At 36.6% G+C, this 72089-nt stretch overlaps 4 protein-coding genes across 6 annotated transcripts; 1 reads left to right on the top strand and 3 right to left on the bottom strand.

The window, feature by feature from the left end:
• The first annotated feature begins 32250 nt into the window (after positions 1-32250).
• Positions 32251-38111, top strand: LOC104240190 (transcription factor BIM1-like). Of its 3 annotated transcripts, none has more exons than XM_009794972.2 (12): positions 32251-32433; positions 32526-32939; positions 33050-33118; positions 34503-34853; positions 34952-35066; positions 35162-35289; positions 35383-35479; positions 35785-35854; positions 35934-36026; positions 36517-36959; positions 37325-37454; positions 37565-38111. In XM_009794972.2, exons 2-12 carry the CDS (start codon positions 32903-32905, stop codon positions 37664-37666), a joined length of 1635 nt encoding a protein of 544 aa, XP_009793274.1. In that variant the 5' UTR covers positions 32251-32433; positions 32526-32902; the 3' UTR covers positions 37667-38111. The 3 variants fall into 3 exon arrangements, with proteins under 3 accessions (XP_009793274.1, XP_009793272.1, XP_009793273.1); XM_009794970.2 differs by having other exon boundaries at positions 35371-35479; XM_009794971.2 differs by lacking the exon at positions 32251-32433 and having other exon boundaries at positions 32757-32939; positions 34958-35066; positions 35371-35479.
• Positions 38112-44150: 6039 nt separating this feature from the next.
• Positions 44151-45049, bottom strand: LOC138871904 (uncharacterized). Its single transcript, XM_070149827.1, has 3 exons — positions 44662-45049; positions 44486-44589; positions 44151-44186 (listed from the first exon to the last, which is right to left on the bottom strand). Exons 1-3 carry the CDS (start codon positions 45047-45049, stop codon positions 44151-44153), a joined length of 528 nt encoding a protein of 175 aa, XP_070005928.1.
• Positions 45050-50989: 5940 nt separating this feature from the next.
• Positions 50990-54696, bottom strand: LOC104240188 (rhamnogalacturonan I rhamnosyltransferase 1-like). The gene is made up of 8 exons (XM_009794968.2): positions 53974-54696; positions 53197-53264; positions 52966-53054; positions 52698-52863; positions 52313-52602; positions 52029-52233; positions 51778-51935; positions 50990-51611 (listed from the first exon to the last, which is right to left on the bottom strand). Exons 1-8 carry the CDS (start codon positions 54239-54241, stop codon positions 51359-51361), a joined length of 1497 nt encoding a protein of 498 aa, XP_009793270.1. The 5' UTR covers positions 54242-54696; the 3' UTR covers positions 50990-51358.
• Positions 54697-64997: 10301 nt separating this feature from the next.
• On the bottom strand, positions 64998-65711 carry LOC138871903 (uncharacterized). The gene is made up of 2 exons (XM_070149825.1): positions 65439-65711; positions 64998-65339 (listed from the first exon to the last, which is right to left on the bottom strand). The coding sequence occupies exons 1-2, from the start codon at positions 65709-65711 to the stop codon at positions 64998-65000; spliced, it is 615 nt and encodes a 204-aa protein (XP_070005926.1).
• Positions 65712-72089: the final 6378 nt, after the last annotated feature.

Raw genomic sequence — 72089 nt, 5'->3', positions numbered from 1 at the left:
ACTGCTGGTTGTCCATCCTGACTGGTAGCACGTGTCCTCACCATCTATGAGAGAATAGAATAACATGAGTTTAGTACTCGGATCAACAGATTCACACGACAAGAATTTAAAGGATATGAAGTTTTTTTTTAAAGGTTCTGCAGTCTCTCGAGGATAAATACAGATGTCTCTATACCAATCTGCGAGACTCTACTAAACCTGCTTATGACTCGTGAGACCTATGTAACCTAGGCTCTGATACCCACTTGTCATGACCCCAAATCGGACCCGGTCGTGATGGCGCCTCTCGTGAGGACAAGACCAGCCGGCACAAACCCCTAATACAATTAACAGTTACAATAATTCATAATTAAGTCATTAATAAGTGATAAATTCCCAAAATAAAGTGAAATATACCAAATACGGAAACAAACACACCCGACATTGGGGTGTCACCAATCATGAGCATCTAAACATCCGATTAAGAGTATTAAAAAGGACTACACAGTCTATTACAGAGCTAGTACAAGGAAAGTAAAGATATGAGGGAGAAGCACTGGGCTGCGAACACTGAGCAGCTACCTGAACTGCACACAGGGTGCAGGGAGTAATGTGAGTACTCCAATCGGTGAGTAATAAAAGTAAAGGCAGTTGAGCGATAAGAAAACACGTAAAACACAGCAAAATGCTACAAAGAGGCAGTGTAAAAACTAATACAATGCAATAAAATAGTGGAAACTTGTAAAAACACCTTAGTTCAGTTTAAGCTTCTTTAAAACATCTTTTAATAGTTAAATGAGTGAATGAAAAGCAGTGAGAAAAGATAAACACATAAAACCAGCCCCTCGAGCAAAGTACCAACAGAATTAGCCCCTCGGGTGTGACTACCTGGCCAGTTGTCTCATGAGTTACCACTCTGTTTCCCCCATATCTACTTCTTATTGCTTTTTCTATCGGTTCTAGGTGTTATTGGGTTGGTTGTCTTGGGTTTGGAAAGGTTTTGGTGAGGTTTGAGATACTTAGTCTCTTTTGAAGAAGCTTAAGTTGGAAAAGTCATTCGGATATTGACTTATATGTTAGAGGGCTCGGATGTAAGTTCCGAGGGTTTAGATAGCTTCGGGAGGTGATTTGGGACTTAGGAGCATGATCGTAATGTGTTTTGGAGGTCCGAAGTAGATTTAGGCTTGAATCCGCGAAATTGGAATTTTGGCGATTTCCGGTTGATAGGTGAGATTTTGATATAGGGGTCGGAATAGAATTCTGGGAGTTGCAGTAGTTCCGTTGTGTCATTTGGGATGTATGTGAAAAATTTTAGGTCATTCGAACGTGGTTTGGTAGACTTTTTGATCAAAAGCGTAATTCAAAAGATTTTGGAAGCTTAGGCTTGAATCCGATGTGTTTTGGGTGATTCGATGTTGTTTGAGGTATTTTGAAGTTTGGTAAAAGTTTGAATGGTGGTATGTTACTTGTTTGTGCTTTTGGTTGGGGTCCCGGGGCCTCGGGGTGATTTTGAATGGTTGGCAGAAGATTGGAGTTGGGTTATGGCAGCTGAAGTTTTCCCATTGCTGTCATGATCGCACCTGCGGCTAGGGGACCGCAGGTGCGGTCTCACAGGAGTGAAGGCGGATTCGCAGAAGTGGAAGAGCCTAGAAAGGCCGAACCCGCAGAAGTGGTTGTAGGACCTCATCTGCGATGGCGCAGGTTTGGAATGTGCATCACAGATGCAGAAGCTGAGGAATAAGTGAAAACCGCAGAAGCGGTTCGTGAACCGCAAAAGCGGAACCGCAGAAGTGATTAAAGGGCCGCAGGTGCGGAATCCCTGGGCCAGAAGGTATAAAATATTTCCTTCGCGAATTTTTGGCTAAGTTCTCCATTTTTTGAAGATGGGAAGCGAGCTAGGGCAGTGAATTCAAGGGTAAATCGAAGAGAATCGGTTGAGTAAGTTCCCTAAGCTTCATTACTTGAGTTTATGATCATTTTTGCATTGTTTAATCATGGTATTAGTGGAGATTAAGGGTTAAAATTGGGGAAACTAGGGCTTGGTATGGGAGACCTAGACTTGAGGATTTGAGAGGCCATTTGTGGTCGGATTTTGGGACTTTTGATATGTATGAACTCGTGGGAAGGTAAGGAATCTATTGATGTAAATTTTATCGAATTCCGAGATGTGGGCCCGAGGGTCGGATTTTGGTAATTCGGGGATTTGTGTTGTAAATTGATTATTTTCGCATGAGCTTCGTTCCCTTAGCGTATTTTGACGTCGTGATTCTGATTTTGGATAGATTTGATGTGAGTTGAGGCCGATTCGAGGGGAAAAGGCGTCGCAGGCTAGAGTTTGGACCGGATTAAGGTGAGTAATGATTGTAAATGTTGTCCTGAGGGTATGAAACCCTGAATTACACATCATTGTGTCATATTAAGGTGACACACATGCTAGATGACGAGCGTGGGGTCGTGCATCGTTGGGGGTTGTGACTTAGTCCATCTCGAATGACTGTTTTACTGCGTATTTAATTGAAAACTATTTGCTATCATCATGTTTTGGGCTGAATGCCATATTTGGGCCTCGTTCCAACTATTTGTACCCTTAGGGGATTTTTACTGATACTTTCTCACTGTTTTGACTATATACTTGTACTCAGTCATGCCATATTCTACTATTTTCATAACTCAGCCATGTTTATTCTGCTTTAACACTTAAAATAATATTTTAAATGATATTTTGGGCCGAGCATCAAGTTTTACTGTTGTCCGAGTGGCTTGTGAGATTCTGACTGAGTAAGGTAGAGGGCCTATGTTGTGAGGAAACACTGATTATGATTATGAGGCCGAGGGCCTGAGATTTGTACGCCACGAGGTGGCTTGTTGATATGAGGCCGAGAACCTATGTGATTATTCCACGAGATGGCTTGATATTGCGCTTGGGCCATAAGGGGCCCCTCTAGGAGTCTGTACACCCCCAGTGAGTACGGGTACCTATTGTGATATGAGATAGAGCCCGAGGGGCTGGTATCGTTCCATGTGTTGCCCGAAGGGCTGATTCTGTTGGTATTGTGCCCGAGGGGCGGTTCTTTATGTGTTTACCTTTTTTATTTGCCTGTATTTTACTTGCTTAACTATTTAAAAAGGCGAATTTTAAAAAGCTTAAACTGAACTTAAGTGACTTTACATATTTTCACTGTTTCATTGTTTTTACTGGCTTTTACTGCTTCTTTATAGCATGTTGATGTGCCTTTACGTGATTTCTTATTGCTCATTCTACATTTATTATTATTACTCACTAAGTTGGAGTACTCACTTTACTCTCTGCACCCCGTGTGCAGATTCAGGCGCTTCAGGTCCTGCTTGCGAGGGTTGAGAGCTTCCAGCAGATTCGGAGTTACACTAGGTAGCTGCTCGGCGTTCGCAGCCTAGTGCTTCTCCCTCTATCTTATTTTCTTCTGTTTTAGTTATGTAATAGTTGAGTAGACTTTTTCAGACTTGTAGTATTACTATAGATGCTCATGACTGGTGACACCCTGATGTCGGGCTATGTCTATTCTGCAACTGTAGTATTCACCTTATTTTGGGATTTTATTATGTTAAAGTCTTAATATTTATCATTATAATTGCTTAAAATGAATTGGAAGTGTGGCGGCTAGCCTTGTCTTCACGAGAGGCGTCATCATGATCGGGTCCGGTTTTAGGGTCATGACATCGGGATATCTTATAATCACTAGTATCAGCCCCTCGGGCAATAACATGGAACAACATCAGCCCTTCGGGCTATATCACATCACAAACTGGGTACTCGCACTCACTAGTGGTGTATAGACTCTGGGAGGGGCCCCTTACGACCCAAGCGCAATAACAAGCCATCTCATGGCATAATCGAACAGGCTCTCGGCCTTAATCAAGCCACCTTGTGGCATAACAACTCAGGCCCTCGGCCTCATAATCATGAATCAGCATGATACCGCTGCGGCGCGCAGCCCGATCCCATAATAACCTCACAACACAAGCCCTCGGCCCTACTCAGTCAGAAATCTCTAAAAGCCACTCAGGCACAGTAAAATATGATGCTCAGCCCAAAATATCATTTAAGATGTCAAAATAGAGTAAACATGACAGAGTTATGAAAACAGTAGAATATGGCATGACTAATTACAAGTATAAATTCAAAACAGTGAGGAATAGTAGTATAAATCCCCTAAGGGTCCAAAACAGTTGGCACGAGGCCCAAATATGGCATTCAGCCTAAAACATGATGATAGCAAACAGTTTTCAATCAAATACGCGGTAAAACAGTCATACGGGACAGACTAAGTCACAATCCTCAATGGTGCATGACCCCACGCTCATCATCTAGCGTGTGCGTCACCTCAAAATAGCACAAGGATGTGAAATCCGGGGTTTCAAACCCTTAGGACAATATTTACAATCATTACTCACCTCTATCCGATCCAAACTCTAGCTCGCGATTCCTTTGCCTCTCGAATCGGCCTCAACTCGCGTCAAATCTATCCAGAATCAGAATCACGACGTCAAAATATGTTAAGAGAACGAAGCCCATGCGAAAAATAATCAAATTACGACATAAATCCTGAAATTAACCAAAACCTGACCCTCGGGCCCACATCTCAGAATTCGATAAAAATTACATCAATAAACTCTTTATCCTCCCACGAGTTCATCCATATCAAAAGTACAAAAATCCGACTACAAATGACCCCTCAAACCCTTACTCAAAGGTCTCCAACACCAAGCCCTAATTCCCAATTTTTAACCCTTAATTTTCAATTAATTTCAAGCCAAATCAGTGAATTAACACCATAGAAACGAGTTTATGTTCCAAAAACCTTACCTCTAGGAAATTCCTTTGAAATCCTTCTTCAAATAGCTCCCTCAAGCTCAAGCCCGCATGAAAATGGTGAAGGATAACTCAAAAATCGCGAAGGAAATCTTTTATACATTTTGACCCAGGCTTTTCGCACCTGCGGTATCGCATCTATGGCTAAAGCACCGCATCTGCAGTTTTCACTTGAAAATCCAAGTTTGCATCTGCGATAAGACACCCGCACCTACGATACCGCAGGTGCGCTCAAATTGTCACTTCTGTGGTTCCAGCCCCCATGGCCCTTTGCCGCATCTGCGACCCATTGGACGCTTCTGCGAGCCCGCACCTACGGTCCCCTAGCCGCAGGTGCGGTTATGACAGCAGACTCAGCTTCAACTGCCATTTTCAAATTCCTATCTTTCCGTCACCCATCCGAAATCACCCCGAGGCCCCCGGGGCGTCAACCAAAAGCACCAACAAGTCATATACCACTATCCAAATTTATACCAATCTTCAAAACACCTCAAACAACCTCGAATAAACCAAATCACATCGAATTCAAGCCTAAAGTTTCAAAATCTTCTGAATTCCGCTTTTGATCAAAAAGTCTATGAAACCACGTCTGAATGACCTGAAATTTTGTACACACATCCCCAATGACACAAAGGACCTAGTGCAACTTCCAGAATTCCATTCCGACCCTTATATCAAAATCTCATCTATCAACCGGAAAATGCCAAAATACCAATTTCGTCAATTCAAGCCTAAACCTACTATGGACCTCCAAAACACGTTCCGATCACACTCCTAAGTCACAAATCATCACCCGAAGCTATCTGAACCATCGAAATTCACATCCAAGTCCTTTTCACACAAGTCAACATCTGGTTGACTTTTCCAACTTAAGCTTACTCAAAAGATACTAAGTATCTCAAACATTACCAAAACCTTTCCGAACCCAAGCCAACCAACCCGATAACACATAATACCGCTGAACAAGGCAATAAGAACGAAGCGGTAACTCATAAAATGACCCCGTTACATTTCTAATATTTTTGAAAAACATGAGGAATAAAACATTACTGAAAAAAATTAGTCACACCTTTGATTAATTAAAAATATTTACTTAGTAAGACATAAGGAAATAACTAGTGTCTTAACTTTCTCTTCCACTTTAAACATGTATTTTTGAAAAGGTCTCAACAAAAACTTTTGTTATTTTTTATATTTCATAAAACTAAATACACATGAACTTTCGGTTGAAATTTTAATTGTATCTTTTACTTATTCTTTTGAAACTGCTCGTTGAAGGAAAATTGTGGATAAATTATTGCTATATTACAAATTTACGTTACAGTTTTTGGTTTTTGAACATAATTATAATTAATATTCATGGATTTTGATTTTCTCTGCTTTTTCAATATTTTTTCTGTTTCCTCAACACTTCATGCTAAGAGATGAAATACTAACTAAAGGATCTTAGAAGAAGAAAAATGGGGGTGACTCTCAGATTTACATTTCTCATATTTTTTTATAAATATTTTTTTTCTCTCTTTTAATTACTTATTTGTAAATATTTTGGTCTTCTAATCCAAATTCACCTATGTTGATGTAAATGGGTTCATATACCTCAAACATTTTATACAGAGTGTTCATAGATTATGAGAAGATAGTAGAAACATAAAAATATATTTGATAACAAAAATTATTTACTAAAATACTTACTATGGAGAATAAGATGTTAACATGTAATGGTAGTAAACATATCTCAAGGAGTGAGAAACATCACAACGTAGTATTTCTTTTGTTCCTAAATTCTCAATGAAACAAAATGAGAATTACATGAACTTAACTTACTACATCATTAATGAAGAAAACATTATTTAAGCCAATCAAGTTCACCAAAATATATTTTGAAGATCAAAATATATTTAAGTTCTAACTACTTCAGTTGGCTCTGGTGCAGCTTCCTCTGCCAGTCTATCTGCCACTTCAATTGAAGGCATTTCACATTAGTTTAAGTTAGAACATCAAAGGAAATATATACACAAGTATTAGTACCAACTTTACACAAAGAGAATCAAAAGATTCGAATGATACTTACTAATGACGCTCAGTGGATCGGCGACCCAATAAGGAGTTATGTGATACTCTCTTTACGCTACCACTGTGTGTGGTAGACCGACCACACTGATCCCCTAAGGAAGCGGTTTTCTCATCCATTAGACAACCACTGCGTGTGATAGTCTAACCACTCCGATCTCCCGAAGCAGCGGTTTCCTTATCCATTAGGGCTTTTGTACCGTTCTTCTGCTTCCCATGCGTTTAACTTCGCGTCAGTCAAACTGTTTTGCACTTGCTCCAATTCTTCTTTCACTTGCGCCAATTCATCCGCTAGACACCTGATCTCCCTATCCTTCTCTTCTCCTATTGATTGATGATTGTTAATCTATTGTCGGGAAGCCATTAATCTTTTTTCATCTTCCTCACTCACAGCCATGATCTCCTTGTCCTTCTCTGCTAGCTTTAACTGTAGATTGGCATTTCTTAGTCGAGCAGCCTGTACAACCTTACTTGAATAGAACCTAGTTCTCTCTCTTTTGCAGCAAGTGAATCTCATACGTCAATATCCACCCTAACCTCCTCCAATGGTGGCATACCGGTGAGGTCCCTCACGCGCTAGACAACCCAAGCCTCATATACATACTTCACTAGCTCTACCAGTAAGCTAACAACGGATGTAATCCATGTTCCCAATCAAGTTCAGTATAGTCACGTAGAGCTAACCCTATAAACAACCCACACACCAACCCCAAAGCACCAATGTCTGTGTTGGCTTAAAAACATATAACAACCAATGATAGAGTCCTACAGACGGCAGTGAAGTTTGATCTACCGGAGACGCACACGTTTCATCTACCTATCGGTGAGGCTATCATCATGCTTGAGGACGTGGAGGTTCTTTTCGAGATGCCTGTTGATGGTATACCTATAGCTTACCCGCATGTAAGTCCTTTTTCGGATGAGCCCTCTAGAATTTGGCCTTCAAGTGCCTAACACAGTAACGGTGGTAGGCATACGGTTCGTACCATGCATGCAAATTTTGTACAAAACTTGAAATACCGCCCTGCCGATCAGATATTAGACAAATACCCGAATGTTGTCCAAAAATGTGCTCCTTCAAGTGGTTCAAAAACAATGTCCACACCTCTTGGCTTTCATTATCACAAATAGAAAATGTTGGGGGAAATATGCTTTTATTAGCATCTACTACAACGGCGAACAACAACTCAATATCATACTTTTCATAAACATGAGTGTCATCTATGGATATTACCGGCCGACAATGCACAAAACCATCATTGGACAGTTTAAATGCCGAAAACACATATCTTAATATGGATTCTGGTATTCCTGGACTCCACTCAAGCTTCCATTCAACAATATTCTTGGGGTTAAAGTGGTACAATGCAGTCATGTACCTGGGTAAAGCGGCAAAGGACTTATCCGAGTTATCATAAACAATCTCAAATGCACGTTTACACCCAAAAAATGCCTTTCTTTTTGTAATGGTACATCCATATACCTGATGGACAGATGTTATACACTCTTTAATCTTGTACCTTATGGATGCTTCAATGTGTGAAATCAAGAAAAGAGAAATCAAGTCAACATTCAAGTTAAAATGATTCGTACTGAATGGGTCCATTTCACAAGTGTGGTAGCCAATATATTTCTCCACAATCCACATATTTGTTTTCAACTTTCTCGCACGTAGCATCCATGTACAACCTTGAAACCATCTACGATAAATAACCTTGTATACTTCCGGAGATGACTCATGAACCACGATCTCACGACACTCTTTTATGTTGTACATTCGCATCGCCCTGCTTAAGCGCGCTTTATCAGTAAAAAGCATATTCTTTGGCAGTACCGTTGGTCTAGATTCATCCCATATTGCTGTCCAAATTCAATCAAGATCCCTTGTGAGGGAATCCACATCCGGCATACTTGGCAACTGATCAAGGTAGGGAATTTCCCTTGAATGAAATGACACATGGGACTCATACACTCTCGATCTAACGCGAGGTGGAGCATACTCCCTCGTCAAATCAGCATCATTCTCATCCGCATCATTATCACCCTTATCTGTTAAAGGTGTGTCATCTACAGACTCATCAGCATTGTTATCATAATCACTATCATCTTTATGACTCTGCTCATCTGTCAGATCCCGATTAAATATGGCGTCTTTGGGCAATTGAGTAAGGACAAGACCTTCAAGTTGCTCGTTTTCACTACACAACCAATAAAATAATAAATTTCTCAAATTCATCCAAACTTTATCACTTAACTTACAAATCATAATCTGTTGATTTCCCATGATACACATTATCATGTTGTTGATGACTTCCGGATGGACCACCATGATCCAACACACCAAAACTATCTATATTCCAACTGTCCGTTGGTTCATAACTTGTAAAATTCATTTTTGGCCAGTACCTCCTGTGAAATATATGAGTGTTAATACAACTACAATATATAAAAAAATATTGTAACACAAAGGAAAATTGAAACTTACCACTCGGCTTGTGGATTATGTAATCTTGGGGAGAAATTATGTCCTCGCTCCTCATTCGCCCATGGAGATAAATTTAGATCTGGCCAAACTCTTTTAAACGGAACTTGTTCGGATAAAGCTGGCCTAGAAAATCACCTGATAATTGAGGGTTATCCCTATTTTGTGGAACCTCAATATTGCGAACCTCTCCAGCCTTGTCATATATTTCCAATATTTTTATCACAAGAAGTTCTCGGTGTATCCGGAGTCGTCAAAAAATCTGTCAGAGTTTCATCATCTTCGATGTTAAACTTAGCATAACAAGCAAGCCCTTGCGGAATAACAGAATACAGATATCTTCTGATTACTTTAATATTAATCAAACGTTTCCTCACTCATTTATTTACATAACAACGGTACCAATCTATCATACTCCATTGTAAGTGGACACATAACATGACACTGTGGAGAACAACTGTAGCATACTGAGTTATTCTCCACCACAACCTCAACCCCCAATATAATGATACCCTAATTTTTTTCTTTTCGAACATTATGACAAAATCCAAAACAAGTTAACGAACAAATTTTCGGAAGACCTGAAGGATCCAGAATGGATTTTTACCAAATTTTTAAACTACTTAAATAAGAAAAAAACCAGTCTCGGGGGTACAATAATTGAGGCATAGCGCATGTGACGACCCAAAATCCACTAAGGGGCGTGATGGCACCGGAAACCATTGTCAGGCAAGCCAACACTAAATAACTAGCAGTTTCTCGTTTTTAGATATTTCTGAATTCACTTCTTTTATACATTTAAACAATAAGGAATAAATTTCCACTGAATAAATAATGATATCTTTAACAATTTTCAAAATACTAACTACTTCCATAGACATCCCAGAATCCGGTGTCACAAGTGCATGAGAATTTACTAGGGAATGGAATAAAATACAGTAACTGTCTGGAATACAAGTGGACAGAAATGAAAATACAGTGCAATACTCTAAAGGATACTCTGCTGACTGTGGTCGTCTCGATAAATGTAACTCACCTAAGTTTCCTTATCAGCCATGCCCCTATGCCACTATTCACAAATAAACATGTGCAACAAAAATGCACAGCAAGTGTAGTATGAGTACGAAAACAACGTGTACCCAATGAGTATCCCGTCTAATCTCGAAGAAGTAGAGACGAGAGGTCGACTTCGACACTTACTAGTGGTCCAATAGTAATATATTATTAATGTTAATAATCATGGAGTTATTAAGAACGGTAGAAATTTCAAATGAGTCACGAACATGTAAAAGTTTCTTTTTATATAAAAACTCTTCGGATTCATAATCTATTAATTTTCAATTATCTGAAGCCAGGGAGGGAAAATATCAATATCGATAAATCTAAAGGCAAGCAATACAAGCATGCACAAATCATGCCGAGGACGTACGGCCCGATCCAACATAAATATAAAATGTGCACTACCGAGGATCGAACGGCGCGAACCATAGATGCATCTATTACCCCGCTCGCAAATCATACATGCAACGCGGTCAACATAAATAAACAAATACCCCTCTCGTGAATCATACATGCGACGCGGGCACACATAGATACACACAGTCAAACAGCCAATTAAGAATTTATCGGGGAATGTTTATCCAAATAAAAGCCAATTCTCTTTTAGTGATTTAAGAAAAATGAAAGTTTAATCCTTTTAGAAATTCATTTACCAATTCAAATGTCAATAAGATTACAAATATTCCAAGTATAGCATGCTTTTGGGTCCTAGACTACCCAGACTTAAACATAATAGTAGCTACGCAAGGACTCTCGTCACCTCGTGTGTACGTAGCCCCCACAAATAGGAGCACATAACCAATATTTCACCTATGGGGACAATTCCCTCTTACAAGGTTAGAAAGGAGACTCACCTCGCTCCGAAGATCCATAACAGGCATTTTACACCCTTCCGAAGACCCGAATTGATGCTAAATGCTCCAAAACTAGCCAATAATTATGCAAATCCATTAACATATGTTCAATTACTCATTACAATCCAATTTATAAAAATTCCTAACCCCGACCGAAAAGTTGACAAAATTGCCCTCGGGCCCACGTGCCCTAATTTCAAATAATTTCGAAGATAAAGTTTACCCATGAACTCACGAACCCAAATATATGATTTTCTCTTAATTTCATACCCAAAATCATGGTCAAAATCCAAGAATACGAATTTTCTAGGTTTTCCTTAAACCCCCAAATTTCTACCAATTTACATGCTAAAATCCATACATAATCAATATATTTAACTCAAGATAGGTGGGGTTATCTTACCTTGTCGTTGATGATGAAAACCCCCACTTGAAGCTCTCCAAAACGTCCACACCAAATGAAAATTGGGGAAAAATGACCAACCCCCAATTTTAAAAGAACTTACTGCCTCCAGCACTTCCGCACATGCGGTCACATGGCCGCTTCTATGGTTCCGCAGGTGCGGCCCCTCTACCGCTCCTGCGGTTTCTCTCCAGGATGCCCTTTCTGCTTCTGCGCCTCAACACCCGCAGGTGCGGTCCTGCTTTTGCGGCGAGATGACTGCATCTACGGTCCTTACACTCCCCAGCTATTTTCCGCTTCTCCGACACAAAGGCTGCTTCTGCGGCTTCGCACCTGCAGCCCAAGTCTCGCAGGTGCGGTTACACCAGCAACCAACAACTTCAACTCTTCCTCCAAGTTCCAATTCGATCCGTTAACCACCCAGAATCCACCCGAGGCCCCCAGGACCCCGACCAATCATACCAACCAGTCCCAAAACACATTACCGACTTGCTCGAGGCCTCAAATCATATCAAACAATACTAAAATTATGAATCGACCTCCAATCCAAGCTTAATGAACTTTAGAAATTCAAACTTTTACATTCGATGACAAAACCTATCAAATCACGTCCGGTTGACCTCAAATTTTGCACACAAGTCATATTTGACATTACGGACCTACTCCAACTTCCGGAATTGGATTCCGACCCCAATATCAAAAAGTCCACTTTCGGTCAAACTTCTCTAAAATGACCCACGGACAAAATTTCACTTCCGATCGTGCTCCCAACACCAGAATCACCATATGGAGCTACTCCCAGACTCGGAATCCCAAACGGACATCGATAACACTGAAATGCACTTCAACCGAAACTTATGAAATTCTTCCAAAAATGCTAACTTCAACAATAGGTGCTGAAACGTTTCCAGGTCTTCCAAAACCCGATCCGGACATACACCCAAGTCCGAAATCATCATATGAACCTGTTGGAACCTTCGAATCCTGATTTCGAGGTCGTTTACTCAAAAATCCAATTTTTAGTTAATTCTTTCAACTTAAAAGCTTCCGAAATGAGAATTCTCTTTCCAAATCAACTCCGAACTACCCGAAATTTAATTTCGACCATGCGTACAAGTCATAATACCTGAAGTGAAGCTGCTCATGGCCTCAAACCGTTGAACGACACGCTAGAGTTCAAAACTACTGGTCGGGTCGTTACATTCTCTCCTACTTAAACATACGTTCGTCCTCGAACGTGCTAAGAACTACGCTGGGGTTGCCCGAAATCACTGTTTAACACCTCGAGCACCTACTCGTGCTACCACAACTCAGTTGGGCACCCTAGCTCGATCAATCTGAATATACCTTTTTTCACTTAGGCTAATAAGCCTTAGAGCCCAATTCCAACATCCGGAATTCTCTGCCAGGCATGTTTCCAACATACGAACACCGTATCAATCACCACACAATGTACTAGAACATGACTGCATACCCTTGCTGAATTCACACCTTGCACTGCTTTATTCACAGAACCACAATAACATTTTTTGAGCAATTAAGTCAAAATTCCATGAATCTGATGCTACCATTGCACCTCATGACATACATGGGTCTTGCTTTAAATCTTACAATACCGCCACGACGGAAGAGAAGTGTAGAAATTCATAACCAACTGTTGAATCAACAAAGCATTAGGGCTATACTCATGACAAGAATCATTACCTCCTTCTGAACCAAATAATGGTATTTGCTCTTTAATATTCTTCATATAATCCGATTGCACTGATCTTAGTTGTGATAATCCCATCTCACCCAGTACGAACTGCTCAGGAAATAAGCCATCTAGACATGACCAAAAGTCCCATATGATGCAACAATGTGCCAATAGGCTACCAATTCGAATGCGATACAAAAGGAAAACGAACTCTGAAAAGGAAATCCGATTACCCCGCTCGCGAATCATACATGCGACACAGGCACACAGCTAATATGAGTTTTCCTCGGAAATATAGGAAACTAAACACATAAAAATAGGTATAGGAATCTGTACTCAACATCACACTATTACGGCGCGCAACCCGATCCAAACAACATACCCATGGCGGCATGCCACCCGATCCACACATAAAATTCACAAAGGAGTTACACACCGAGGTAGATTGCTCATTACAACAAAATACCGAATATCGGTCACAAGCACGCTAAGTGCATAATACCATCCCTAGGGAGACATATAGCGCTACAAGCTACGAACTCAAGCGCAACTAAGGTACGATATACGATCTGAATCTCAAGGGCCATTCCGCTCATATAACATCATCACTATGTGGAACCTTAACACATAAGAAATTCACCAAGCCGTCTCACAACTCACACGGCGCAATTTATCATTACATGAAATAACTGATGACGAAATAACACCTCGACTACTCTTTCATAAGGAGCGCGCTGAAATGAACACATCTGGCCTGATATAGAGCCCATATTCACATTTAAATCCATCTACAGACCACAAGTTGACTCTAATGGCACTGAACTAAGCTAATAACCTTTCAAAGGTCCATAATAACTCCCTTTTTCTCATAACAACAAAAACAACCATCATAACCGGAGTAATCCTCCACAATCCATAGCCCAATAGACCTAGTGCCCACCAGGCATCAATTCTCAATTTAACGTCATCACCACAATCTTCATACTTGGTTTAACTCTTCAATCAATCAAGTGACTACATGCCACACTTATATAACCTTCCCGTGGGGCACGGTCCCACAACCTTCCGTGACAGATAACATGTCTGTACATCCAAACCACCAGCCGCACTAATGCTGAAAAGCAATCAAGAATCCTTGACCAGGATGCAAAGCCTTTTTTCACAAAACACCGATTTCAGGTGATGCTAAAGGCAATACCCACTTACTTTAAACATCGAAACTCCTTTCTTGCTCATCCGAGCTCGTGACATCCTTGTCAACACCGAGCTGCAACCTTGATTCTCAATTCAAATTCCATACCACTCACTGCACCCATCATGCCAATATACGATAGAACATGATTTTCGTCATAACTCCGGAACCACTAATATATTAACGCTTCATCATATAAAAACCTTTCACTTAACTCACTTCAACAGAACCATAGCAACACACATGTGAATTCTCATAACCGTAAAATAGGCAAATCTCTAAGTAGTGGTCTAAGCCACCATAGTCCTTCCAGGATTCACCTATATATGATAGACCATAACAGTGGAATACTTCTGAATAACATCAATTACGGCGGCCGACAAGCCTCACACGTACCGTCATAAATCACTTGCATAACTTGATCACGCTTAAGGAACTGATCACTACCACCAATATACCAATTCAACTATGGCTAGTCAATCTATCTTTGCCCAATTTATCATTGATTGCCTTTGAAATAATAATAATACCATTCAACATATAGCTCACTCCATCCGCACTTACCCCGAGTGACCTTGAATCACGAGATCATGCTGTCTCAAATCCCACAAACTATTTCATACTTCCATTGTGCGCACATTCGCATCCTCAACGGGTACGCCCATTCTGATAATCTCTCTATGAATCTGAAGTCTTTTTTCATTTTCCTCCCAAATACTGCACTGCAAGTCAAAACATCATAGAACATTCTGGGCCTCTTCTCATAAGCTGCTACAATGCTTGATCCTTAACCGTACCTATAGGCTCGAAATCATTAGGTGCCACACTTTACCCATTTGAATCCACTAGGACCGTTGTTGAGAGTCACCCGCTCTGACTTGGCCCCGAATATACTCTATTCCATGAATCTTATAGCATATGAATACCCTCTCGATGAAGCACCCGGCAGAATCACTTTCCTTGAAACCCGCATCTATACGAGGCATAAATCCTGAATCCTTCCCAAAGTCTGAACATAAGCCAACAAGGCCAACCATAGCACACCTTTAACAATCCCTTTGCTCAAATTACCACTTATGTCCTTTTCACGTAGCTTAAATAACCTATCAATATGCTAATAACCAGAAACCTCGCAAGTAGTTAACCATGCAACCCAATCATAGGCGGTGGGACTCTCCCACTTAGCTTGAAGCCACTATTACACACCTTTGGAATTCACCAAGATTCTTTATCTCTTATTGACATGACCTTGCGCAATTAAACTACCAGATTCCTTGAAATCCTTCCATTAGCACTTCATGAACACCCTGAATTTCCATCAACATTCACATATTCGACCTCTTACCACAATGGACAGTAAAATCCTTCGCAGAAGCTTCACCAACCACGCGACCGCTAACCTGCTCACAGGGAATAACCCACCTGTGGAAATCACTTTTCGACATCTTCCAACACTGCTGCATGGGGTACAATCACTACGACATCAATAACTCATCCTGAGTCCGAGCTCACTCTCTAGCTTCACAAGTCCATTCACCCCTCGTGGACATCAATTAAATGTGCGGCAACATCCTTCCAATTCAAAGTTATGTTGTATCCTTTTTCATTTCAAGTAGCTCCTTTTCGTTATATCAAATCTCTTGTTGCATAATAGCCCATACTTCAAATTAAATTCGTAGACCGCAATCACCAATCACCAAAATTCTTAAATCATTCCAAACTCTACTTAAGGTACATAGTCATCCTACCACAAAGCCCATATACAACTCTGCCACTCTCCCACTTTGGCGGAACTCACCCCTTTATTCGACTACTCGACCTTTGCTTTTTATACCTAGCCTTCTAGAAATTTTAATCACCACTTGACACTCCCCACATGTCCTTCCTCATCCTTTGCTGCTCAGTTGTTGCCTTAAATAAAATCTATCTTCGTAGCACTTGAACCCACAAATCGCTACTAACTTTAAACCTTTCCGAAGATCATCCTTCTTGAGCCATCAACATTAGAAACACCGATTCAATCCTGAACCCCCGCACCCCGTGATATCTAACAGTCATATCTCCAATATTATTTCACAATATCTTACCCCAAAGGCGAATTGCAAAAGACCATAACACCGGCTAACTTAACACATTCAATCGCGGATGATGATACCACAACGCAGATGAAAATCCCATCACGCTTGAAATCACCAAGTCTTGTTACTCCATCGCTCCAAATATGGAATTCCCAAGGCCAATTGCTTTTCCTCGGCCGGAAATGAAATATCAGATCTCTGAATCGTCACTGAGTAGGCTTCCTTTCAAATCATTCACTGCCCTAACACATAGGCAAGTATCCTGCTATCAAGTTATTACTGTGTGATAACCAATCATGAGCATCATAGCAACCTTTGCATAGCCTCTATGCTCTTAGAAGCACAACTACCGAGCCAAAATGATAGAAAAACCCTTCCGCAAGGCGACGACAATAGCCTAATCAACTATACCGGGAGAAACATCTCGCACCACGTCCGTAGTACCATTACAATTCCTCAATTCTCGATTTATAACAAGCGATTCGTGTCGCATAAGGTTGAGTAGGAAGGAAATAAGGGCATAAGCCTCAAGGAATCAAATTGCACTATGAGGAATCAAGAAGGGAAATGCTCCTAACAGCCATGTAGCCTCTCGAAGATAAGTATAGACTTCTCCGTACCAATCTGCAAGATTCTACTAGACTCGCTCATGACTCGTGAGACCTAAAGGAACCTAGTGCTCTGATACCATGTTGTCACGACCCAAAATCCACTAAGAGTCGTGATGGCATCCTCAAGCAACTAAAACGACACTATCCTATTCTAGACTCCATCTAAAAGATATAAAATAGTAGTGATCGTGAACAGTGTTCGTTGTCAGTACTACAAGCATGCATTTTCGATTGTTTACCCTTCCTGAACCATCAATATTTACAAAGAAACTAATTAACTTGTGAAACTTTAAGCCTCGACTAATTTGACAAAATGTTACCCTCAGCTGAGTGCACTTGAATTTGACTCAAAAACCCAACTTCTGACCAACCTCACAATTCGTGTGCCCTCACTAGAAAGAAAGTCCCAAACTCACAATATTTATAATGACAATAAAAAGGGACAAATTCACAAATACACTCACTCTCAAAAAGAGTTTCAAGTGTTACAACATACCATACCATAAGCTTGCCCTTATTTTAATTCATCGCTTTATTCTAAGAACGTTCGGTTGGAGATACCATAAGGACTTTTTAAGCTTGTAATGTAGGTTTAGGGAAGGTTCGGATAGCATTTGGGTACAAGTATCTACACACTCCTTGAACACTACTCGCATTTTTCTTTCTTGTTGCTTTTTGCTTCTTTTCAAACCACATAGCCCTCATTAGCTTCTACTTTTCCAACATTTTAGCCACCTTGACTACTTCTTTAATTCTCTTCAAGACTCCATATGCATATATATTTACACTTCTCTTTTTTTTCTCTTGCAAAGTTTGATTTTTGGAGCTTGAGTAGTTTCACACCTTGAGGTACATTTTCCTACACTCATTGCACAACCTTGCCAATTTCCGGTTTGACACCACACCCCCAACTTAGGCTTTTAGCCTCATTATCAATGTTCAAGGAGGGACGGGTTCAAAAGAGGGAATTATTTTACAAAAAGGGAAAGGTTTGTAATGAGGTAGCCAAAGAAAAGGTTAAAGGCTCAAGTGGGATGACTAGTGATACTATCTGTACTATGGGTGGCTTGAAAGGCTAATTGGTTTTCCAAAAATCACAAAGACGGCCTAAGGTCATTTTTCCAACCAAATGTAATTATTGTAAGCATCGAAAAACCAACCGGGCAAGTTCTAGATGACAGAAATAAACACAAGAATTAATTACACAAAGACTCACACACATGGCACACAAACTGTTTGGCTCTCGAGTCAACACTTGGCAACTCAAAACTTTCATCATATTTACAACTATAACTTTAGGTAGGCATGGAGTCAAAGAGCGAGCCTCAAGTTCACACAGTTGATCTCTTTTTTATAATGGGCGTGTATAGGCTATATACACGCACACATGCTTGAAACTAAACAATTACACGAAACCGATCAAAATGTTTCATTCTACGGCCTTGGTTCTACTACTACACCCTTGGAAAAGAACCCGGTGAAGAAAAACCAAGGGGAATTTATTGCTAATTACTAAATATAGACATGCAACTATCTACTTGTTTTTTTTTTATATACAAAGATAACTTATGTACTAAAACCACAAAACACCAATATATACAGAATCACAAAATATAAATAAATATAGAAGTATGCTTATATAGCACGAAAACATAAACATGTACAACAGTTGCCAATTTCACAAAAATATATACAAGGATACCACCCCCAACTAAAAAGCATGCATTGTCCCCAATGCATGAGAATGTAAAACAGAGTTTAAGGGCTCTCTAAGGCGCACTAAGCGCTATGGGAGTCGGAAGTCGGCTGAGTGATGGTGGGGTCACCCTATGATGCTGAAGCTGGGACCGATGAGATCTCGACCTGAGGAGTGGCTTCCACTGATGGAGGAGGGATCTCTGGCTGACCCAATAGTGGAACTGGGGCTTGTGAGCTGCTAGCCTTGCCCGCTGATGGCTGAGTGGTTGATGGATCTGTAGGGGCGATCATGTCTACTAGCGAATGTGCTATCGCCACCTGAATTACTGCTTGTTCTTCATCCTCAACTGTAGAGACAGCAATCTGCTTGCCTTTCTCCTGAGGGCCATCATCCTCCGTGGACCATGAATCCTCCTCATCATCTCCCTTTTCTGCCTCCTCACCCTCGGACTCTGTAGAGTGCCCAAAATCCTCCTCATAAGGAATATCAATATGTGTAGGGGGAGCTGGAGGCTGGGAAGCCCCAGTAGTCGGAGGTGCAATATCTGTCATCAGTGTGGAGAAGTCAAGATCCAGGCCTGGTACTGCTGTGTCTGCTCCCTGCTCACCTTCCTTGGGCAGGAAGGATGATATATCGAACTCCAGAGTCCGCATCTTGTGGAGTTCAGTCTTCATAGTAGCAACTTCTCCTGGAGCTTTGGAAAGTCACTAATCTCACCCCGCTTTAGATTCTCAACCCGTACCTCAAACTATGTCAAGCGATCCCCATAAGATGTATGCTGCTGCTGGAGAGCCGTCACTGAAGACTGGATAGGAGTCAGGGCTTGCTTGATGAGGGTAGGGAGATTCTTCAGAAGCTGGTCTACCTTAGCATTGGCATGTTGCGCTAAGAGACCTAGCCTCGAGATAGCTGGTAGTGTAGTAGAAGGCTGAGCAATGGTGGACTAAGAATTGGGCTGTGAAGTGGAAGTGAATGCAACTTTAGCCTGAGGAGACACCGGAGTCTGGTAATTTGAGGGCTCTACATCAATAGGAACCTGAGTATGAACCTCTGAGGGAGCAACATATGCTACATCATTGATGTGCATGATATCAATATCCTTCAGCGCCTTCCCTATCTTGTTAGTGTGTGGAATGGTAGGGACTTTCATAGCCTTACAGAGGGTTGTAATCAAGTAGGGGAATGGAAGTGACGTAGCTGTCTGTTTTTCCCGGATCCCTATCTCCCGGAAGATAAAATCACCCACATCAATCTTGATTCCTACCATAATGCATGCAATGATAAGAGCTTTCCCAATGCTTATGTCAGTCTCGTTTCTGGACAGTATCAATCGAGAGGTGACAAAGCTAAGCCAAAATCTGCCCTCTCGTGTGAGATCCTCCTTGAATATTTTGTGTAACGGGTTGATCCAAGCAGGGGTCCCCTTGGCTATCACAGAAGCTATCCAGCTACGCTTATTATCATGATTTGCCCATTTGGCGACATACTTAGCTGCACGTGGATCCAGTCAGGGAAGTAAAACTCATTGATGGTCTCATTGCTGCAGAACATGCTCTTCTCCTGAACTAACACAGTGTCACAAAAAACCCTATTGCGCTTGTGGTGAGCAGTCCTGGAGGCTCCATATGAGGCATAAAACTCACGGACAAGAGTTTCATTATAGTCATTAAGCAGCTCAGTTAAGCACTCCCATTTTCTTGCTTTGATGTTCTCCCATATGTGTGGATATTACTCTTGTAGCCCATTCAAACTCAGTTGTTTTTTGGCCAGGATCTTCTGTTTGGTTAGCCCTTCTCTATATAGCTCCCTGGACCTTTCGGCCCCAAACCTGAGCTGGAAGTCATCTCCTCATTTCCTTCTTGCCTCAGCTTGTAGGTCAACTGAGGGCAATGACTCCTCCTCATCAGACTGGGAGGGAAGTGTAGCAGTAGGATCCGATCGTGAACGTTTTGCTTGTTGAGTTTGACGACTGGAGGAGTCCCTTTTTTGGGAAGAGGTTGTATGTTTCCTGTGACCCATATCCACACAGAAATGAAACTTGAGCAACATGGTAGGCAATAATGAAAAGAAAATAGAAAAACTCAAGAAAAATTAAGAATGCGACAGGTTATGCGGTCGCATAACCACTATGCGGACCGCAGACTTGTCGCAAACTCTCAGGCTATTCAAATGATCTAAGTATGCGATGGGTTATGTGATTGCATATACACTATGCGGTTCGCATAACCATCGCATACTTGATTGCTCAGGAAAAAAAATCACAAAATACGATCGCAAAATCCACCGCAAAGTTGGATATGCGATCGCAAATTGGCCGCAAACAGCATGCTATAAAACTAGGTAAACTGTCTGGGTATGCGGTGACTTTGCGGTCTGCATATCAATTATGTGATCGCAAAGTCTCCGCAATGTGTCATCTTCTTCAGCCAGCTAGGGTTCACTTTTGCGGCATAAATGCGGACCGCAATTTGATTATGCGGTCTGCAGAAGTCTTCGTTCTTAATTGTTTGACTTCAACCCTCAATAATGGCGGACCTAGTTTTGCTACCCATTACCCTAAACATACTACCTAACCAAAAACCATCACATTACAAATAGATATCTAACTACAAAACACAAATAAGAAGAAAGAAGAAACAGGAAACAACAATAGGAGAAACAAAAACAAATGTGAAACTAAAGCTTGCAAGGATGAAATTGGGACAAAGAAAACATACCAGTGACGGGTTTATGAGCACATTTGGGAGATGATTTCACAGATGTTGCCTTATGTTCTTGATTCACTAGCCTTTTTGCCTTCTCCGTTCTTGTTTTTTTTTCTTTTCGTTTTGTTTTGTTTCTTTCCGTTAAAAAAATTCTTTTTGTTTTGAAATGGCGTGAATGTTGAAGAGATGCGAAGGATGTACCTAAGAGAAATGCGATGGGTAAGTCACCACATAACACATTATGCGACCGCATAAGTGTTATGCGGTGGATTCAATTTAGTTGCTAGTTGGACAAAAATGCGGTGCACTATGCGATCGCAGAGTAGAAATGTGATCCGCAAAGTGCACCTCCTTGTCGCATTCTAATCACCAATTTTTGCCAAACTCACTGTCTGGGTTTGTGACCACAATGTTGTCCGCATAGTGGAAATGCGACCGCATGTGTGTAGCAAACTTCCCAACGTAATTTTTCTTCCCTTTTTCATGCAGTCTTACCCAGTGTTATGATCTTTTGAATCCCCTGCACACTAACACACACTTTAAACTACTCAATTAAATCTAACTAACAAAAATTAAAATCTAAATAATAACAAGGTTGTTACCACACATGGATTACCTCCCATGAAGCGCTTGATTTAACGTCGCGGCACGACGAAGTTGGCGTTTCTTTGGATTCACTCATTGGTCAGGCATGGACCATCTTTGAGAGCCAACTGCTCCACCAAGTGTTTTTCTCTATCTGTGCCCAAGTAGTGCTTGACTTGCTGACCGTTCACTTTGAAGGTCCGGAGCCATCGTCCGATTCTAGTTCCACAGCTCCAAAAGGAGAGATATTTACAACCTTGAACGGACCGGACTATTTTGATTTGAGCTTGTCCAGAAACAATTTGAGCCTTAAGTTAAAGAGAAAAATCAAGTCACCCGACTTGAACTCCCTCTTCAAGATCTTTTTGTCGTGGACGAACTTCATCCTTTCTTTATACACAGCTGCACTTTCATATGCATGGAAACGGAATTCCTCCATTTTATTGAGTTGTGTTAACCTCAAATTTACAACTTCAGCCCAGTCTAAGTTCAACCTCTTCAGAGCCCACATGGCTTTGTGTTCCAGTTCTATGGGTAGATGACAAGCTTTGTCGAAGACTAACCAAAGGAGAAGTGCCAATAGGAGTTTTGTATGCCTTTCGGTGCGCCCACAATGCGTCATCTAGTTTTCTTGACCAATCGGTCTTGTTTGCATTAACAGTCTTTGTTAGAATGATCTTTATCTCCCACTTAGAAACTTCAACTTGGCAACTTGATTGGGGATGGTAAGGTGTGGCCACCTTATGTTTGACGCCATATTTCTCTAGTAGCTCCATGAAAGCCTTGTTATAGAAATGAGACCCACCATCACTAAGAATGGCTCTAGGAGTGCCAAACCAAGTGAATATGTTTTTCTTTAAGAATGCAGTCACACTTCTTGCCTCATTGTTTGGTAAGGCAATTGCTTCAACCCATTTGGACACATAGTCTACAGCCACCAAGATATACTTCATCCCACAATAGCTTACAAAGGGACCCATGAAATCAATTCCCCACACATCGAAGATTTCTATCTCCATCACAAAGTGCATTGGCATTTCATGCCTCTTGGAGATTGATCCTTGCCTTTGGCATTGGTCGCAAGCTTTGACCATTTGATTGGCATCATGATAGATCGATGTCCAATAATAACCACATTTAGGCACCTTAGCCACCGTTCGATTTCCCCCATGCTGACCCTCAACTGGTGAGTTGTGACATGCCTTTAGAATTGGCATAATCTCTTCTTCTGGAACACACCTTCTGATGATGTTGTCAGCACAAACCCGGAACAAGAATGGTTCTTCCCAATAGTATTGCCGACAATCTCTCAAAAACTTCTTCTTTTGATAGGATTCCAATCCATCCGGAATAAGGTCAATCACCAAGTAGTTAGTAATATCGGCATACCAATGAGCAAAAGTGCTAGATAGTACCAATATGTGCTCATCCGAGAATGCATCGTTGATTTCAAGATCTCTTTTTGGCCTCCCTGCCTCTTCAACCCCTGATAAATGATTCGCTACTTGATTTTGAGTTCCCTTGCGATCCTTGACTTTGAAGTCAAATTCTTGCAACAACAATACCCACCGAATTAACCTACGCTTTGCATCCTTCTTTGCCATGAGATAGTGAAGAGCAGCATGATTTGTGTAAACTATCATCTTGGATCCCAACAAATAAGCCTGGAACTTCTCAAAGGCATAGACAATGACAAGAAGTTCTTGCTCGGTCACCGTGTAGTTCATTTGCGCTTCATTAAGTGTCTTGCTTGCATAATAGATCGGGTGGAGAACCTTGTTGTGACATTGGCTAAGCATTGCCCCGATAGCTATACCACTAGCGTCACATATGAGCTCAAAAGGAAGAGACCAATCGGGTGTGACAATAATAGGTGTCGTGGTGAGATTTTGCTTCAATTCCTCAAAGGCTTAGAGGCACTTCTCATCAAACACAAATTTTGCATCTTTCTCAAGGAGTTTGCACATAGGATTTGTAATCTTGGAAAAATCCTTGATGAAACACCTATAGAACCCGACATGCCCCAAGAAACTTCGGACACCTTTAACGGAAGTAGGTGGAGGAAGCTTGGAAATGATCTCAATCTTTGCTCGATCAACCTCTATGCCATGTTTTGAAATTTTATGCCCCAATACAATGCCTTCATCCACCATGAAGTGGCATTTCTCCCAGTTGAGCAGAAGGTTGGTCTCCTAACATCTCTTAAGCACTTGTCTAAGATTGTTGAAACAATGCTCAAAAGAGTCACCTAGCACCGAAAAGTCGTCCATGAAAATCTCTAGAAAATCCTCCACCATGTTGGAGAATATGGACATCATGCATCTTTGAAAAGTAGTCGGAGCGTTGCACAAACCAAATGGCATCCGGCTAAAGGCAAAAGTTCCATAAGGGTAAGTGAATGTTGTCTTCTCTTGGTCCTCCAATGCGATGTTGATTTGGTTGTAACCGAAATGTCCATCAAGAAAGCAACAGAATGACCTTCCCACTAGTCGTTCAAGCATTTGATCAATAAAAGGCATAAGGAAATGGTCTTTGCATGTGGCAGTGTTGAGCTTCCAATAATCCATACACACCCTCCATCCGGCCACCGTTCTTGTTGGGATGAGCTCATTTTTATCATTTTTAATCACGGTCATGCCTCCCTTTTTCGGCACACATTGCACTGGGCTCACCCAAGAACTATCGGCAATGGGGTAGACTACCCTGGCATTTAACCACTTGATGATTTCTTTCTTTACCACCTCTTACAAAGACGGGTTCAACCGTCGTTGATGTTCCACACTTGATTTCGTCTCACTCTCCAATTGGATCTTGTGTTCGCAAATTCCGGGGGAAATCCCTCGGATGTCCGCAATTGTCCATCCAATAGCTTGACTATGCTCCTTCAAGACTTCCAACAATTGTTCTACCTGCACATCATTCAACAAAGAAGAAACGATTACCGGTGAAGTATCATTTGAGCCAAGAAATTTATACCTCAAGTGTGGCGCCAAAATTTAATACACTCAAATTACACTTTAATTAAATAGTGTAAGGTGGTCGGTGTCAAATATAATAACCCAACAAGGTTGGAGTCGAGTCCCACAGGGAATAGGTGTGAAAAGGTAACTCAAATAGTGTGTTACTTGACTAAAGTCGTAATTCTATTCGGTTAATAATAACAAGAGTATGAAATAATTTTGGTTTGAAGAAATAGTTAATTGTAATGTTGAGAATGTAAATAATTTGATTAAAGAAACCAAGGTTGTGTCCCCTTCAATGAAGTGTAATGCTATCGGTGTTAATATGATATATTTCTAATGGAAGGTTCTTTTGATATGCAAATGATTTCTAAATGACTACCCAATATTTTCCAAAAGTTGGGTAGTATTTCCTCTTTATGATTTTTCCAAATATAAAAGAGTTGCAATTAAGAACAATCAAATAAAACCCACTTATTCTTAAGCGATTCTATTAAACAAGGTTTAAAGCCTTGAGTCTTTGATATTTACCTCTACCAACCCAAGCAAGGTATGAATTTAATGGCACTTATTAATGTTTGCAACCACCAACAATAAATGAAGAATGAGAAGTAAATAAATATCAACCAACCATTATACATATATTTAATGTTAAACACTCATTTAGGGTCCACAACCTTAGTATTTAAAGTTAGCTACACATACTAGAATACAAAAGGATGAGAATATTTAATGTCATAAAGCTTACAAAGTGCAAGATTCTTCCTTCAAAAGATTCCAAAAGAGAGGAATAATAAAGCCTTGTATTGTAGCTCCAAAATCGGACAAGATGCCCCCACAAAACCCCAATAATCTATTTATAGTGAGTCAAAACTCGGGACAAAAATCGGATAAAAAATACCCTTTTCCGGTTAAATATGCCACCGTATATCTGTCGCATAACAGACATGCGGTCCGCATTCTTGACATAGCCATCGCATCTTCAAACCCTAGTTTACAGGCCTTCATCGCGTTCACGTTTTGTGGTCCGCATTGCAGATATACGATCGCATTTCGCATCGCATTTTCCACCTTCAGCAACCTTCATCACGAATTCGCGGTCCATTATGCGTCTCGCAAACAGGTTATGCGATCGCAGACTGGACCACATTTCTTGCACTAGACTTTGCCCAACAATCTGTTGTGGATTGCTATTCCCTTGAGCATTTTGCAGCCCGCATGTTGGATTTGCAGTCCGCATTTCCATATTTGCGATGCATTTTGCTCTTTTCTTGTCTTTTTGTGACTTTTTAATTCCATTTCCATGCTCTTAAGTCCTTAAACCTCACACACTGCAAAAACACTAAAATTACATAAGTATAAAAGATAATTGCATCTAAAACAAGCTAAAATCTAAGCAATTTGTATTAAATGTGCCGAAATTCTCCGGCACAACAGCGCCGGACACCACTGTCAGGCAAGCCAATACTAAATAACTAGTAGTTTCTCGTTTTTAGATATTTCTGAATTCACTTCTTTTATACATTTAAACAATAAGGAATAAATTTTCACTGAATAAATATTGATATCTTTAATAATTTTCAAAATACTGACTACTTTCATAGACATCCCAGAACTCGGTGTCACAGGTGCATGAACATTTACTAGGGAATGAAATAAAATACAGTAACTGTCCGGAATACAAGTGGACAGAAATGAAAATATATTACAATACTCTGAAGGAGACTCTGCTGGCTGTGGTCGTCTCGATAAATGCAACTCACCTAAGTCCCCGTATCAGCCATGCCGTTATGCCACTATTCACACATAAACTTGTCTAACAAAAATACACAGCAAGTGTAGTATGAGTACGAAAACAACGTGTACCCAATGAGTATCCCGTCTAATTTCAAAGAAGTAGAGACGAGAGGTTGACTTGGACACTTACTAGTGGTCCAATAGTAATATATTATTAATGTGAGTAATCATAGAGTTATTAAGAACGGCAGTAATTTCAAATGAGTCACGAACAGGTAAAATTTTCTTTTTATATTAAAAATCTCTGGATTCATAATCTATTAACTTTCAATTATCTCAAGTCAGGGAGGGCAAATATCAATATCAATAAATCTCAAGGGAAGCAATACAAGCATACGCAAATCATGCCGAGGACGTACGGCCCGATCCAACATAAATGTAAAATGTGCACTGCCGAGGGTCGAACGGCGCAAACCATAGATGTATCTATTACCCCGCTCACGAATCATACATGCGACGCGGTCAACATAAATAAACAAATACCCCACTCGCGAATCATACATGCGACGCGGGCACACATAGATACATACAGTCAAACAGCCAAATAAGAATTTATTGGGGAATGTTTATCCAAATAAAAGCCAATTCTCTTTTAGTGATTTAAGAAAAATGAAGTTTAATCCTTTTAGAAATTCATTTACCAATTCGATAGGATTTAAGCAATTCAAATGTCAATAAGATTACAAATATTCCAAGTATAGCATGTTTTTGGGTCCTAGACTACCCGGATTTAAACATAACAGTAGCTGCGCACGGACTCTTGTCACCTCGTGCGTACGTAGCCCCCACAAATAGGAGCACATAACCAATATTTTACCTATAGGGACAATTCCCTCTTACAAGGTTAGAAAGGAGACTCACCTTGCTCCGGAGATCCATAACCTGCATTCCACGCCCTTCGGAAGACCCGAATCGATGCTAAATGCTCCAAAACTAGCCAATAATTATTCAAATCCATTAACATATGTTCAATTACTCATTATAATCCAATTTATAAAAATTTGTAACCTCGATCGAAAAGTTGACAAAATTGCCCTCGGGTCCACGTGCCCGGATTTTAAAAATTTTCGAAGATAAAGTTTATCCATGAACTCACGAACTCAAATATATGATTTTCTCTTAATTTCATACCCAAAATCGTGGTCAAAATCCATGAATACGAATTTTCTACGTTTTCCTCAAACTCCCAAATTTCTACCAATTTACATGCTAAAATCCAGACATAATCAATATATTTAACTCAAGATAGGTGGGGTTAGCTTACCTTGCATTGATGATGAAAACTCCCACTTGAAGCTCTCCAAAATCGTCCACACCAAATGAAAATGGGGGAAATATGACCAATTCCCGATTTTAAAAGAACTTACTGCCTCCAGCACTTCCGCACCGGCAGTCACACGACCACTTCTGTGGTTCCGCAGGTGCGGCCCCTCTACCACTCCTGCGGTTTCTCTTCAGGCTGCTCTTTCCGCTTTTGCGCCTCAATACCCACAAGTGCAGTCCCGCTTCTGCGGTGAGATGACCGCATCTGCGGTCCTTACAATCCCAGCTATTTTCCGCTTTTGCGACACAAAGGTCGCTTCTGCGGTTCCGCACCTGCGACCCAAGTCTCGCAGGTGCGGTTACACCAACAACCAGCAACTTCAGCTCTTCCTCCAAGTTCCAATTCGATCCGTTAACCACCTGGAATCCACCCGAGGCCCCCGGGACCCCGACCAATCATACCAACAGTCCCAAAACACATTACGGACTTGCTCAAGGCCTCAAATCATATCAAACAACGCTAAAATCATGAATCGACCTCCAATCCAAGCTTAATGAACTTTACAAATTTAAACTTCTACATTCGATGACGAAACCTATCAAATCACGTCCGATTGACCTCAAATTTTGCACACAAGTCATATATGACATTACGGACCTACTCGAACTTCCGGAATTGGATTCCGACCCCGATATCAAAAAGTCCACTTCCGGTCAAACTTCTCAAAAACCTTCAAATTTCTATCTTTAGCCAAATGATTCCAAAACGACCCACGGACCTCCGAATTCACTTCTGATCGTGCTTCCAACACCAGAATCACCATAAGGAGCTACTCCCAGACTCGGAATCCCAAATGGACATCGATACCACTGAAATGCACTTTAACCCAAACTTATGAAATTCTTCCAAAAATGCTAACTTCAACAATAGGTGCTGAAACGTTCCCGGGTCTTCCAAAACCCGATCCGGACATATTCCCAAGTCCGAAATCATCATACGAACCTGTTGGAACCTTCGAATCCCAATTTTGAGGTCTTTTACTCAAAAATTCAAATTTTGTTAATTCTTTCAACTTAAAGCTTCCGAAATGAGAATTCTCTTTCCAAATCAACTCCGAACTACCCGAAATTCAATTCTGACCATGCATACAAGTCATAATACCTGAAGTGAAGCTGTTCATGGCCTCAAACCGCTGAACGACGTGCTAGAGCTCAAAACGACCGGTCGGGTCGTTACAACACATGCATAATAGGCGCTATATATGTAGCACCTATTATGCATGCGTTGTAGCCTCAATTATTGGTGGGTCAATAAAGTTCAGATGAATTATTGGTAGGGCAGGAAAGTTTATATATAGCATGTTTTCACCGCGCCATACCTTAACAGACAAACATATTGTTAAAGTATAGTGCGGTGAAAAATCGCATTATATATAAAATGATACTCAGTTAGTTTTTTTTACCTATTTTTGTCGTTTGAGTCCAAAAAAACAACACTTTAGTTCCGTACTCCATTTTCTTTAGGGTGCTTATGATTTGATTTAATTCAGTTTCATGTAACGATAATTTACTTTCGAAAATCACACAATAATCTTACATAATACAATATTTTTTTGAAACATGAATTACTTTACTTCTCAAAATGATGGATAAGTCACTAGTAGTCAGCTTCAATATAAAAGAATGCAAATCTCAAGCAAGTGTCATAGGAAGGTTATTTCACTATATTTTTTATCAGGAACAGGGCCTATCACAAGAATATTTTTTAAATTGGGGCGATAGCTTTGAAAAAATAAATTGCTAATCTTTTCTTTCATCTCAAAATTTTTATAGCTGAAATGTAATCTTTTCTAAAAGTTCTATCAAAATAAAACACAATTTAAGTTTGGTTAAATTTTTTGGCTTCATGAACACTTAGAGCCCGTTTGGACATAAGAAAATTTTCCTTTTTTTTTTTAAAACAGTGTTTGGTTATCCAAATCTGATAATTTTTTCAATCTCACTTGAAAATGTATTTTCAAAATTGAAAAGAGAAGATTGCTAGTTTTTAATTGCAAAATATGTTGAAAAAAAGACATCTAAATATGTTGCAAAAATTATAACCAAACACAACTTCATCTTCAATTCAAATTTTAGTGAAATTTCAAATTTCAAATTTCTTTTTGGAATTCATGTCCAAACGCCTACTTTTAATCCTTTGTAGCTTCACACAAGATCTTATGATAGTACTATTCTTACTGGGAGTGTATATGGACCAGGTTATTTCGGTTTTTATTAAAACTAAACCAAACCAACTATATCGGGTTAGATTGGTTCGGTTTTGCGGGTTTTTCGAATTTTTCGGATTTTTTTGTTAAATGAATATTATTTCAGTCTTACTTTGTTAAACTTTTTATAAGTAAATATATGTTTAGTAAAAATTTAAAAAAAATTGACAAACATCTATTAAAATATTTTATGGTAGAATTTTGTTAATAACACATGATAGTTATTTTTTAGTCATCTGACAATAATTTTTCGTTGATGTATACTTTCAAGGTTAAACGAATTTAATAACTAAATATAAAAATATCTAATTAATGATAAGTTCTATTTAATTTTACATTATCAAAATACCACTTCAAATTCGAAAAAGATATAAGAATTTGATAAATCTTGACATATGAACATGGAAGAACAAAGAAATTGATGTATTTCAGTAACACTTGATAAGAAAATGATCATATAACCCATTATTTAAGGTTAATAAAAATGGAGTACTTCATATTATATTAAATATTATATTCCACTAGAGAATCCCAAATATTTCTAGAATTTTTATAAATAAAATTCTATGTAAAGTCTTAAAAGTATATATAAAAATTATATATTTATATGTTGGTTTGGTTCGAGGTTTTTTTTATTCAATACCAAACATAATCGAATTTTTTAATCGATTTGATTTGACTTTTTGATTTGGTACGATTTTCCGGTTCGGTTTGTATACCCTGACTCTTACAATAGGATAACTAGTTGGGATTTGTGCGCTAATCATAGTCATTAAGTCCTTAAATCTATTTAAAAGAAGTGGGATCAATGCCAACTCACTCCTCTTTTATGTGGATTGCGCATGTCCAGGTCACGTGACCTGCCATCACAGTGGCAGGCTTACAGCATTCGCTATGTCTCGGTTGCTCTTCTGATTTGTCCCGCTCAGCTACATGTTCTTTTTTAAGATTATTTAGTTTTAAAAGTCTCTTTTCTTTCATTACATATAAATTTAACTTGACCTAGAATTTACTGATATATATTTTTATAGGCAGAAATCTCATAACATATTTAAGCTTACAAATTTCAAAAATTTGTTCAATCATATTACGTCGACATGAAATTTAAAAAAAATAGTAAGACGGTTGAAACTTGTAATTTTAAATATGTTATAATATTTGTGTGACGGTGGACGTCTATCATTAAGGTTTAGTTGCTTTTAAATATAAAACATATTATTTTTTCCGGTTAATTAATAAGAAAATAATGTTATATAAATTTAATAAGAGGGAGCAATATTTTGTACAAAGTAAAATATATGAGTTTACATATTACTTTATCGGCTCCTGTGTAATGTGTGTTCTTTTTATTGGACAAAAAATTTCATTTTAAGGTAAAGATGCTGAGAGAAGTATATCCGAATATTACATTGTAAAATAATTCAATTACACCATTACCGTACAAACCACCCCCTGCCCTCAGTTGCACACTTTCCAGTTTCCTCCAGTGAATCCAACGCCGTTAGTCCACCGCATTGACGTTACCTAAACGACGTTGATTCCAAACGGAGTTAGCACGTAACAGCCAACGACAACGAACAACGTTTACCTTTAAAACTTGTCTCATCAAAGAGGAAAGAGAGAGAGACTCCTCTGATCACTGAGACCCATTTTCTTACTTTTTTCTCATATATAAATATAACTTTAAGAAAGGAAGCAATCGAGGCGTGTGTTGTTCATCGTTTGCTGCGTTAATCAAGACGAGGGCCTACCATTAATCCCTAAAAAACTCAATGTTTGGATTAACTCATCATTACGCTTAGGGAATTGAGAAATTCTGTTTTCATCATTTTACGAGGAATACCAGCAGAATTATGCATTATCCATCACTAATTCACATCAAATGTACGTATCTTCCTCCTTTTTCCTTTTGGATCTACCATATTCTAAAATTCTTAGGTTTTTCCTGCATAATTCAGTTGAATTTTGATTGGCAGATTTGGTTGAATAGACCTGCAACATCCTGTTTCTCTCAGAGCTGAATTGCCTGCAGCTGAATTTTTTGGAAAAACACGGAATATATATCGAGGATTCTTATTATCAACCTTACTAGTTCGAGAGACAAAGTTATTGTTGTGTGGTGAATTATTATCGCCAAACAATAGGCAAGTTTTTAGTTTTGTTGAAAAGGAACGGCTTCTAATTAATGCGCGTTCGATCCCCTGTTGGAGGCTGGATCTGCTAGGAATTTGAAGAGTTTTCCGTTTGAAATTGTTGAATTAAGCAACGACTTTTGGAAATTCAGTTGAATTCTGCTGTACAGAGTGGCAATTTGGTCCCTTTTGTTTCTTCGGAACACAGAATTCTGGCTTAAATGGAGCTGCCTCAGTCCAGAACTTTTGGAGCAGAAGGTAACAGTTAATATTAATTCATTTGTGCCAAAAAAACTGGAATTTTGAAGGGATAATCTTAGAGACGAAGTAAAAAACTTAGATTTCCATATATATATTTTTGGTGGCAGGGAGAAAGAAGACGCATGACTTTCTTTCACTGTATTCACCTATTGAACAAGATCCAAGACCTCCGCAAGGTAAATCTTCCGTACATGCAACGATTTATCTTTTTTATTTAGAAGTCTTTTATCCCCTTTAGTATTTTACTGTGATTGTTCTTTCCTCAATCTTATTGTATTGTTTTTCGTTTGGCATAGTTTCTTTTAATTTTCAATTTTTGGCTACGAGGTCTGGATTTAGAAAGTTTACGGTGTCGAATTTAGTAAATGAATGGAGATTTGGAATTTCAGACAAATGTGATTTCTGATGTAAATTGTGGCGGGGATAGAAGGAAAAATTCATATAAGCCACTCACGAGTGTCGCAATTAATACACCCGTGACCCTAACGCTGATTGCTGCATGCGTAGAGTTGGGCCATCTTGAGGGCCCTTGACTGTGATAAGCAGCAAATGTTGAATGATATTTTTTCGCAAAAATTATATAAGTATTATATATGAATTATATATATATTATAAATTTGTTAGTTATTTTTAGTTTGAAGAGTTGAGTGGGCGGCTATTTAAGTTAATTCTTCTTGTTGTGTGGGAATTATAACTCATTTTTCGGTGAAATACTTGTGTTTGTATTAAATCAAACTAATGTACAGTGGCTAAGTCTTAAATTAAGGTGAGAATGAAATTAACTAATTTGGTTTAATAATAAGAGTGTATGTGAAGACAGTGTCCTGTATTAATAGGATTGTAGTATATATCGAGTGCGCATAAATTTTTTGATGAAGTAAATATGAACTCACAATAAACACTCATGCTTCCTTTTTTGATTTGTCAGAAAATGTGTTCCTTTCTTGAAATTGGAAACCTTCTTTTTTGTTGTTGATAACATTTTTTATATTTATTAATTCTTCTTACATCTTATTAAGTCCATGACTTACCTAAAAGTAAACTTTACTTCGATCTCTTTTTTTTATTACTATAATTTTATACTCATTTCATATCAAAAATTGCCATTTCCCCCATATTGAGATGTTCAAAAATATATTTGTTAATGATTTAAAAGTAAGAATACTATAATAGAAGTGGAAAACTCTAGTTTTCTTAAGTCGGAAGTACAGACGGGAGAAAGAAAATTTATGTAATAGAAGCGGTACCAGATAATTAAATTAGAACAGAGGTTAGTTTATCCGGTGATACTCAGTTGTTTTCTACTACCTCTCAGTTGTTTGCTGCTCGTTTGTGACATCAATTCTGAAGTATATAGTATTAATAGGAAGAAACCAATAGGAAAAAGGTTAAGATTGACAAACACTGTGTTACTGTTTGCCAAATTCTACGCCCCTTTTGATTTACCTACACAACGAAAAGGAGCATGTCATGTTTCATTATTGTGCATGGTATTTAACATGGACAATTATGTCTTCTAGTGCCTTGATATAATCTCATCTCGCCATGGCTACTAAACAGGTGGCCACCTAAAAACTCATGATTTCTTGCAACCTCTGGAGCAAGCAAGGAAGACAGTTGGGAAAGCAGAAACTAAAGTAGAGGTAGAGGCTATAGAAAAGACTCCTTCAGCAGCACATATTCTTCCTGGTGGTATTGGCACGTATAGCATTTCTTATTTGCAGCAAAGGATTCCAACGCCAGAAGCAAACATATTTGCTGTCACACAGGCTAGTAGTACTGATAGAGAAGATAGAAACTCAAACTGCAGTTCTTACTCGGGGAGTGGTTTCGCAATATGGAATGAGTCTGCCATCAAAAAGGGAAAGACAGGGAAGGAGAATGTGGCTGGAGATAGACATGTCTTAAGAGGTACAGTTTGAGTACCACTGAGACAACTGTAGCATTATCCGTGGAGAGTTGAGCTTGAACACTTCAGCTCCAGTTAACACTTGTTATTTGCTTGGCAGAAGCAGGTGTCAACATTGGAGGAGGGAAACCCACGACATCGTTGGAACGGCAATCACAATTGTCTTCAAATCATAATCATAACACTGCAACCTTGAGCACGCTCTCATCCGCTCAGTGAGTGACTGGCCTTCCTTCATAAGAATGCTTTTTATTTCTCTTGATATGTTGTGCGTATGCTTCCACTTCTAACTCTATAAATTACGATGCAGGCAATCATCAGCTGTTGAGAATCAGAGTTTCCTCAATATGATGAGATCAGCTAAGAATGCACATGAAGAAGATGATGACGAAGAGGAAGAGTTTATTGTCAAGAAAGAGTCACCTTCACACTCCAGAGGTTTGTCTAGCACAACTCTGATAATTGCTTCTCTCAGTACACTGAATTTAGCATTTTTAACAGAAAGATAACTATGTATAGGCGATTTATCAGTGAAAGTCGATAGAAAAAGCAGCGATCAGAAGCCAAATACTCCGCGCTCGAAGCACTCAGCAACAGAGCAAAGAAGAAGAAGCAAGATCAATGACAGGCATGTATACAATCATAATTTAGAGCTTTGAGAAAATAAAATAAAAGAAAGTGTGTGATGTAGTGACTATTTTTATGTGAAAAGGAGAATGGTTGTGCGATCTGAGGCATATCAAGAAGCTCTCTCTGTCTAGATATCACCTGTTAGTTTGAAAGTTCTATTCCACTGCTAAATCCATACTAGGTTTTCATGTTAACATCCCTAAATTTGGTTAATCTGCTTCTATGTTGTCGGACTTATTAATAGTCACAATGACATGATTGTCAATGAAAATCAAACTATTGCATTTGGAACTTCTTTGTCAGATTTCTGAAGTTGAGAGAGATCATCCCTCACAGTGACCAAAAGAGAGACAAAGCATCATTCTTGCTGGAGGTAATTGAATGTCATATATGATTAAGTGCTCTGTCTATCACGAGAACTGTATACCGAATAAGTAAAATGTCTTTTGTAGGTTGTCGAATATATTCAATTCCTACAAGAGAAAGTGCACAAGTATGAGGGGTCATATCAAGGCTCGGAGAATAAACCTTCAACATTACAATGGGTAAATCCTTCTTTGATCTTTCTCATTGTTTTCTCTCCTTCTCTAGATCTTTAGTTTTAATTATCCTGCCCTTGAAAGGTCATTGGACTTGGATCATCACAGAAGTTAGGACAAAAAGCTCAACATTTCATTTAATACTGTGTATTAAGATGGAGGAGTTGGTCACCAACCGATAAACAATTAAAATGCTAAGTACGAGATACATTGTTTTTTAGCGCATAATAGATGATTCGTAGATATGTTTGGAGCCCGTCACAATCTATGTGGCTCTGGGAGTAAGTAGGGTACGAATGGGATTTTGCCCTTGAAATACAATGGTTGAAATGGTGGAACTCTATTTACTTGTATATATTGCAAGAATGCATAAAATCAAGAAGGACATGAAATATATTTATTCAATTTGTAGATAGCATCCAATCCATGTTAGATGGCTATTCTCTTAGTACATTCATTAATGCAATCAGTGACTTTTCTTCATTCATGAAAGCAGAATAAGTGCCAACGGATGACTCAAGGTTTCGTTGATCAATCTCAAGGAACAAATAGTGCATCTAGTCCTGCAATTATATGTGCTGGAATGTTTGACGAAAGCAAAATTGCAATCTCTGCCACAAGTCCTGTCAATGGACAGACACTGGAGCCAAACAGAATTTCCGCTGTGAAACAAAGTAGTCAGCAGTCTGAATTAACAAACACCGTAGCAACACTTTGTAAGCAACCAAACGCATTTCCATTTTGTGGGAGTACTAGCATAGCATCGCTACAGTCTAGACTGGCACCTGATGCCGACTCATTGGAATTGAAGTCCCAGCCTCAATTTTGGCTTACCAGATCAGATATGACTGATTGTGCTGTTACAAATGATAAGCTAAAAGGCCAAGAGGCGTCTATAGAAGGTGGTACAATCAGCATTTCCAGTGTCTATTCTCAAAGGTAAGAATTTTGTAATGTGGGAAAAGTTTGTGATCTAATCTTTCCAGAGCAACTGTTGATGTGCATCCATATATTTTGGCAGTGCTATGAGCAGAATATAAGCTCATGTTCTGGGAGCCAAGGATCTGAAACTAGATTCAGTTACCTTCGATATTTTAAGGCATTAAACAACGGTGTTAAGATTTTCCAATAGGAATAAATGGTTATGTACTTCGCAATAGGATTTTTTTTGGGTCGATTTAAGATTTTGTTTAATGTTTACCATATGAGTGAAGTTGTGCTTTGCTTTTTTGTCATTGATATTTTTGTTCTTTATTGTATCTCTTTAATTCATATAAGTTTACACTCTAATAAATACCTTTCAGGTTGTTGAACACATTGAAACAAGCACTGCAGAGTTCCGGAGTAGATTTGTCGCAAGCCAGTATGTCAGTGAAAATTGATCTTGGGAAAAGAGTAAATGACAGTTTAAATGCTTCAGTGTCCAATTTTAAGGTACCTGAAGTTCTTTTAGTTCCACTAATTTTCTAGTTCTTGATTATATTATTCTGAAACTATACGAATCAAGCCATAAGTAACAACCTTAACTTTGACATGATTCCCAGGGTGACAACATTTCCACAAGCAATCGACCAAATCCACAGTTGATAGATTCAAGTACAAGGGAGGAGTCTGTCCATGCCTTTAAACGGCTCAAAACAAGTTGAAGCTAATTTAACACACATGGGTTCTTTTGCAATTTATTCAATTAAATTTTTTACCTTCCCCTTCTGGTTCTGAAGGGATATTCATATCTATACCTGGTATAGAAAATCTCACTTAATCGGATCATAAGCCACTGTAAATGTAATTCTTTTTCTTTTCCTCCCTCTTTTTCTCTTTGATTGTCTGGCTGCACAGGTTGTTTCCGACTAGAGTTTGATATTTACATTTGTAGTAAATCATCTAAACCATGTATGATATCATTACATGAGGCTTCCATGTTCATGTTGAGAAGCCGCTTTTTAATTTAAGGCTTCCAATCATTTCCATCTTAAGTTTCTCGGACATCTTTCTTGATTATCTTTATATTACTTGTGGAATCCTTGAACAACAATGGCATATGGATGTAATTTAAATTATGTAATTCAGTTTTTAACTAATTCTTTGTTTTGGTTCTTGTCTTCTATTTTTGTATTTTTACTTGTTCCAGAAAAAGGGTGCGAAGGTTCCTCAGAAGCACAGGTTGTAGAATATTCTTTTTATTACCGATCTGCTCTAACATAATGATGTATTTTTCTCATAAATAATGGAAAGGTAGTATTTAACCCTTATGATATAGTTTAGAGGTTCTTTTGTGGGGTTTTCTTGGAAAGTAGTGTATGGTTTCGGATTTTGTAGTAAAATTGGTTTTGTTTTGTTCTGAAAGAACAATTTTCAGTCACAAACTTGAAGAACCATGGGATCTTTACATAAATAGTTGGTCATATTTATTGTTTACTTTTTCTAGCCATATATATTGTTTATACATCGATTATACACAATTATATATATATATATATATATATATATATATATATATATATATATATATAATACATAAATTATGCATATATTATACCTTCACCGATTAATTTTAGTTTAAGCATGGGTTCATGGGAAGGCTCTAAAGCTCCATTTTACCGTCCATCTTGGAACAAATTTCTTCTTGCATTATCAAGCATGATGAACTCCACCTGTATAGCTTGCTTACATTGATAGTCTCAAACTAAAATATAGGTAGAGAGTTGTGGTAAATTCGCAGAGCTAATCCATTAATGACGAATTCTCACAGTAGAAATAAATATTGGACTAAAATGAGTTTAAATGAAGCGAGATAGACCGTGAGATAATCTTTGACTTGGCCCAGATGTTACTTGCTCTTCTAGGCCCAATACATGCCAATTATACTCAAAGCTATCCCACCTTGTGTTTTACTTAATTCCTTATGGATGTTTTTTCCAGTCATTTGAACTTTTACTTTTGCATTTCAGTTTGTATGATACATTTTTTATTAGTTAGAATACGTTGATATCTTTTATTACATAGGTTAGGAGATGCTAAATATATGGTTCACTTTTTAGAATAATTTCTCCCGTGGCACTTGTTTTCTAATTCTATTGAAAATTGCATCCAGAATACATGATAATTTCCATTAAAGCTTTAAAAAGAAAAAGTTCAAGACCGCAATAACGTAACGTGGGTAAGCATAAATAGAGCAACAAATGATATGTAGTCATCTGGGACCAGTACATTTTATTGATTAAACTATGCAGTCTGCTTAAAGTGAGTAAAATAATTGATTATCCAAGTGCATCAAATTGTTCACAGTACATTCATGTTTAAAACCTTAAACTTTATACTGAGGTGCAATAGCTTAAAGATCGTTATACCAAAAGTTAGATCATTGAGTAGTTCATGTAGTCATATACGTTAGAGGCGGCTCAATAGAGTTGGAGGCCTAAAGACAAACCATAATAAGAGGCCTTAAACTTGTTTAACAATTTTAGATTTTTATGTTTTTATTGTTTATTTCTTTCACTTTTTGAGATGCAATTTAATCTTGATGATACCCATTTATCTTTATTGAGTTTAATTTTAGTTTTTTTCACATAACCGTCACGTTAACATAACACACTATATATCATTGCCTCCCAAAGTTACAATCATGCAGGAATTTGTATTTGCAAATATGATAAACAAATCAACTATAGTTTTTTATCTAAATATCTTGAAGCATACCTACAGAGACCATAGAAGAAACAAAAATTTACAAAGTTAGACTTGCAAATAAAATTTATTCAAGTTGGAATGAGAAGAACTAGAAAGTAAGTACATATTTAATTGCATTTCACTTTCATTAAAATTTTCTCAACCAACTACAAAGAATAAAAAAGACCACATAAGTACAATAAATATTTAAATTGAAAATAAGAAAAGTAGCTTTTGGGGTCTCTAATTTTGTGAGGCCTAAAGCGGCCACTTTAGTGGCCTAGGAGTTAAGCCACCTCTGACGTAAGAGTTAGTGGGAGGAAGTAAAAAAGGAGGGGGGAGGAAAATATTGTTGTTCCTTCTGTACTTGTAAATAATGATTCTGGAAATTAGAACATTAGCTTATAAACGTAAATATAAATAAAACAGAAATTAATTCGAGCCCACTGAATTCACAGTGTTTCCTTAAGGAATTTAATCCCCTCCTAGTACCCAAGGTTATAGATTATTTCCTCCCAGGATAGAACGAATTACACACTGGTGTAGCGGTACTTCAAACCCCAGTGTTTCAGCGAACACAAAGTTCGGCAGCAAATCACACTTATGGATGCTTTGTTTGTAGTTAAAAACAATGCAGAATAAGGAGGACAACTCAGAAGTCGAATGGAAATTCTGAGAGGAAGGAATGCAAAGTATAGCCAATGTTGAATTCTTACTGAAGAGAATATCAGATTGCAATTCGTTTTTCCAGTGTATACGCAGTGTATACAGAGTGTATATACAGTATATACAGAGTGTATATTAAGTGTATACAGAGTATATATTAAGTGTATACAGAGTGTTTCGAGTGTTTTTTCCGATGTGTTCTTCTTTCTCTCCAACTTATGCTCTATTTATAGCAGTTATTTGAGAGAAATCCGCCCCCTCCATGGTGCAACAAGCACTAGGCTATCATGGAGGAAGCACTTACATGGTGGAATGTACACTTGCTTGGTGGGAGGAGCACTTGCACCATTGTGGGAGGTGCACTAGGCTGCTTATTGCTTAGTGTTGCAACACAATACACGGATTGGAAAACATCCGTTACAAACATAGATTATATCACGTTAATATTTCACTATTAACAAATAAATTTGGTCCAAAAAATTAATCAATCGATCGATCATTTGACCAAATCCAAATCCAAATCCCATTTCCCATTCACTATAATTTTAAGACTATTTCATCTTAAACAAAAACTCAACAATCCCCCACATGAATGGGGAATGACTATATCACGGAAGTATGCATGAAAAACTTGTGTGATTTGCAAACAAGGATTAATTGCATCTGGATAAGTAGGTTTCCCTTTGTACTTTCCGTAGTGAACTTATGTCGGATATACTCGGTCAATCGGTAGATTTGATATCTTTGAACCGTCGAACTTTAGTGTATACCTAGACAACCATAAGTCACACAATCAACCCTTAACCGTCTTTGGTTCTCATTGTTGTGTTCGTTTCAGCCATGAAGATCGCCTGGTTTCATAAGTGCGTAGAGAATTGGCCTTGCAGAATTCTCCTTGAAGCGGCTAACACTTCACACTTACATAGGTGATTCCTAAACGTGTCATCTCGTAGATACACTATTTGATATACCCTGTATCAAATTTAGAAATCATTAAAAAAACCTTAATGTTTTATTCTTGGTACTGAACATTGTCTCATCACGAGAATGGACTAAAAAATTTTGTTGACAATGTTGAACCGTCATTAATGACTTTGTTTGATCTCCTTGAACCTAGATCTTGGGATCTCCAGCCTTCTAGGTAGAGTTACCGCCACAATGACTTGTTCTCGGCCATAGTCCCATTCCCTCGATGATTTCTCAACTACCTCTCTAGTTAGGCCTTTTGTAAGTGGATCCGACACATTATCACTTGACTTTACATAGTTCATCGTGATAATTCCTTTAGAGAGAAGTTGCCTAACGGTTTTATGTCTTCGTCGTATATGACGAGATTTACCGTTATACATAACGCTCCCAACCCTTCCAATTGCCGCTTGGCTATCACAGTGTATGCATATTGGTGCCAACGGTTTGGGCCAAAAATGGAATGTCTTCCAAGAAATTCCGGAGCCATTCAGCTTCTTCACCGGCTTTATCTAAGGCTATGAACTCAGCCTCCATTGTAGAGCGGGCAATACATGTTTGTTTGGACGACTTCCAAGATACCGCTCCTCCACCAATAGTGAATACATATCCACTTGTGGACTTCGAATCAGTTGAACCGGTGATCCAATTTGCATCACAATATCCTTCAATCACCGCAGGATATTTACTGTAGTGCAAATCAAAGTTTTGGGTATGTTCTAAGTATCCCAAAACTCGTTTCATTGCCATCCAGTGAGATTGGCCTGGATTGCTCGTGTATCGACTTAGTTTACTTATAGCACAAGCTATATCTGGTCGTGTACAATTCATGATGTACATTAAGCATCCCAACACACGAGCATAATCCAATTGTGATATGCTTTGGCCTTTATTCTTTGCTAGTGCAAGATTTACGTCAATTGGAGTCTTTGCAACTTTAAAGCCCAAGTGCTTGAATTTTTCAAGTACTGTCTTAATATAATGAGATTGTGACAATGCCAGACCTTGAGGAGTCTTTTGGATCTTAATCCCCAGAATTAAATCCGCAATTCCCAAGTCCTTCATATCAAACTTGCTAGTTAGCATACGCTTAGTAGCATTTATGTTGGCAATGTTATTACTCATTATCAGCATATCATCCACATATAGGCAAACAATGACTATGTGATTTGGAACATTTTTAATGTACACACATTTATCACATTCATTTATCTTAAAACCATTTGACAACATTGTTTGGTCAAATTTCGCATGTCATTGTTTGGGTGCTTGTTTTAGTCCGTAAAGGGACTTAACAAGTCTACATACCTTATTTTCTTTACCTGGAACCACAAACCCTTCAGGTTGTTCCATGTAAATTTCTTCCTCCAACTCTCCATTTAAGAAGGCCGTTTTAACATCCATTTGATGAATTTCAAGACCATACACTGCAGCTAATGCTACTAACATCCGTATGGACGTAATCCTTGTAACTGGGGAGTATGTATCAAAGTAGTCAAGACCTTCTCGTTGTCTATACCCTTTGACAACAAGTCTTGCCTTAAATTTATCAATAGTGCCATCATCTTTCATTTTTCTTCTTAAAAATCCATTTAGAACCCAAAGGTTTATTTCCAGGAGGAAGATCAACCAATTCTCATGTATGGTTGTTCAATATGGATTCTATTTCACTATTGACTGCCTCTTTCCAGAACAATGATTCCGAAGAAGACATAGCTTCTTTAAATGTTCGAGGCTCATTTTCCAATAAGAAAGTCACAAAATCTGGTCCAAACGAAGTAGACGTTCTTTGACGTTTACTACGTCTTGGATCCCCCTGATTAAATGTACTTTCTTTTGTTTCTTCCCGAGGTCGTTTAGATCCTTCACCAATCGACTCGCATTCCTTTTTATACGGATATATATTTTCAAAGAACTCAGCATTATCTGATTCTATAACCGTATTATTATGAATGTCGGGATTTTCTGATTTATGAACCAGAAATCGATATGCTTTACTATTAGTCGCATATCCTATGAAAACACAATCAACTGTTTTCGGTCCTATTTTTACCCTTTTGGGTTTAGGAACTTGCACTTTTGCCAAACACCCCCACACTTTAAAATAATTTAAGTTGGGCTTCCTTCCTTTCCATTTTTCATATGGAATGGATTGTGTTTTGCTATGGGGTACTCGATTTTGTATTCGGTTAGCCGTAAGAACGGCTTCCCCCCACAAGTTCTGTGGAAAACCAGAACTTATCAACAATGCGTTCATCATTTCCTTTAATGAACGATTCTTTCTTTCCGCAATCCCATTGGATTGGGGCGTGTAAGGGGATGTTGTTTGATGAATAATTCCATATTCTAAACATATTTGTTCAAAAGGAGATTCATATTCACCACCCCTATCACTTCTTATCATTTTGATTTTCTTGTTAAGTTGCGTTTCAACTTCATTTTTGTATTGCTTGAATGCGTCTATTGCTTCATCTTTACTATTAAGTAAGTAAACATAGCAATATCGAGTACTATCGTCAATAAAAGTTATGAAATACTTCTTTCCACCGCGAGATGGTATTGACTTCATGTCACAAATATCTGTGTGAATTAAGTCTAAAGGATTTGAATTCCTTTCAACCGACTTATAAGGATGTTTAACATACTTAGATTCCACACATATTTGACATTTTGATTTTTCGCATTCAAACTTAGGCAATACTTCCAAGTTTATCATTTTTCGCAAGGTTTTATAATTGACATGACCCAAACGTACATGTCATAAATCATTTGACTCAAGTAAGTAAGAAGAAGCTGAAGTTTTATTATTAGTTTCAACAACTATTACATTCAGCTTGAAAAGGCCTTCAGTAAGGTAACATTTTCCTACAAACATTTCATTTTTACTAATCACTACCTTGTCAGATACAAAAACGCACTTGAAACCGTGCTTTACAAGAAGTCCAGTAGAGACTAAGCTCTTCCTAATCTCGGGAACATGAAGGACGTTGTTCAAAGTCATAACCTTGCCAGAAGTCATCTTGAGAAATATCTTACCGTATCCTTCAATTTTTGTTGTAGCAGCATTTCCCATAGAGAGCGTCTCTTCGGGGCCAGCAGAAGCATATGTAGAAAATGCGTCCCTCACAGCACAAACATGGCGAGTGGCTCTAGAATCAATCCACCACTCCTTTGGGTTTGTGTTTCAAATAATTTTTAAAGTCCTTCCACAATGGAGGCAACTTCTCAATTATTGATGCTACTTGGAATGTCTCATTGATGACAAGACCTTCAATGAAAATTCCGTTAGTAAAATTACTAAAAAATTTACTTTCAACATTAGCATTTATTTGAAATATACCTTCAGCAAGTAGATCATGAATAATCACTTGTAACTCCTGGACTTGGGTAATAACAGACTTGCTATCTACCATTTTGTAGTCCAAAAATTTTGCAGCGGCGAATTTCTTCTTCCTGGCATCTTCAGTTTTGTATTTCTTTTCAAGCGCATTCCATAATTCTTTTGACGTCTCCACGCCACTGTATACATTATACAAATTATCCTCCAGTCCGCTAAGAATATAATTCTTGCACAAGAAGTCAGAATGCTTCCACGCCTCAATTACGAGAAAGCTATTATTCTCTGGAGTTTCATCTGGAAGATCAGGAACATCTTCCTTGATGAACTTCTGTAGACATAACGTAGTCAAGTAGAAGAATATCTTTTGCTGCCAGTGCTTGAATTCCATCCCGGAAATTTTTCGGGTTTCTCTGTCGGTGCAAACGCCGAAGTTTGACTTGTCGATGCGTTGGCAGTCATCATCGGAACAGCTTGATTTCCGTCATTCGCCATTTTTACTGTAAAAATGACACAAACAAACGTTTAATAAACGTTTAAAACTGGAGTGAAAAATCACGTAGATTTTAATCTCCAACAAAACGCCATGAAGGCTTTAAAACTGGAGTAAAAATCACGTAAATTTTAATCTCCAATAAACCGCCACGAAGGCTTTACTCTCCAAACGGGAGTACACAAAAACCACAAAGGTTATAGTTTCCAGAATAATAAAAGTAACACAAATACAGAAATTAAAATTATTAAATTCCTTAAGCTTGTTGTTCCTTCTGTACTTGTAAATAATGATTCTGGAAATTAGAACGTTAGCTTATAAACGTAAATATAAATAAAACAGAAATTAATTCGAGCCCACTGAATTCACAGTGTTTCCTTAAGGAATTTAATCCCCTCCTAGTACCCAAGGTTATAGATTATTTCCTCCCAGGATAGAACGAATTACACACTGGTGTAGCGGTACTTCAAACCCCAGTGTTTCAGCGAACACAAAGTTCGGCAGCAAATCACACTTATGGATGCTTTGTTTGTAGTTAAAAACAATGCAGAATAAGGAGGACAACTCAGAAGTCGAATGGAAATTCTGAGAGGAAGGAATGCAAAGTATAGCCAATGTTGAATTCTTACTGAAGAGAATATCAGATTGCAATTCGTTTTTCCAGTGTATACGCAGTGTATACAGAGTGTATATCCAGTATATACAGAGTGTATATCCAGTGTATACATAGTGTATATTAAGTGTATACAGAGTGTTTCGAGTGTTTTTTCCGATGTGTTCTTCTTTCTCTCCAACTTATGCTCTATTTATAGCAGTTATTTGAGAGAAATCCGCCCCCTCCATGGTGCAACAAGCACTAGGCTATCATGGAGGAAGCACTTACATGGTGGAATGTACACTTGCTTGGTGGGAGGAGCACTTGCACCATTGTGGGAGGTGCACTAGGCTGCTTATTGCTTAGTGTTGCAACACAATACACGGATTGGAAAACATCCGTTACAAACACGGATTATATCACGTTAATATTCACTATTAACAAATAAATTTGGTCCAAAAAATTAATCAATCGATCGATCATTTGACCAAATCCGAATCCAAATCCAAATCCAAATCCCATTTCCTATTCACTCTAATTTTAAGACTATTTCATCTTAAACAAAAACTCAACAAATATGACATAGTATTCTTCGGTTGCGTGGAGGTTGGATGATTTTAACCCCCAAACAATATAGTAACAACAATAGCAAAAAGGGTTTACTATCTATGTATTGATGGTGTAAAAGATTATAGTAAATTGAGGTAATTTATATTGTAAATATAAGTTAATATTGAGGCTGACATATTGGAAGATCAATCTATATCAAAATAACCATGAGCGGCTAGTCGGCTACAATATTGTTAAGTTTCTTCCTCTTGACCAAATCTGTAATCCTCATTAATTGATTCATTTTATGTGATTTTCCTTATTAAATTAAAAGTTATCAAGGAACCATGCATGACACTGACTAGAGAGCTCCCGAATATACAATATTAATTGGTAACATCGTTAAAATGGCAACTGATGTAATGTACTACTTATTAATTTATTCTTTTCAAACACCAATTCAGTTTACTCTTATCGGCAAAGCGAATACAATATCAAATGCATAAATGAAGAGTCATACAATTAGTTCTAAATTCAAAATGTTAGCATGAACTAATACGAATAACATCATATCATGTCGGGTAATGAATCATTGTCAATTGTACCTTATTTTCAACTAGGTACGTCTCCTTATTCTTATTGTCAGTGTCTCATACATATACTCACTTGATGTGAAATATCTCTAAATAAACGATTACTAGTAATATATATAGAGTCTTTTGGAAAGTTAAACAAGAGTTAGTAATGAGGACCTTTATTTTAAAATGAGGAATGTATTGAAAATTAGTTAGTAAAATTTTCTTGGTTTGCAATATTTATTTTTAAAAAATACTTTCCTTTTCATGAGGAAAAAGTGCTATAAATAATTCATAAACCAAGTGGATCTAGTTGATTCCAGAAAATCAATTCATGATTAGTGTTATGAGTTCATACTCTCTTGGGCCAAAAAAAAAGGAATTCAAACTCGCTAATTTAATCTTTTTATGCACTTGTGTTAACAAACAAAAAAACGTTTAGCCTGCCTGCATGGCTTAAATGCTTTCTGTCCAATGAGAATGTGGTCAAAAATTAATAATAGAGTGTCTGACCACATTCATGGTCTGATTAATTATCTTCAAGCATAAACATATAAGATTACTTAGTAAAAAATACTAAACAATCATCATTAACCTCCCTCACTTTTTTCCAATTGCAATTTTTATATGATATTTTTCCATAAATATGAAATTAGAATAAGATAAAGTGAAAGGAGTTAGCTTTTCAACCTAAGGTGAAAATTAATAACAGTAGATTTATTTTTACGCTTGTTCTAAATAATCTATCAGTAAACCAAGGGCTTGTTTGGTACAAGTGATTAGGCATAATTAATCGTATATTTAAATTTGAAATGAGTTTATCTTATATTTGGCTGAGATAAAATTGTGGTATAACTAATTTCAAGATTATAGTATTATTTTTATCCCTATAGGAGGGTAGGATAACAATCCGGAATAACTAATCCCAAATAATTAATCCTGGAATAATTTGTTCCCAACCAAACGACCTCTAAGGGCTCGTTTGGTACGAGGATAAGTGGTAATTAAACCTGGAATTAAATTTGAGTAGAGTTTATCCCATGTTTGATTGGGATAAAATCGTGGTATAACTAATCTCGGGATTGTAGTGTGTTTTTTTCACCCCTACAGGGGGTGGGATAACTAATCTAACTTGTTTCCCAACTAAGGGGTTGTTTGGTTGGAAACAAGTTATCCCCGGATTAGTTATTTCACCCTCTCATAAGGATAAATAAACACTACAATCCCCCGATAACTACTCCTGAATTAGTTGTACCACAATTTTATCCCAACCAAACATGGGATAAACTCATCTTAAATTGAATTCCGAAAGTAATTATCCCTTATCACGTAGTACCAAACGAGCCCTAAGAGGTCATTTGATATGAGGTATAAGAAGGTATAGGAGTGGTATAAAAATTTAATACCACCTTAATACTCTGTTTGGTTAGCAAACCAGGTATAAGTTATCCCGGTGTTAATTTTAACACCGGAATAACTTATACCTTATAAAGGGTGGGGTAATTAGCACCGGTATAACTTATATATTCTTCTTAGAAATTACACAATTGTCATTCTTAATATAACATATCAAATAGTGAATAAACAATAATCTCAATATAATTAACCTCAGCATAACTTATACCGACATAACTTATACCGGCATAATCCCTATTCCAACCAAACGATCCCTAAATATGTAATTATAACCTATAGTCATACTTGTATTGATTGATAGGTAGAAATAGTCAGATTGTAAAGATCCCTAAATATGTAATTATAACCTATAGTCATACTTGTATTGATTGATAGGTAGAAATAGTCAGATTGTAAAAGACCCGAATGCACTTAAAACTATGAGGAGGATTGAATTTTTTACTAAGATTCCTACCTCGAGGTTGCTTTTATTTCTTGGATCCTTCACTTATTGATAAGAATAACACTATTAATAATTACCATCTGTTAATAGTAGTAAATCATAGGCAGCAATTTCTTGGGATTGCCTATCTTGGATTCTAACATGCTAAATGCCAAGCAAGATCCCAATAATTCGTAAAACTGAATGAGCCCATCTAGACCGTTACTTCTTTTATAGTCGTTTTCCAATTTTTAAATTTATTTTGTTTGATTCGAACCATATCAATTACTTAGGATTAAGTTTTACTCATGTTAATATAATTATTATTTTAGGTCAAATGTTCTCAAGTTTTTTTAGTTTTGTTAGACACTTTTATACTAACATAATATGTAAAGAATTCCTAGTGTTTGGTGAAACTAATAGATTATAATATTAGAATGAGATTAGATAAAATGAAGCGGCCTGAACAATAAAAACTTTATATAGCTGACCCCAATTTATTTGGGATTGATTCGTAGTAGTTATTGCATTTAGTCGTCGTAGTGAAAAGAAGTTGGAGAATTGAAACTAAGGGAGGATTGAGGACTTAAAAACTTTTCTTTCTAATTATTTTGGCATTTGAAAATTGGTTGAATAGAGCCACTGCCAGTGAATAATGGAGCAATAATATATGAACAAAAGTTGGAAATTAAGCAAATAATGACCGTATCAACAAGGACGCACTAAAGCACTGGTATTAGGAGGAATTAGTGCTAAAAACAGATTAATTTAGTGGAGGTTAAGTGCTGAAAGTGGCTTTGCTTTAGGATGTGTTTGGTATGACTGGAAAATATTTTCTTGAAAAACAAGTAGTAATCTTATTCATTTTCCGGTGTTTGGTACGCAAATTAAGGAAAATAACTTCTCAAGAGTATTCATAAATAATTTAGATATAATAAACATGAAGCCATAAACTTTCAAACCAACAACCTTTCGAACCCACAAATTTCATAAATTTTCGACACCGCGGAATTTCGAACCCGTAAACTTCCAAACACATAAACTTCCGAACTCATAACTTTGGAACTTGTAAAAATTTGAACCTTTAAACCGATAAATAAAAAAACTAAAACTGAAAAATATATTTTTAAAAAAACGGGGGGGGGGGAGGCAGGTGAGGGGGTGGGGCTGGGTGGTGCAGAAAAATAAAAAAATAGATATTTGAAATTGCAAAAAAAATGGTAAAAAAAATAATTTTTTTTTGTGGTAGGGGGTGGGGTGGAAGAGGAGTAGGGTGGATGGTAACGGAAAAACTGAAATTTGAAAAAAAATAGCCTTTTTTGGATAGAGGGGGTGGGGTGGGTTGGTGAGGGTGGGGAAGGTTGAGAAGCAGTTTTGGAAAATGTTTTCCCTTCTCTTGATAAGGAAAACATTTTCCTCCAATTGGAGGAAAATGAATTGATAAGAAAAATGTTTTCCAAAACATTTAAGCCAACCGAACGTGAGAAAATTAAAAAATATTTTTCGGAAAATGTTTTCCTTCGTACCAAACACTCCCTTAGTGTTTAACCATTAGTGTCCTCTCACATAGTATATTAATATGAAAATTATGTGGCTAATTCTTTTTTATATGAATCCCAAATTCCATTTTTATTTTTCTTCAAGAAAATTAAGGTATCACCCGACCTACATGTGAATTATTAATCATAATGATAATGATTATGCACACAACCTATCTCACTATGGCTTTTTATTAGGGCGATAAATATTAGTTTTCTTTAAGCATTTGACGACAATATCAGAAAAGCAAAACAAAAAATAAACATCTTTATTCTGGTCGCCTTTTGTTTTCTTTCTTCATTTTTTCTCCTATAACGTATATTTGATATGTTTAATGCAAGTGAGCTGTAAAGTGCTTTTATTAAAATCAATGGTTGATGAGTATAATGACAACTAATTTCAGCCATAAACTAAAACCCCAAGAAAAAGTAAACAAGAAGCCATAGTGAACTGTGTAGAAAAAGTAAACAAGAAGCGATAAAGGTAAAATGGGTAAAATGAAGAATTTAAAGTTAAATTATTTTTAATTGTAAAACTGTGTCTGTTGTTTTTAGAACAGACTAATAAGAAAAGTGCGTCATCTATTTTGAAACAGAAGGAGTATCACAAACTCGTTAAGAGTCAATCTTGTTGAGAACAGCACGTATAGAAAAATGTTTGGAAAAAAATATAAAGGGGCAAGTGTAAAAGAACAAACAATGGAGAAAGAGCAAATATAGCACACGAGATTTAAGAAAAAAGAATGGAGGAGCCTAAATGGAACTTTAAATTTGAGCAAATCCAAAAGTTCCTGCAGACAAATCTATGTTGTACTACCCCCTCTGTGTATACTGCCATTGACAATGTATATCCCTGCAATGGCAGGACAGTTTCTATACATGTATTTGATTATTGGGTTTCTGGAAAAAAAAAACATTTATATATAACCCTTTCAAATGCTTCCGAGTTCTTCTCAGGATTTGGAGTGCAACACACCCTTTACTTCAACAGCATCCTCAGAAGCAAAATCGAGCTCAAATTTTTCGAGTGTTGCATAAGCATTTCCTCCAAATATGTCATAGAAGTGCACGGAAGTATCTTTTCCTAACCCGAATGTTACCATCAACCATGATTTATATGTTGCTTAACGTCTCATCCTCATAAGATGGTTCTAAGCACTCCCACGGGTTGGAGTAAAAATAATCTTCCTCTTTAGGTCTGTCTGGAATGACTAACCTCTTCGTAGGGTTGCCCATACGTTCAGCATGAGCTTCCTTAACAGCGGTAGAAAACTCATCCCATGTCAATGATCCACTGTTATGTTGGTCTATTAAATCCACCAGAAGCCTTCTGTGCAACAAGATAGTTTTCTTGTATCCAAGATATCTATATAGAATAGAGGACATTCAGATAAAATCAACATTGTACATAAACCAGCAAACCAACTAAACCCCATGTGTAATGGGCATCCCTAATAAATAATTTACTACTATTTGGAATATGAAGTCGCCCTTTTATTATGCAACTACTATGATCTATGAAAAAAGAATACCTGCGATGTCCTTCGACAACTTTAGCCATGTTTCCATCATAAGTAGGAACAAAGATATCGCTCTCCAAAGAAACGAGATAATCTAATGCTGCCATCTGGGAGGAGTGATTTTGAAAGAACCTCAGCTCAGAAGGCTCTAGTAGTGTCTCCTTCCTTACCTGTTAGAAATGAAATCCCGTGCAAATGGTGAGTCTGCAAATTCAGTCAACGTATTCAGAAACTTAAAAACTAACTAGAACTTTCCAACTTACCAGATTAGGATAAGCTGCAGCAAGACTAGCCATTCTCCTTTCTCCGCCATAAATCTCTCCGGCAGCAATGTAAACTTGAATACTAGGATCGATGTCCAATGCCCTTAAAGTAAGAGCAGTTTCCTCAGGTGTCAAAGGACAGAGACCGTCTCTTCTTTTCAAATCTGAATTTATAATTTTTTCTTTCCACCATGGATAAGCATATCTGCAGAAAGGAAAAATTACTCAGCCAGAAAACTAAGGATGGTTAAAAGCCACCAATGAATACAAGGATTTAACTTCACCTCATTCTAGTCAACTCTTCAACCTCCTCCTTGTTGCATCCCTGAGTACAGCCAGAGAAAGCTAACATATCCATTTCGTATCTTAGGTGCAGAACCATAACAGGACCCTCTTCTCTGAGTAGTCTGATAACCTTTCTACCCAGCTCTTCTATTTGAGGGGTGAATTTCAACGCACCAAAATTAACTCGGCATCGTAGCTTTTGAATTTCCATAGGTTGTCCATTATTGGCAAGCCGAGCATCAGTCCTGTTCAAATGAACTACTTTATGCTTCCGAATTAAGGGAAGAATCTGTATTCAGGAAATGACCATCATTACACTGGAAAAAGGATGCGAGAGTTAACAACAATAACAAAGTACCATTTATTTAGCAATAAACCACAAACCTGATTATGGTAGTAGGAAATGTCGGACCAACTAATAGGAGCCATGGTATGAATAGTTCCCAACTCTACTCTACTCTTCAATCTTGGAGGTAGCTCCTTCAATATTCGAACTTCATCTCTCAAGGACGTTATGAAATGATCAACATCAAATATGTCTTGAAATTCACTGCAAATAAAAAATGCTGTTAATACAAATCACCATGTTTTCTTTCGAAAGAAGAATTCAGTAATTTGAAAGACAAAAAACAAGATAATTGAGTGGACACACCTCGGATCAGCCCAAAAGGAGGTTTTATCCAGCTCAGGAACAATAAGAGTCACATTCAAATATCTTGCTATAGCAACCATATCACATATCTGCAACAAGAATAGACAAAGAACAAAGGAAAAAAAAAACACTTGACAAAATCATCCCACGAGTCAAATTCACAATTGTCTAAATTAATTACATTTGTAAGTATGTGGTAGTGAACTGATTGATCAAAAGCAAGCTACTAACCGCTGACCGCATTTGATTAAGCCCACCATTGCATGAAACCATGAGGTAACCATTATTCCTGTAAACCCCTGAGATTCACAAATAATCATGACATCCATCAGTTTGACAAATCGTTCAGATGTGAAGTTATTAGCTCTAAATTCAACCCCTGGAACTCCCAATAATGTAGGTCAGGAAACAGATAACCGCTGAAAGACTTGCAAAACAATTTTGTTCTTAAATTAGGGTAACCTGAAAGTTTGATTAACCTGAATAGGACGATGTAGTATGTGATTTCAATAATATTCTAAAGCCAAATACTCAAAAAATGGATCAACATACTTTAAAAGTATACCAATTATAGTTAGCAGAATACTAGAATAACCTGAAAATAGGTAAAATTCCTTCTATAACAAGTCCTCCAACTAAAATATGCATAAATGGCATTAAGCTATACTCACTAATAATTCCACTTCCCCATTAATATGACTATCTCTATGAGAAAATATGCACCATGATCTCTTAGTTATCGAACGCAAATGCGACTGCCAAGATTTCAACTTTATGAGTTCTGTATTTTAGAACAATGACTTCAAGTGCTAATAACTGGATTCTAAATCTAATTTTCATACATAATGAATATCTTGACACAAATACACTATTTGAACAAAAGTAACTGGGTTCGGCCTCCAGCCTTATTGGAACACAAGGGGGAAACAAGTCAACAATGCTGAGTACATGGACATGAACACACACACACACAAACACACACAGAGAGAGAGTCAAAAGGATACTCACGCTTTGGTGGAAGAACTCTAGCAGGGACCGCAGGAGACGATTTAACGACAAGTAAAGCAGTGGATTCGTGAGAAAAACAAGAGGGCCAGCCTTTTAAAACCCTAGGACCCCAATTCTCTCCCAATATAGTCAATTGAACCAAACAAATCCACAACAGTACAGATGTAGTTACCCTTATAATCCACAGCTTCATTCTAGACCTATATACTATACAATTCTTCAGTTTCTCTACACGACTTTCCCCTAAAGCTGTCCCTTTTAACCCCATTATTATTTATGACCTATCCCTCCCGCCCCCTACAATTCTCTGCCCATAAAATCACTATTCAAATCTCATGTTTGTATTTTTTCCTTTTTTAGCTCAATATCTCATCACACACAACCAATATACCCCAAAAAGCTCACTTATTTGGATAATGTAGGATCTAAAATCAATCAAGATCCCACTTTATTTGAGACCCACAATTTTGCTTCATACAAAAGAAGACATGGGGTTATAAAAAAGTTGAAATCCGAGCACCAAAATAGGAAAAGTTTAAATCTTTCCCCTAAATGAGAAGAAAATTTCAGAATATTCCCTTCAGAAACTTGAGCAAAAATTGGATTCTGCAAAAGAAAATGATGTTGAATGGGAGAAGGAGAAAGATGATGATAACATAATTGGGTCGGATTTAGGGAGTGATAATATATGGATCGGGTCTTGACCCTGTTGATTGGTTGAAATGGTTATGAAATGCCAAAAGTTGGAAACAAATTTATGGATATTGAATGTTTACACTAAACTAAACTGTAGTTGATTTATTAGGGTTAAATTAATTAACAAAATTAATGTAAACCGTGTATTAACTCCAGTTAAGTAATAACAACATTTATGAAAATATAATCTATTTTGTAAGTATTCATTTGTTATAAATAGTTTGTACATTTCATGCTACATTGGATGCTCATGTTGTGAATAGCATAGTTTGTATATTGGATGCTGCATTGGATGTTCATGTTATGAATAGCTTAAAGATTAAATCTCCTACTTTATGTCCATCATCTTCACTTTTTATGCCTATAAAAGGTTATGTAATTGCAATGGAAAGATATACCAAAGTGAAAGAAGAAAAGACTTCTTCCTTCTTTCTATCTATTCTTATTTACATTTTACTGCATTGCTTTTATTTTATAATACGTTATCAGCACGAAACTCTAATTTTATTTATATTTTATCAAGGTATGTATTATTATAATCATTTTATTTATGGCAGTACATGCATATGCTCATTGTTTGCAGATTACTTGTGCTCTTGGGCATCTTAAATAGTTTAAGTACATTGCAGTGATAAAATAACTATTTCCTTCCGTACTCAACTCTTAGAGAACCTCAAAGTCATCAAACTAGCGATGCACTAATGACATACTTATAATATTCATGGACTTCCTCGATCAAAACATATCTTTAAGGCATTTTGAAGAACTGTGAGAAATGAATTGACAAGCAATAATTTTATAGTTTAATTACTTTATATTTATTGGAACATATAAATAATGCTAGTTACGTTCAATTCTATTAACACATATATATCAATAATATAAAGTGAAATGAAACAAGTATGTAATTTCTACTTTATGGCAAGAATAAAATGAAATAGTAGATTGTTAACATGATATAACTCTATTTTCATTTATTTTACCTTAATCGTTTTGTTTTCATTAATTATTTATTATTATAATTATTTCTCAAACTTATTCATCTTTTATGATAGTTTTCACTATGTCAAATTTATCAAAACTTGAATTTGTGGCACTTGACATCACAGGGAGAAACTTTTTATCATGGGTTCTTGGTGCTGAAATTCACCTTGACGCTAAAGGTCTTGAAAATACTATTATACAAGGAAATGAAGCATCAAATCAGGATAAAGCGAAGGCCATGATTTTCCTTCGTCATCATCTACATGAAGGGTTAAAAACTGAATATTTAACCGTAAAAGATCCACTTGAATTATGGATTAATTTGAAGGATCGATATGACCACCTAAAACTTACGGTATTACCGAAAGCTCGGTATGAGTGGATACATTTAAGGTTGCAAGACTTTAAAACCGTAAGTGAGTATAATTCTGCTATCTTTAAAGTAAGTTCTCTATTAAAATTATGTGGAGACACTATCACAGATGAGGACTTATTGGAAAAAATATTTTCTACTTTTCACGCTTCAAATGTGGTGCTACAACAACAATACCGTGAAAAAGGTTTTAAGAAATATTCTGAGTTAATCACATGCCTACTTGTGGCTGAGCAGAATAATACTCTATTAATGAAAAATCATGAAGCCCGTCCCACTGGGTCAGCTCCATTTCCGGAAGTGAATGTTGTAGCAGCATATGATAAGTTTGAAAGAAAACAAAATAATTATTGTGGTCGTGGACATGGTCATAAACGTGGACGTTGCAGGGGACGAAACAATTATCGTCATTATGGTGGAAATAAATTGGAGAACAATAAGGGTTCTAAAATTAATCATTCAAAAGGTAAAACTAGTATGTGTTACCGATGTGGTATGAATGATCATTGGGCACGCATTTGTCGTACGCCAGATCATTTTGTCAAACTTTATCAAGCCTCCCTCAGAAAAAAAAAAGAATGTGGAGGCTCCTTGACCTTTCAAAATAATGATGATGAAGCATGTCCCTCAAACAAATATGATTCTAAGGCACATCCTGCATATAAAAATGATGATTTTGGAAGCCTAACAAATATTACTCATTTAGAAGCTGGAGACTTCTTTGAGGATATTGACCGAAGAACTAATCATCTTACTGGGGAATGAAGCTATAAAAGCTGTTATTTTATGTTTGCAACTAGTTTATTTTTCTTGAATGTATTTTCCTAATGCATCATGTGTTGCTAGTTTCTACATTTCTAATGTATTTCTTAATGTTTTTTTCCTGCTTGTCTTTCATATTTCTTATGATGTATTATTTGTCTTTTTTATGAAGAATATGAAAATTCCCCAGTCTTCAGTTGGACTCAAGATTAATAAAGATGATATATGTCTTCTGGATAGTGCTACAACACACACTATTTTAAAAGATAAGAGATATTTCTCTTATTTGGTAATGAAAGAAGCGAATGTTAATACAATATCCGGTAGTACAAGATTAATTGAAGGTTCTGGAAGAGCCAATTTATTACTACCAGGAGGAACAAATTTGGCTATTGATGAAGCACTATATTGTAGTAAATCTCAAAGAAACTTATTAAGTTTCAAAGATATTCGACAAAATGGCTATTATATTGAGACTACAAATGATGAAAAGATTGAATATCTTTATATTACTACAACAATGTCCGGTAAGAAATCTGTGCTTGAAATGTTACCTGCTCTTTCCTCCGGCTTATACTACACAAGTATTAGCAGGATTGAAACATATGTCGTAGTAAACGAGAAGTTTACTAATCAAGATAATTTTATTATTTGGCATGACCGGTTGGGCCATCTTGGTTCTAATATGATGCGTAAAATAATTGAGAATTCACATGGACATGCAATGAAAAATCAGAAGATTATTCAATTTAAGGAATTCTCTTGTGCTGCATGTTCTCAAGGAAAATTAATTATTAGACCATCAACTATTAAAGTTAGGATGGAATCCCCTGCATTTTTTGAACGTATACAGGGTGATATATGTGGGCCCATTCACCCTCCATGTGGACCATTCAAATATTATATGGTTTTGGTAGATGCATCAACAAGATGGTCACATGTGTGTGCTTACTATCAACTCGCAATATGGCATTTGCGAGATTGTTGGCTCAAATAATAAAGCTAAGAGCATAATTTCCAGATTATGCAATTAAGATAATTCGTCTTGATAATGTTGGTGATTTTACATCCCAAGCCTTTAATGATTATTGTATTTTAACTGGGATAACAATTGAACATCCGGTTGCTCATGTTCATACACAAAATGGTCTAGCAGAATTATTGATCAAATGCCTCCAATTAATCGCTAGACCAATGCTTATGAGAACAAAACTTCCCATTTCAGTATGGGGTCATGCTATTTTGCACGCAGCAGCACTTGTGTAGATAAGACCCACAAGTTATCATAAAGTCTCTCCATTGCAATTGACTTTTGGTCAGGAGCCAAATATTTCCCATCTTAGGATCTTTGGTTGTGCGATATATGTTCCAATTGCTCCACCACAACGCACAAAGATGGGTCCTTGAGGAAGGTTGGGGATATATGTTGGATATGAATCTCCTTCTATTATAAAATAGCTAGAGCCGATGACTGGAGATTTATTTACGGCAAGATAATCTGATTGCTATTTTGATGAATCAGTATATCCAACATTAGATGGAGAAAATAAGCAGCTGAAAAAGAAGATAGATTGGAATGCATTATCACTGTCTCATTTAGATTCTCGAACAAATCAATGTGAACAAGAGGTTCAAAAGATTATTCATTTGCAAAATATTGCAAGTTAATTGCCAGATGCATTCACTAACCTACCAATGGTGACTAAGTCACATATTCCAGCTGCTAATGCTCCAATTCGGGTTGATATCCCGACCGAACAATTAATTAAAGCAAATGAGTCTAAGTCATGCTTGAAACGTGGTAGACCAATCACTTCTAAAGATAAAAATCCTCGAAGAATAAAAGGAGCAAGAGATCAAAGTGAACATAACACAGAGGTAGTGGCTCAAGAAGAGCCCAAGACGTAACAAATGATAAGACCTTAGGGGATGTCCAGGTACCTGAAAATAATGAGAATGAAGAGATATCAATAAGTTACATCACAACCGGGAAAAGATGGAACCGAAATAATATTTTTATCGATAACATTTTTGCTTATAATGTTGTTGTTGAAATAATGCAACAAGATGAGGATCTTGAACCAAAATCTGTCAATGAATGTAGACAGAGAAATGATTGGCCAAAATGGAAAGACGCTATCCAGGCAGAGTTAACTTCACTTGGAAAACGTGAAGTCTTCGGACCCATAGTTCGAACACCTGAAGGCATAAAGCCAGTAGGGTATAAATGGGTTTTTGTGCGAAAACGAAATGATAAAAATGAAGTCGTTAGATATAAAGCACGACTTGTGGCACAAGGGTTTTCCCAAAGGCCTGGAATTGATTATATGGAGACATATTCTCCTGTAGTGGATGCTATCACCTTCAGGTATCTCATAAATATGGCAGTGCAAGAAAAACTTGATATGCATCTAATGGATGTTGTTACAGCCTATCTGTATGGATCATTAGACAACGAAATTTTATGAAAGTACCTAAGGGATTTAAAGTACCAGAAGCATATAAAAGTTTTCGAGAAACTTGTTCAATAAAGCTTCAGAAATCTTTATACAGATTGAAACAATCAGGTCGTATGTGGTACATCGCCTGAGTGAATACTTGTTGAAAGAAGGGTACAAGAATGATCCAATTTGTCCTTATGTCTTTATAAAAAGGTTTGGATCTGAATTTGTTATAATCGTCGTGTATGTTGATGATTTAAATATCATTGGAACTCCTGGGGAGCTTCCAAAAATTGTAGACTGTTTGAAGAAAGAATTTGAAATGAAAGATCTTGGAAAGACAAAATTTTGTCTTGGTCTACAAATTGAGTATATGAAAAATGGAATATTTGTCCATCAATCAACATACACCGAAATTTTTTTAAAGCGATTCTATATGGATAAAGCACATCCATTGAGTACCCTAATGGTTGTGAGATCACTTGATATAAAGAAAGATCCATTCTGACCTTATGAAAATGATGAAGAGCTTCTTGGTGCCGAAGTACCATATCTTAGTGCAATTGGGGCATTAATGTATCTTGCCAATAATTTTCGACCAGATATAGCTTTCTCAGTAATCTTATTGGCAAGATTTAGTTCTTCGGCAACACAAAGACACTAGAATGGTATTAAACATATATTCAGATACCTCCAAGGGACCATTGATATGAGTTTATTTTATTCAAATGAATCCAAGCCATTATTGATTGGTTATGCAGATGCAGGATATTTATCTGATCCACACAAAGGTCGATCTCAGACATGCTATTTATTTATAAGTGGAGGTACAGCCATATCATGGCGTTCGACAAAACAAACTATGATTGCTACTTCTTCAAATCATGCAGAGATAATAGCCATTCACGAAGCAAGTCGAGAATGTGTTTGGTTGAGATCGATAACTCAACACATTCAGCAAACATGTGGTCTTTCTTCGAAAGAGAATATTCCAACAATATTGTATGATGACAATGTTGCATGCATAGCTCAATCGAAAGGAGGATATATCAAAGGAGATAGAATAAAACACATTTCACCGAAATTCTTTTTCACTCATGATCTTCAAAAGAATGGTGAAATAGGTGTACAACAAGTTCGTTCAAGTGATAATTTGGCTGATCTGTTCACTAAGGCATTACCAACCTTAATATTTGAAAAACTGACATATAAGATTGGAATGCATCGTCTTCGAGACATTAAGTGATTTTTTATCAAGGGGAGTAACTACACGCTGCACTCTTTTCCTTAACCAAGGTTTTGTCCCACTGAGTTTTTCTGGTAAGGTTTTTAATGAGGCAGCTAGCAATGCATATTATAAATAACTTTGTACATCCCAATGTTTTTTTTGGTAAATTCTTAATGAGGCACATTATCTTACATGGACCTCCAAGGGGGAGTGTTATAAATAGTTTGTACATTGGATGCTACATTGGATGTCCATGTTGTGAATAACTTAAAGATTAAATCTCCTACTTTATATCCATCATCTTTACTTTTTATGCCTATAAAAGGCTAAGTAATTGCAATAGAAAGATACACTAAAGTGAAAGAAGAAAAGACTTCTTCCTTCTTTCTATCTCTTCTTATTTACATTTTACTGCATTGCTTTTATTTTATAATATTATTAATTTAATTTAATAGAAATACCACATCTGCCTCATGCTTAAGCTCTGTTTTTGGCTGTGCTTCTTTTTCAACTTTGGTAGGTGATTACTTTTTTTTTTTTTGGTAGCACTTTTGTGTGATCAATGATTATCACATGGGACTAAATTATCTTGTATTGTTAATACTGATCTCCATTTGTATCTTTTGTTATTTGAAAATAGTTTGGTGAACAATAAAAATAAATTTAGTTTTAACATTTGATTTTGATCTTTAAGTTGAATTAATTCATGTTTACATTTTTTTCCGATTATGAGTCGGATTTGATAACATTAGACCTACTCTTATCTTTTAAGTATACGACGCAAACAATCTTGGTGATAATCCAACCTTATAAAACCGATCTTGATTTTATAATATCAAGATTTACATACTATAGTTAGACAACGAATTTAATTTTACATTAAATTGCATATGATACTTCTTTGATGAATAATTTGAACTAAAAAACTAGTTACTAAAAACTTATTGCTTATTTGCTTGTCATATTCTTTTTCTTAGAAAATATACAAGTTTGTTGGAGAGGATCAGGAAACTAAAACAACATTTGATTAGGTTGAAATTTTGACTAAGTAAAAGCAATTCGATACACGAAATATTTCGTATTCACACAAGGTCTGAAAAAGGATCACATCTTTCATGTGATGTAAACAACTTATCATAATATAAACATTAATAGTTACCGTCAGACCACTCTATAACAATATCCTTATATAATAACACTTCACCGTACAAGTCAAGTTTTTTTTTGAAACTAATTTTCATGTTATATTATAATATATGTTCTGTATAACAGCACTTCGCTATAATATTCAAAAATATTCGAAACAAATGAGACTGTTATAGAGAAGTTTGATTTTATTAAGGGGTGTCAATGGTTCGGTTCGGCCGGTTATTTTATAAATTTTGTACCATACCAATTTTTCGATTATTCTTTTATGTATAACCAAAATTAGATTTTTCGAAGTCGTACCAATCATGTCGGTTTTTCTTCCGTATCGGTACGGCTCAATTAATTTTTGGTATTTTTTTAAAATGTCATATAGTCACTATTAGAAATAGAATGCAATAACACAAGTACTTTTATAGAAATTAGTAGAACTCTCTAAATATTTTTACTGTTTAAATAGTGATAATTTAAGAAAATATGAAAAACGACCAGAGTATAAATCCATCAACTATTCTACAACAGTGTAAAAAAAGTAAGCAAATACCAATATATGAAAAAGATATTAATTAAGTTGGGACTCAAGAATAAAGTATGTAGAAGATTAAATATTCAAAAAGATAAATCTAAATCATACGAAATGAAACATATTCAACATATTGTAGTTTGTTACTCATAATCAATAGAATACTTTGTATCTTACTAAAGAATATGCTGGAAATAATTTGGTTTCAATAGAAGTAGTATAATAGGTTTGGGAATTAGGATTTTTAGTTTAATTACTTGTGGCTTGTAATTGTTTTCATACATCCAATGCCTACAGAAAAATTTAATATTTTATTATTTTTAAACTTTATATATATATATATTTGGTACGATTATGTAATTCTTTGGTTTATTTTTGCAAAATAAAAAACCTATCCGAATTATCGGTATGGTTATGTATTTATATAAAAATCTACGATTTTATTAAAATTTAAAAAGAAATCCAAAAATCGATTCGTTACGGTACGATTTGATCGGTATTTAAATACCCATTGACACCTCTAACAGTATTTATACGGATCGAACCCGTAATTTATAGGCTCCCTTCACACGTAACATTGGTAAACAGAACAAAAACAATGTCATTGGTTTGTAAAAAAGGGAACTAGCTAAGTCATTGGATGTCAATCTCTCTTTTGGCCTTAGATTTGACGCTAGTGGATCTTGCTAAAATATTGATAGAGGAGAAATAAGAAGAGAGAACATAAAATAAAAAGAAATGAAAAGAAGGAAAGGAAAGGAAATCACCAAATTAATGCCGAAAATGAACAATAAATGCAAACCATCTAAATTGCTAATCCAGTCTGGACCCATTACTAGTTTAAGTAACAATTAGACGTGTCAAAAATCAAGATACTTGTACCTTACACGTGGCAAGGCGAGATGATAGTACAACAACCTCCGTATCGCCGAAGTATAAGGACAGAAATTTCTAGGACCCTTCAAATATCTGTTTGTCGAAAGCCACCGACGATATTTGCCTTTTATCTCTGGAAACAAACTTACCTCTCATAAATTTACCTTACTTAAATGTAAATTAAGCCAAAAAATTATACTACAATAATTATAAAACTCTTAAAAATATTTGTAAAAGGCATACTCCTATATACTTACATTACCTAAAACCTCAAAAATTACTAATACAGTCGTACCTCTACGTAACAATATCGCTATATATAACCACTCATTATAAAAACTAAAAAAAATCGGAGTTAATATTTTATGTTATATTATAATATATGTCTTCTATAATAATACTTTACTATAATACTCAAAAAATAATAAAACAAACACGACTATTATAAAAAGGTTTGACTGTATGAATAAATTTTCTCCTTTAGCCGAGAATTTAGAAAGACGAAATAATATTACTGCATTAGATGCATGTTGCACCAAAATATATCAACTTATCGATCTCAAAATCTAGGACGCATTGCCTTCTTGATTCACGCTTCGTATTTGGGAGGCAGAGAATTTTAGGGAAAAAATGGAAATATATAGGAGAGTTAATGAATTTAATTTTGCATGCGAGTTGCGATAATTCATTCGAAGTGATTACCAAATATTTGTAATCTTAACTCAAGTTCAATGACTCACCGACTAATATTCGTTTTCATGCAAGTTAGCACGTTCATATATTTATACGATTTTTTTTAAAAAAAATCCAATAAAAGAAGAAGATGAAGAAGAAAGAAATAAGACAAAAAGTTCTACCTTTTACATTTATCGAAATGCAGAAATCTAGTTAATTATAGCTGTTGATTTTGCTGATTTCGCAGCTTGTGAATTCTCTGATTTTGGAAGAGTTTGAGAAATGACAAAATCCTATTCCTTGGTCATTCAATTTATCTAAATTTAAAAGATATTAAAGTAATACTTGGATAACTCTGATTAAATTATAGTAATACTTTATACTCATATCATCCATTTACTCTAACACTATTTGTAGATTAAAAGTTCATTTCCACACGAAAGTTGTGTCGGTATAGGCATCTATAGATTCCACACCCACACCCCACACCCAAAAGTACTATGTTCTCTTTTGTTTTTTCTGTAGTTAATTCCTCTACCAGGTACTTTATGATCATATGGTTTGATAGAACGTGAAACACATAAGTGAATTGAAAGCAATAATGCTGGAAAACCTACTCTTGACCCCTTCTCAAAAAATCAACTGAATAGCCGAACTACTAACTCTAAATGAAATTAATTAAGGAAATCAAATCACAAGTATATGGTCATAATGAAAATTTGTCTTCACATAATTAATACACCTAGCAGATTAGAGAAAATACAACCACAAAATAATGGTCAAAAAGCCACGAGAATTCAATTATGTGAACTACTACTACAACAACAACATACCCAATAAAATTTTACTAGTGGGGTCTGGAGAGAGTGGAGTGTACGCAGATCTTCCCCTACCCCGAAAAGGGTAGAGAGACTGTTTCCGGGAGACTCTCGGCTCAGCAGGAGAGATAATAATATCAGAAAAGAAACAAGAGAAAAGGCATAACAACAAAAGATGCCATAAAGAAAATAACAACAACGAATAAGTGAAAGGACAATACATAAAACTATGCAAAACAATAATGTGAACACAACATAAACCGCTAATAAACCTAAACAAAACTCTATCAGACTACCCGGTACAAAGAGGGAGGAACTTTCGACTACCCCCTAGCCTACCACCCTAATGCTCGACCTCCACATGTTCCTATCAAGAGTCATGTCCTCGGAAATCTGAAGTCGTGCCATGTCCTGCTTGATCACCCCGCCCCAATACTTCTTAGGCCGCCCCTTCTTCTCATACCTGCCAAAGTCAACCGCTCACACCTCCTAACCGGTGCATCTAGGCTTCTCCTCCGCACCTGTCAAGCCTGACTTCCACATCCGATTTCCCCGTCACGTCGCTGAACTTACATTCCACATATTCCGTCTTAGTCCTACTCAACTTGCAACCTTTAGACTCCAGGACCTGCCTCCATATCTCCAGTCTCCCATTAACGTCGCCTCGCGTCTCATCAATCAGAACTATATCATCAGCGAACAACATACACCATGACACCTCTCCTTGGATATGGTGTGTTAGTGCGTCCATCGTCAGAGCAAATAAGAATGTGTTGAGCGCAGATCTTTGGTGTAACCTGATAATCACCGGAAAATGCTCTGAGTCACCTCCCACAATCCTAACCTGAGTCATAGATCCATCATACATATCCTTTATCCCCCTAATGTAAGCCACCAGGACACCTTTCACCTCTAGACACCTCTAAAAGACGTCCCTAGGGACCTTGTCATATGCCTTCTCTAGGTCAATAAACACCATATGCAAATCCCTCTTCCTATCCCTGTATAGTTCCACTAACCTCCTGATAAGGTGGGTAGCTTCCGTAGTAGAACGACCCGACATGAACCCAAACTGTTTTTCTGATATAGACACCGCCCTCCTTATCCTTCCTTCCACCACTCTCTCCCAAACTTTCATGGTATGACTTAGTAACTTGATACCCCTATAGTTGTTACAATTCTGGATATCCCCTTTGTTCTTGTACACCGGAACCATTGTTACAATAGTTTTGAATTGTAATATATCCCTGTAGCCAAACTGTCCCCTTGGAAACTTTTTTTCTTTGGTTTTTGGCATTCGGTTTTAGCACTGGGGTAATAGTTAATTCGAATTCATGTTGAAAAGTTTTACATTCGGGGTACAAATTTTCCTAACAAGGACGACTTCATACTAGAGTTTGAACCCGGGATTTTTTGTTTAAAAGTGAAGGATGTGTACCCTCGAAATTGGATAACAATTGAATTTGTAAGTGGTTTTAAGGATACACGAATTAATTTGACACAAATCTATAAATTGGATTAGATTGAACAAGTAAAGATAAAATGAACTCAAACTATAAGAATAAGACAATTTCAACCTTAGTGGAATTATTCACCCCTGATCCGGGCTTGCTATAATCAACACTGATGAACAAGTGAAAAAAGCCAAATAACAGAGAAAATGATAATATATTGCCTTGGAACGCGTGTTACAATTATTTTTATGAGTAATCAAACCCCCTTTATATAGTAGAGAAGTTCTACATTAGGTACAACTCTGTAAAAGGTAAAAATCTTCTGATTAATTGATTGTCGGTTCCCTATCGATACATGCCGAGATCCCCGCCATGATATCCGGCCGGTCACATATATTTCGGCCTTCTGTTGGTTATGCTTGATTGTCGATAATGTCCTTTGAAGTTGTTCGAAGCTAGGACCGATTCTGGAACTATAACCTCGATATTCCCGAGGGCACGCGTCGTGTCCCCGAGCTCTGGCTCGATGGGACTTTCGGCTTGATTTTGGTCCCTTGCCATCACATCTCGACTCTCGAGCCTGACTTATCTTGTCGGAAATTGAGGTGCATCATGAGCTCAATTTTACCCGTATACAAAGGAATACATACTATTCCACAGCAACCTTTGTTAGCGTCGACTTGCAAACTTAATAATGGTTGGACTTTATCTCTGAAAATCTAATGTACATGCAAATGTCTCAGTGTAAATGTCTCGGCTACACATTTCTTACAATATGCAACCTCGTTTCTTTTATCAAACACATTTTTTTTACCCGGAGCATAGACGAAAAAGAATAGTAGAAATTAAAAGTCACTTTTTAGGGCATGAGAAGGGAAAAAGAGAAAATTAAAGGCCATGACAGAGAATCAGAGGTGGATCTAGCCTTCTGACGCTGGGTTTAATTGAACTCATAACTTTCGATGCATATTATAAATTTATGTATAATGTTTATTAAAATTGTAACATATAGTAGATAAATAGATATGAACCCATAATGTTAAAAATATAATGCGTTCAATGGTACGAACCTCAAAAATTGGACTTATAAAATTTAAATCCCGGATTCGCGAGAATGAATGACATGCTTTTACTTCAATTTGTACACTTTAAAGCGTTGGTTATTCATGGACTAATGGAAACTGAACTTCTGTTTCATTGGCTTCCTTATTCGTGATTGTCATGAACCTGTCTTTCTCTGTTCGTCCCCAGTTTCATTCTTTTTACAAAGTTGACACTGTGAAAGGCGAACTTCATCAGTAACTACAACAAATGATTTGTAGTGACACAATTCTATGGCTACCACTTTTACAAAGCTAAGACAAATTTGTTTACCTTTGTAGCGAGTTTAGCCGCCACCAAACCTAATAATAAAACAAATTAAATTTTGTGGTTAATTCGCCACAAAAAGTAAAGAAATACGCCATAAATAAATTAAAACAAGTTGCCACACCAACCAGCATTATACTCTTGGTTGCGACGAAATAGTTGCTGCAAAAATATCGTCGCCAAAATCCTCATTTCTCCACTCGTACTCCCACCTACATTTTTGGTGGCGACCAAATTAGTCGCCACAAAATACTAAAAGCTTTGTAAACTGGCATTAGAGTCTTCGGTGGCGACCAAATAAGTCGCCCAAAAATATCGTCACTAAAAGCCTATAAGGTTGCATCTTCAGCCGGCGCACATTTCGTGACGACTAAAAGGGTCGCCACAAAATATTGTCCGTAAAGCCAGGTCGCCACCACAATCGACGTTATAAACTAATTTTGGTGGCGACCAAGAGAGTCGCCAAAAACATCGTCACTAAATGCCTCTTAGGCCGCCTCTCCAACCGGCGACACTTTTAGTGGTGATCAGAGACAAAATTAGGATTTCAAACTTATGAGTTTAGAATTTTAATTTTTTTAAATTATTGAGTTCTACATCAATATTTGTACATAATTAATAAATTTTTAAAAGATAAATATAAATTTTGAACAAAAGCTACTGGATTCAGCCGAACTCGTGGCTCGGCCCCTGGTGGTGATTAAAAGTCTACACAATATCGTCACTAAAGCCTCAAAAGTTGCCATTAAACGGGCATTATGACCTTTTGGTGGCGCATCATCGTCGCCACAAAACACCGTTAGTAACAGCCACAATAGGTCGCCTCTCCAAGCGGAACACATTTGGGGCGACCAATATAGTCGTCACAAATATCACACTCAACAGGCTTTATACACTTGGTGGCGACCAAAGTTATATGCTTTTTGGCGACAGAAATAGTTGCCACAGAATGTTGTCACTAAAAGTCTTATTTCCTAGTTAATTTAGAAGACACAATTTCTTGTAATCAGAATTTTTTTCGTTGTAAAAGTAATGGATTCCAATCCTAGCGTAGGCTTAGCATTTAGTTCGACAATCATTCTTGACCTTTAAAATTAAAATTCATTTTTTTTACAAATATATTATTATACTTGCAGTGCGGCAAACTCTTAGCACTTGATCCAAATGAAATAATGCAAAATTATTTTATAAAAAGAAAATAGATACAAGGAATACACTCGTTGCGGAGAGAATGTACAGATTGCCAAATATGAACAACAAATTAACTCTTGAAATTTGGAGCCAAAATCATTGATCAACTGTCACTTAATCATGTATTACACATGCGTGCAGGGAATCACATAGATCAATCGAGGGAGTATATGCTGTAAAACCGGGAGATGAATGAACGAAGAAATACTAATCAATAAAGATTCAAATTTCTATAATAACAACAATAATAATAGTCATAATGAAAAAGACCAATTAACCCTCTACTTTCGAGTCCATTATTCAAATTGTCACTCAACAATCCGAAATTACCTACTAAAGTTATTTTTTCCCGTTTGTAACAACAAAGTTATTTAACTATGCCTATATCACTCAGAAGTTCACTCAACTAAATTTCTCAAATTTTTAATTGCCAAATTCTTATTTTACCCTCTAAATTATCGACGTTTGTCGTCTTTTTATTTTTTCTAACTTTTTAATATTATGATTTTTTCTCTTTGAAATTTATGTTATGGACTTACCTATAGAATAAATAAATTTTACTTCAAAATAAAAATAAAAATAAAGATAGTATTTAAGAATATATATTGGAATAATAAAATATTGGGTATAGTAAAAAATTTAATTAGAACAATTTATTCGTAATAATAATTTTGATAACAACAAAAATTTTAAAATTTATTTACACAATCCAAAATGAAAGAAAATAAAAGTTTTATAATTTCATACACGTAATATAAAAATAATTATTTAAAATTAAGGTATTTTTGTAATATACTTTATATATTTTGAATATTATAATCAATTAAATTATAATCCGACATTAAATATGCTAGAAAACTAAATTTTTTTATTTTATAATAAAATTTATTAGTTATATAGGTAAATCCATAATGTAGATTAAAAAGAGAAAAAAATCATAATATTTAAAATAAAATAGAAAGAAGAAGAAAAAAGTTGAAAATGTAGAAGGTAAAATAGGTATTTGACAACCACAAATGTGAGAAATCTAGTTGAGTGACATTCTGAGAACTATAGACATAGTTGAGTGACTTTTCTGTTACAAATGAAATAAAATGACTTTTCTAAATAATTTCAAATAGTTGAGTGACCATTTAAGTAATAGACTCATCTACTTTCAACAACATTATAAACTTAGGGGTCGTTTGGTAGGGCGTATAAGAATAATGATAAATAAGGTGCATTAGTAATGCAGGGGTTAGTAACGTATGGGTTAGTAATGCAAGTATTAGTTATACAGAGATTATTTCTTATGCATTGTTTGGTGTGGTGTATTCAAAATTAAAATGCATTGCATAATTTTTAAGAAATTTAATTGTTTACAAAAATGCCCTCCATATTCTTTAACTTAAGGGACTTTAAGGATAATTTTGTCTTTAACCATGCTAATGCATGCATTAATAGCCTTTGTATAGCTAATGTCATGGTTTTCTATGCAATAGCTATACATAGGATAATACCAAATAGAGTGTATAACTAATGCTTGTATTAATTATACATAGGTTAAAAAATTGTACCAAACAAAACATTACTAATACACAAAGCCAATGCATACATTATTTTCTCTAACACACTCTACCAGACGACCTCTTATACTTTCAATATGATTTTTCTCCTAATGTATTTGTGGTAATTGAATTGTTCACGAAACATGGTGACATAGTCCAGTGGCGGAGCCACGTTCAATTAAGGGATGTTGGTCATTTGCCAAAAAATTACAATGTATTATTAGATAAAACCTTTTTATTTTATATATATTTATTATAGATTGAATTACCTTGATTTTGTGGTGCATTTAATTTTTTATATTTTGACATATCTTAGTGAAAACTCTGGCTCCGATACTATTGATACCATCCCTGTGATGATTTCTTCGTGTTAACTAAAAAGATGAGGCCACTCTCAGTGTTTCTTAAGAGCAATTTCACAAAGTTAAAGCGCATTGAATCAGACATAACATAATTGCTATGGAGATGAAGGAAAAGTTGGAGCTACTGGGCTTTTATTTTAGCAAGTGTGGGCAAGGCCCACTTTGTGTTGTACAAACCAAAGTGGAGTATTATGCTGTGGCCCAATGTGCTATAATAGATTGAGCAAAACATGTAGATACCCTTGTAATATTGGATGCAATTCAAAAATAACCAGATTTACAAGCGGTGATTTAAAATAGTCACAATTTTATAAGTAATCAAAATTTAGTTATTTATATGTAAAGATAAATTTGAACGAAAATACTGTTTAAAATCCGGAAAATATTCCAGCATAATATACTGGAGTTCGAATTTTTTACATATGAGTTCCAACATAATATGCTGGAGTTCCAGCATAATATGCTGGAAGTTCATACACATGTGCACCAATCTCCAGTATATTATATTGAAACTTTTCGTATTGCAATAAAATAGTGATTATTTTTAATGACTTTGCAAAAACTGACTATTTTTCAATTACAAGTGCGAAAACTGATTAGCCCGTACTATTTTCACCAAACCAAAGTGGAGTACTAAGGTGTGGCCCAATGTGCTATAATCGATGTAGACTTAACTCAAATAGCCGCCACCCAACTAATTAAATTAAAAGTAGCTGGTGGAGATATAATATATGCATAATTTATATATTATATATGTATAATTATATATAATCAATGTATAATTTATCTACATGGCTAGAAAAAATAAATAATAAATATGACCGGCTATTTATGTAAAGCTCTCATAATAGATTGGGCTAAAATATAGAAGCCCTTGTTGTACTTTGTAGATGAAACAGATACTGTTACTTGTTGCTATTCAAAAAGAAAACCCAAGTTTTTTTATTTAATAGTTGTGCATTTGAATTTTTCACACTGATTTTTGTTGTATTTATTTAATTATAGAATAATTCCTTACTTGGTCAATAAATACTAATGATATCTAGATTATATAGAAATAGTAGAGGGTCATAGTAATAATAGTAGTGTTAATTACAATAGTTTAATATAAAACTATCGTAGCTAAATAAATACACGTTAGGAAATTTCACATTGGGGTAAAGCTCTATCAACTTCATTCTTTAATGTTCGCATATACAACCAGCTTAACGTCGTACTTGGCTTGTGGCACTGCCATGTATAGCCATTGCTCATTCTCTTTCACTGTTACACATATATATCTCAATCTTAAATTAAATAGTCGACTTTTTTCTTTTTTATTTGAATTTATTATAAGAAAGAAATTTAGTTGATTTAACACATGGATATTTTTTCAAGTGTCACTTCTCTTTTCCTCTTTCTTTTTCTTTTTAATGAATTTCCAATTTCATCCGTTCTACTTAATCTTTCCTTTTCTCTTTTTTGTGATGGAATATTAGATTAGATAATAAGAACCACATATGTATATTTCATGAGTGGCATAGTTAATTGTCGATTAAGCATGTAAAAGTTGGCAATGGCATTCGTGTACCACTTCAGCACATATACACGATTGAGATTTGAGTTATACTGGAATATCATGTCCAGATTATAATTTTATAATCAACAATCTCCTCCCTTTTTTACTGGTTTA

This window comes from Nicotiana sylvestris, chromosome 6, assembly GCF_000393655.2.
Source record: "Nicotiana sylvestris chromosome 6, ASM39365v2, whole genome shotgun sequence".
NCBI classification, from domain to species: domain Eukaryota; kingdom Viridiplantae; phylum Streptophyta; class Magnoliopsida; order Solanales; family Solanaceae; genus Nicotiana; species Nicotiana sylvestris.
Note: the sequence above shows the minus strand (reverse complement) of the source record. Positions and strands in the feature narration are given on the sequence as shown.

Coding starts and splice junctions, on each gene's coding strand:
- LOC138871903 (XM_070149825.1), bottom strand. CDS start 65,711: ATGGTTCCGGTGTACAAGAACAAAGGGGATATCCAGAATTGTAACAAC. Junction 65,340..65,438: donor TAGAGAAGGCATATGACAAG/GTCCCTAGGGAC, acceptor TCTATGACTCAG/GTTAGGATTGTGGGAGGTGA.
- LOC138871904 (XM_070149827.1), bottom strand. CDS start 45,049: ATGGAATTCAAGCACTGGCAGCAAAAGATATTCTTCTACTTGACTACG. Junction 44,590..44,661: donor TCATGATCTACTTGCTGAAG/GTATATTTCAAA, acceptor TTTTCATTGAAG/GTCTTGTCATCAATGAGACA. Junction 44,187..44,485: donor AACACAAACCCAAAGGAGTG/GTGGATTGATTC, acceptor AAATGTTTGTAG/GAAAATGTTACCTTACTGAA.
- LOC104240188 (XM_009794968.2), bottom strand. CDS start 54,241: ATGGGGTTAAAAGGGACAGCTTTAGGGGAAAGTCGTGTAGAGAAACTG. Junction 52,603..52,697: donor TTTCCTACTACCATAATCAG/GTTTGTGGTTTA, acceptor TCCTGAATACAG/ATTCTTCCCTTAATTCGGAA. Junction 52,234..52,312: donor GAAGAGTTGACTAGAATGAG/GTGAAGTTAAAT, acceptor TCCTTTCTGCAG/ATATGCTTATCCATGGTGGA.
- LOC104240190 (XM_009794970.2), top strand. CDS start 32,903: ATGGAGCTGCCTCAGTCCAGAACTTTTGGAGCAGAAG. Junction 32,940..33,049: donor CAGAACTTTTGGAGCAGAAG/GTAACAGTTAAT, acceptor TTTTGGTGGCAG/GGAGAAAGAAGACGCATGAC. Junction 35,067..35,161: donor AGCACGCTCTCATCCGCTCA/GTGAGTGACTGG, acceptor ATTACGATGCAG/GCAATCATCAGCTGTTGAGA.